This window comes from Macrobrachium nipponense, chromosome 45 (genome assembly GCF_015104395.2).
Source record: "Macrobrachium nipponense isolate FS-2020 chromosome 45, ASM1510439v2, whole genome shotgun sequence".
NCBI classification, from domain to species: Eukaryota; Metazoa; Arthropoda; class Malacostraca; order Decapoda; family Palaemonidae; genus Macrobrachium; species Macrobrachium nipponense.
In genome coordinates, this window is record NC_061105.1 from 14,721,682 (window position 1) to 14,793,770 (window position 72,089).

Sequence of the window (72,089 nt, forward strand, 5' to 3'; positions counted from 1 at the left end):
TGCTACTGTCTGGCTGCCACTGGTCCCACAGTCTCGCCGCTCTCATGTCAGATACAAACAAGTACCGAACGTGTACTGCAGAACTGGTCACGCTTTGCTAGGAAGTGATATTTTACCGTCATGTGTGTATCGCTTCCCAGCACCTCAATAATTGATTTCAGCACCCCCAGGGGGTGCTAGCACCCCAGGTTTAATGAACAGGGCACGTTTCAACATGGCGGCAATATTTCCTCTCATTGAAAATCATTGGGTTACAAGCATTCATGAGTTTCTATGGCTGAAAATTTTAAAATTATAACCAAGATATTATATAACCTACTTATACAGTAAATACAGCCACATGATTACGATGTTAGACAACGGGATCCCCCATTATTTATCAATTAAATGAAGATTTTATCATAATCTATGTAAAGCCAGCCACTAACGTTCAGTTATGCCTGCGCAGTTATAACTGAGCGTTAGCTTGGACAACCTGCACAGGTTTTCTGGCCTGTGCAGGCGGCCTGGTCAATGAGCATCAGGCCAAACGGCTGCGCATGCGCACTACAACGTTAATGTGGTGGAGGCAACTTCTCCAGCTCAATTCGCTATCCGTCCGCGGACAGTTAACAACTACTAATCAAGAACATTGAGCTGGGTTTTATTGAATTGAAAAGTGTTTATACCCAAATTGCTGATATTTTCAATGAGAATAAGTATCTATTATGACAAAATAATGTAAAATAAGATTAGGCCTATATGCGTCTATTCATGATTATGCACCATGTGCGTAGTTCGTTTTTAAAATGAGAGCTAATTACTATTCTATTTTCTGACGAAACAAAATCAAACACTATTGGACTCTGTATGTTTTTGCATTGCTTACATTTCACGAAGTTTGCTTTGAAATAAAATTAGACTAATCAAACCACTAATGAAACACAGGAGGACACTAAACTAAGGATTTGCATCCATTGTAACACCTCATAAGAGAGTCAGTCTTTCAACGAAAACAAATCAGTATTGACCCATTCAATGAAACAGGAAAAAAATATTAGGCCTATATGTGTTAACTTTGCAACGAACGCACACGATTACGAACTTCATCATCTTCCCACGGAACTCTTCCTTCAGTCATGAAATATTCAATAAACATTACAAAAGTGTCCTCCAGTCCTAAATTTAAAGTCTCGACAAATTCACATGGGAGTTTTTTAATTTTATTGTTTATTTAAACGTAACCCACCGTTCTTTCACTGGACCTTTATGGGTGTATTTTTGTTGTTGTTGTTTTTATGACGTCACAAGTGAATTACAGCCAGGGCATCTTGTTGACACAGATGTTGCTACGGAGGACTGAGGGAAAAGCCTGAATTGTTAGTGGCGAAGATTTGGATGTTTACGTTGCATGGAACCAGTGGTTATTCAGTAACGGCACCAACGGCTTTACGTGACTTCCGAACCACGTCGAGAGTGAATTTCTATCACCAGAAATACACATCTCTCACTCCTCAATGGAATGGCCGAGAATTGAACCCGCGACCACCGAGGTGGGACGTTAATACCATACCAACCACGCCGCTGAGGTTCTATACTTGTCGGTGCAGTAGCCTCTGTGTCTGCATTCTACTTGGATATTTAATGCACTCGAGGAGGGATGAGAGACAGAAGAGGCCTACCTCTCAAGGCTGGGAGATTCAATTCGTCTTCTTTTCTTTATCGGTGTCCGATAAATGCCATTTATATGGAAGAATAGGGACTCACTGATGCATGCATTTTTTCCTTCAAAATCTAAGTAATACATATGATTGGGAGGTAATTTATTCACATCGGCCTATTGGCTCCATCATCCCCCTAACCCTCGGCCCCCAAACATCCCAGGATGCACCAACCTCCCTCTATTAATAGATATAACGTTATTTCAAAAATTTCTCTCACCAGCCAAGTCTAAATATATCCTCAAAAGATTTTCTGCCCAAATTAACTTTTTCATTCATTTCCCACAATATTTGCGTAATTCGTGTTACACCCTGTATATATATATATATATATATATATATATATATATATATATACGCACACATATATATGAATTTATATATAAATTTATGCATGTATACATATGTATATAAACATAATACATTATGAATGTTTATATACATATGTACACTAAATGTTTTCCATTCTGGATGGGAAAGAAATTTACGGTAAAAATTCTTTGCAAACAGTTCGCCTTCGCCAGCTGTTAGCAAGCAATGCTTGCAAACAATGTTTCCCGGGGTGGACAGGCCTTCACGATTGATTAATATTGGTTGTAACCAAAAATAGTAACAAATTTGAATGGTACCACAACAACCGACACGTCAGCTCTACACACCAAGACCGAGATCCGTCCATTATTTATAATTCATTTGAAAATTGTACAAGAGTCTATGTAATTATTGTAGTTTTCATTACTAATATATAGAAATTATATAAATTTCTTTGCTACTTAAATATTTCCAATTAAAATTATAATACAACATTGTTATAAAAATATGACGATAATAAGATAAATGGCTTTCATATATACCAACTCAAACTTGGCAAAAACGAGAACCTCGGCTTCTTTTGTTGTATTCCATCTCAAGCGACGCATTGAACGAACTGCAAAACTCAAATATGATCCTTTCCTCACTAAGGTCATAACAGTTAATTGTAATAAGCTTTATTGATCTAAAAGCGGAATGGCCTTTCTGTAGCCACTAAAGCAGAGTTTGCTGTAATTTCTGGAGTGGCTCCAGTTATCGTACTGGAAGATAGGCCTAAGTGTTGAAGGACTTCCTAGGAAGGAGACGTCATTATTGAACTATGAAGGATCGTAGCAGGGAAGGATTATTGATGTAATGCAGGAGAGAGAGAGAGAGAGAGAGGAGAGAGAGAGAGAGAGAGAGAGAGAGAGAGAGAGTGCCTGCAATGTTCATGAACAGCAGCATCTTATTGTTACTTGAGTGAATGTTATCTGTTCGACAAATTTTGTGAAAAGAAGAAAACAAGAGAAAGGTTATGGAAGTCTCACTTGATTCCTTCTATGTTCGTCGAGACAACAGACGAACGTCACCTGTGACTCAAGACCCAACTTCAAGTCAAGTCGTCTTTTCCTTGTCTTGTTTGTCTCACTGTCTGTTTGGATGTCTTTTGCCGTCTCTCTGTCTCTCTCCTTCACCCCGTTCATTAAATTGTCTGTTTACGGCAACGTGAGAAGTCCCTGAATATTATTGTCATTAATACTCTAGCATTTTTTTCCGGTTCGTTCTGATCCTAAAAAAAACTCACCATCGGAACAGACATAACTACCATTTCGTTTTTTTTTTTTGGGGGGGGGGGGGGTGGGGGGAAAAGGGGAACTTTTCAAAGAATTCCCAGGAGAAAAAGTAGTTTGACAATGTCAGCCAATAAAGGTTTGAAAACTTGAAGAAGTACTGAGAGCAAAGTCCTTTTTATGAAGATTGGCAAACGTTGTAGATTAGTCCCATATTCGACTAGATTAATACACAAATCTAGTTGTAAAGACATTCATTAGTAAAATTCATTTAATTTCTCACATTCATAGTCTATAAAACTCTTCAGTGTTGACTATTTGCAAGAAAAAGGTAATCGGTCTCTATGCGGCGACCGCAGTATCGGCGGTTTCCGTCCGCTATCCCTGCGGTTGCGGGGAGACCGTCGTTGTGCGAAAAAAAAAAAAAAAAAAAAACGCGGTAGGAAAGAGGCCTCAGTAAGGGTTGAAGTTCTTCCTATAAAGAAACAATTTAGCAAAGAAAGATGGCAACTGGGAGAGAGAGAGAGAGAGAGAGAGAGAGAGAGCGAGAGAGAGAGAGAAAGAGAGAGAGAGAGAGGAGGCTGGAAATGGTTCAGGAGCGGATGGTGAACGATGTAGTAGAAGGAATGAGACTGACTAGAATTGTGCAAAGAAAGGAATAAATGCAATATTTTCATTTCCGAGCTCTGGATCTATTCTCCGGATCGGAGAACAGCAAAAGTGACATTCAACAGTGAATAAAGGGGAAGGTAAACAAGGTTACCTTAATCTTATATTAACGATCATGCTCCCTTGGACCTTAGAGCCGCAATGGACTTTGCACATTTCAACATTGCGGTATCACTTTCTCAACTCATTTCGTTAAGTAGTTCATGAATTTCCTATGGTTAACAAACCTGTAACCAAGTACACGCCGAAATCCAACCATTATTTATCATTCATATGAGAGTTTTACAATGATTTATGTAAAAACAGTAATTTTCATCGATGATATATTTTCATTATACATATTTCTTTGCTATGTTAATATATAATATTAAAATTATACTACAATATTTCAAAATATGAGGTTAATAAGAGAAATGGCTTTCTCATACCATCTCAAACTTGACAAAAACCAGAATCTCGGCTTCTTCGTTGCTTCTTCCTTCCATCTCAAGCGACGCATTGAACGAACTGCAAAACTCAGTTGATAAATATGATCATTTCCCCACTAAGGTCATAATAATTATAAGAAGACTTGATTGATCTAAAAGGCGGAATCCTCTGTAGCCTAAAGCAGAGTTTTGCTGTAATCCTGGAGTGGTGAAGGACTTTCTATGAAGGAGACGCCACTACAGAGCAAACAAGGGAAGGATCGTAGCAGGGAAGGATTGATGTAATGCAGGGGAAGAGAGAGAGAGAGAGAGAGAGAGAGAGAGAGAGAGAGAATGGAAATGGTTCATGAGCGGACGAACAATAGAGTAGAAGGAAAGAGAATGATTAGAATTATGCAATATTTTCGTTCTCGAGCTCTTTTGGATCTTTCCGCGAGAGGAAGAATGTGTGACGCTACAACACTTGTGCTCGCGAGCATCGGTTGGATAGTGACCAAAACCGAGAGCAATAAATGGTGCAAATTTTGCATGTGGAATTACGTTTAGGGTCGCACCAAACAAATATTTTCGTAGGTTTCCACTTTTTTTTTTTCAGCGCATATGTGAGACTATTCTTGTCCATACGATCCGGAGTGTGAATATGCTTGGCGAGCATTATTTTAATTCGAGTATCTCCTGTTATGCTCTCTCTCTCTCTCTCTCTCTCTCTCTCTCTCTCTCTCTCTCTCTCTGAGGACCTTTTTATCTAGTCAGGAATAACCAGAGGTCTGTTTTAAGAATCGAGCACTAGGCCTATTGGTCATGCTCGGGTGCTTCTTTATGTATATATATATATATATATATATATATATATATATATATATATATATATATATATATGATATATATATGACTGGTAAAATGTTCTGTAACAACAGAATTCCATCTAATAAAAGGAGCCCATAAAAACACCAAAATGTAGAGAGAAAAGTACTATATTTCAGAGACTGCTGTCTCTCTCTTCAGGTATATGAATGAGAAAAGTTTACAGAAAAGGTGGTATTTATACCAAGAGATTCGTCCACAAGTAAGCCAATTTAATTTAGGTCACCCCCGCTGATAATCTTCCTTTAATCTTCTTAAGCGTTGGTTGAATGAACACTGTGTCGACGATATCTGATATCCAATTCCCTTTTGAGATGTTCATTACCTGCTTCTCTTTTATTAAGGCCGATTCCATCATTTGACTCTTTTACCGGCAGTTGCTGCTATAAATTACACGTGACATATTCCAGTTTATTCTATGGTTATGTTCATTTATATGGTTGAAAATAGCAGAGTTCTGTTGTCCATACCTAACTGACCGTTTGTGTTGTATTAACTCTGGGGAAGTGATTTACCTGTAAATCCGATGTAAGATTGGTCACAGTCCTGGCATGGGATCTCATATACCCCAGAGTCTTTGGGAGATGTCTTTTGTTGGACGTTAATCAGGGATTTGGCTAAGGTATTTTTACCAGTCATTGTCAGCCCATTATGGAATTCAACCGCCTTTCCACGATTCTTCACTCACTTCCAGAAGTCAAGCCAGTTTTCCGCAAGTTTGAAAAAGAACTGAACAGACTACACCGGCTGAAAAAACCAAAAACACTTTTTGGAAGAATGCCTCAAAGAACAAGTACTTCCAAAATGTATGGATTCGGGAGATGGACTCTGCAATCAAACCCCTTCCCTCTATCACACAAGATTTTCCTGGAAGAAAGAATCACCAGTACGAGAAACGACATCTTCGTGCTACGCAGAGTGATATATGGAACTCAATCTAATCTTCGCCTCCTCACTACGGACCACATATACAGGTATCTGATTTCATTCTGTTCCGACATTGCTGCCTATAATAGCGTGACTCATTCCAACAGACTTTTACGCAAGTTAAATAACCTAATAGATAATAGCGCATGGAATAATCTTGAACAACAAGACAAAGTTTTAAACTTATCCAACACCCCCCTTACTGTAAATCAACATTTAGTTTTAAATTTAGGCTTATCCTTTGCCCTTATGCCAGACCGCAAAAACAACCTAGACTTCATAGTGGCTTTTGATAATTCATATCTGACAAAAACTACAGCGTGAAGAGATATGTTTAAAAGGAGTGTTACTAAATGCTTTGTAACTGACCTTCATAAGAAATATCCTGTTCCCCCGCAGATTCATGATAGCCATCCACTCGCTAAAAAAGTTAGATGTTATAATAAGTAGATCCGACAAAGATGGCAAAATTGTAATAATGGACAAAGACTTCTACCTCGACAAAATCAACCAGCTCCTTAGCGACACAAATGCTTACGAAAAACTGACGAAAAATCCCCTCCAAAGAACGTTCCCACAGAATTTTTTCGGAAAGTAAGATTAATTGGCCAAGACAAAAAAAGAGTATTGAACTATTAGAGAAATTTAAAGTAATTAATCCTAAATTACCCTACTTTTTATGGTCTTCCCAAAACTCACAAAGACAATCTTCCATTCAGACCCATCGTTTCATGCGCCGGAGCTTTCAATTACAAAATTTCTAAATGGTTAGCTGGCCTCCTTTCTCCTTTTTTTAGGCACTTTTTCTCCCAGTCACATCAAACATTCGGAAGACTTTTGTCACAAATTCACGAGAGAGAAAGCACATATACCACTTCACAACATAAAACTTTTAAGCCTTGACGTAGACTCCCTATTCACAAAAGTACCAGTACTGGACGTTCTTCAGTTTTTAAGGGAAAAATTATCCCCCTATTCAGATCATTTCCCTTGGCACTTGACAAAATAATAAAGTTAGTTGAATTATGTGCATCTAATAACGTATTTCATTCGGGGAATCATTCTACAAGCAAAAATTCGGTGTAGTATGGGTAGTCCTTTAAGTCCTATTTTAGCCAATCTGTACATGGAATACTTTGAAACTACAGTAATAAATGCAATAAAACCCAAACACATGCTGTGGATGAGATACTTGGATGACATACTAACATTTTGGGATAATAAGTGGGGTAATTTTAATGAATTCCTCTCAAAATTAAACGCATTAGTGCCCAGCATCAAATTTAAAGTTGAATGGGAAACAGACAACAAAATTCCTTTTCTTGATGTTTAATAATAATCAGAGACACGACAGAATACAAATTTACCATATACAGAAAACCAACGTTCTCACTTTCATATATTCACTACTTTAGCTATCATGACAATACTATCAAGATAGGTGTAGCTAGCAACCTATTCTTAAGAGCCTTACGAATTTGTTCCCCAGATCTCCTGGAAAAAGAATTTGAACTAATTCGCAAGCAACTTTCATCTTTAAAGTATCCTGACCATATAATTGAGAAAGCAATTCAAAAAGCAAACGTAATTTTCTACCGACCCCCTAAAGACAAGACCAGAGCACACCCAACAATAAAATAAAAATTCCCCACCTGGAGACGATTAAGAGAGTAACTCACACCCTTGGGAAACCCAACCCTTTTGCATTTACCTACCCAAATACCTTAGCCAAATCCCTGATTAACGTCCAACAAAAGACATCTCCCAAAGACTCTGGGGTATATGAGATCCCATGCCAGGACTGTGACCAATCTTACATCGGATTTCCAGGTAAATCACTTCCCCAGAGATTAATACAACACAAACGGTCAGTTAGGTATGGACAACAGAACATCGCTCATTTTCAACCATATAAATGAACATAACCATAGAATAAACTTGGAATATGTCAACGTGCTAATTTATAGCAGCAACTGCCGCTACAAGAGTCAAATGATGGAATCGGCCTTAATAAAAGAGAAGCAGTAATGAACATCTCAAAAGGGAATTGGAATATCAGATATCGTCGACGCAGTGTTCATTCAACCAACGCTTAAGAAGATTAAAGGAAGATTATCAGCGGGGGTGACTAAATTGGCTTACTTGTGGACGAATCTCTTGGTATAAATACCACCTTTTCTGTAAACTTTTCTCATTCATATACCTGAAGAGAGAGACAGCAGTCTCTGAAATATAGTACTTTTCTCTCTACATTTTGGTGTTTTTATGGGCTCCTTTTATTAGAATATATATAATATATATATATATATATATATATAAATATATATATATATATATATATATATATATATATATATATAATATATCCCAAAAAACTCATACGTTTTTGTTATACAATAATGCTTGACTGGATTGAACTGGATTATTGGTTGTCCGTGGAAATATGAATTTGGGTGATATCACTCCCTTAAGATACGCCCACTTACGCAAATTCAGTCTTAAATTTCATGGTTGGGATATGATTCGAAGATTTGAGGTAAAAGGCTGAAGTGAAAAAGGTGGAGTTAGCATTGTGGGTAGAGGTAGAGGTAGAGGGGGGGAGGGGTGGTTGGGGTCTGTCGTCTCCTACTTAACCAGGTGGTGATTTTACGGGTGTTCTGGTTGCTTGCGACCGCCTTTCTTATTTTTTACACAGCGAGTCTGTTTCCCAGGTGCAAGGACAGGTCCTGGTGTCCGTCCTGATGGTTCTATCTTCGCCCAAATAACAAACAGTGGCCCCGCATTGTACTAAGCCTTGCTATGCCCGGAACTAGGCCTAGTCACGTGAAGGTAGCAGCAGCAGTTAGAGTCTTTCTCGAAGATGGTGTTTTATGTTCGGTCCAAGAAGCTAGAATCAGAACTACCAACCACACCCAACTTCTCTATTGAATTCATGGTTGATTATGTTTAATGTCGCGGAGATTTTCCCTTTACATTCTATTGATACTTGCATGGTTTTATGCATCTTCGCTAAAATAATTGATAATACACTATGATATTAAATATTTGTTTCCACATTGCTCGAAATATACATTAGTAATGTTGGTAATCCTGTGTTGAACGAGAATTTCAAATTGTTTCGTTTTAATAGTTTGAAGTAATTACTATACTTTAAAATGATTACTATTACCATGATTTTTTCTTATGATTGTTAAAAATATCATAGATTTGATATTTGTGCATCATATGTTAGCTTTATTTTGCTTGATGGAGCTTTCACTGTAGAAAAAAAAGTTTTTCAGCCATGAGTTGTAGTTGCCAGTTAGTGAATTTCGAACGAAATCCTCTGAAATTTGTCGCTTCACTTCTGAAACTTACTGTCCTATACTGTTTTTCTGCTGGGCTTAAAACTCTACTGGCTTAGTATACTGCCCTCATTCTAGCTTTGGCCTTTTGTAGCATCACAAGCTAAATAAAAATCTTTTGAAAATTCTGGGTAGACCAAACGTTCTTTGAGGGGAAAACGAAACTGTTCTTGCTTTAGCATAAAGTTTATTATTGCACTTTTCGTTTACGTCTTCAAGCAGGATTTTATCGATCACTATTATTCTTCGCCGTCGTTTTTAATTTTTATGTTATGTTCGTCGACTGGCATCACTGTTGTTACTCGAAATGTGTATTTCTTTAATTACCTTCACTGCACATTACGTCTCCTGAATCCACAAGCGCTGTTACCAATGTTAAGCGGTGCACAAATTTTATGTGGTGCATTTTTTTTTTTGCAAGGTAGATTGCTCGAGTTATATGATCGCTTACCTGCTTCTTCTTCTTGATAATGCGTTCTGCAGTCTGGTTTTTATGTTTAACTTTATGCTTCTTCTTAAGGTTAGTTCTGGATTAGTAATCTTTGTAGTTTTAGTCTCTCAGGAGAAGATTGAATGAGACGAACGGCAGTTTCTTTCTCTACTGTGCAAAGAATTAGAGTTACAAGTAAAACTACAACAGAGGAAAATGGTTGTTGTAACTTACTCGCTTCTGTCAAAATCATGCTCTCCAAATTAGCGATGTAATGCTCCTCCCTCCCTCCTCCTACTCATATGTACATAATAGAGCGGACGCAATTACAACCTCCTGGCTGGACCACTGCATCACATCTCCACAACTTCATGATTCTATTATGACCTGCAATATTCGCTACGATCTTGCAACGGGCTACGATCACATCCCATTACAGGTGTCATTCAGTACCCCATCCCTCCCTACCGTGAACCCACTAACTGACCGCCCTCCAGCGGTTAACTGGGAGTTTAAAAACCAACAAAAAACCAGATACTTTAGGGCGACCACGGAAACCAGGTTGCGGTCAATAATTCAACCGGCTGACGCCTTACTGTGTACCAACACAAAATGCAGAAATGACCACCACAAGAGGGATCTGAATGAATTCTATTCGAACATAATCTCCGCTATGCTTGCTTCGGGCAGGACTGCCTTTAGATTTCGTCAAGGTAATTCTCGTAATATACCTGGTTGGAATGACTTGGTTAAGGATCTGTATACATACTCACGGGAAATGTTTTTACTGTGGAGGCAAAATGGCAGCCCGAGGGAAGGACACACTGCATTACTAATGAGGCAGGCGAGAGGGCAATTCAAACTTGCTTTCTTAAGGCACCGCAGGTTAAATGAAAAAGAAACTAAGGAGCCGATCCGCAATGTTCTAGAAACGTAGAATCTGGTGATTACCCTCGTCTTTGGAAAGATATCCAGTCCTTAAATCCCAAAACTAAAAAGCTATCACAGAGAGTAGGGGAAGCAGTCGGAGACGAGGCTATCGCAAAGATGTGGGGCGATCACTTCAACAATATCCTGAATTGCATAAATGATCAGGATTCCCAAAGCGAGGTAGATAACCTCCTTAATGACAACATTCAATTTCATTTTGCAGACCGTATTACGCCAGGTAACATCAGCGATGCCATAAACAGCATACCTAATAATAAATCGCCCAGCTGTGATGGTCTTCCCGCAGAGGCTTTCAAATTCTGCCATCCGATAATTTACATTTTGCTAGCTGCCTTATTCAATGCGTGCATAATTCACCAGTTTCTTCCAGACTCCCACTACTCTTAGTTCACTTGATACCATTAATCAAAACAAGCTAAAGGATGCAGCTGACCCTGGCAACTACCGGCCAATTGCAATCACAACGATCGCATCGAAGATACTTGAGTCGGTTCTTCTTGTGAGACTTCTCCCCTTTCTACACACCACTGACAACCAGTTCGGGTTTACAGCAAACCACTCAACCGACACCTGCATCTACATACTGAAAGAATTGCTGAACTACTACCTATCATCAGCATCTCCGGTTTTCCTGTGTTTCGTAGATGTGAGAAAAGCATTTGACAGTAAACTACCTGAAGCTATTCCTGAAGCTGCATAAAAGGGGCACACCCCTATATCTAATTGGCATTTTACATTGCTGGTTCTCCACACAGCAATTCTGTGTCAAATGGGGCAACGTATTATCGTACACCTTCGGCTACCCTAAACGGGCTTCGGCAAGGGGGCATTCTCTCTCCATACCTGTTTAATACGTACACAGATGCCTTGAATGTCAAACTGAACTCACTCCCAATCGGATGTACCGTCAATGAAACAACTATAAACAACCTCTGTTACGCCGACGATATGGTTCTGATTTCCCCATCAGTGCATGGCCTCCAACGACTCATCGACACTTGCCGCCAATATGCAGCGGAATTTGATATAATCTACAACGAAACCAAGACCCAGTGCATGTCGCTGCTCCCGAGATCGCTTAAGCATATTGCAGAACCACAAATTTTCCTCGGAAACCATCGGCTGGAATTTGTGCGCGAATTTCCGTATTTGGGTCACATTATTACCGACGACCTAAAAGATACGGCAGACATTGAACAGAGGCGTCGTAAACTATGTGCAACTGGCAACATGATTGCAAGGAGGTTTGCCTTCTGTCACCGAGACGTGGAAAAACTGCTGCTCTTCCGCTCGCTACTGTTACAGTATCTATGGGTGTTCCCTCTGGACGAACTATACCCGAGAGACCATGAGACGTATCACTGTTGTGCACAATGCCATTCTGAGACGCCTCACAACACTCCACGCTACCACTCCGCCACACAGATGTTCTTAGAAAACCACCTGGACAATTTAAAAATCATTGTAAGGCGAACAATGTCCAGCCTGGTAACCCGAGTGAGAAACAGCGGCAACTCGCTCATATAAAGCATCCTAAGGAGTGAAGCAAGAAGAAGATCTAAATTGTGGGAAGATGGGAAAATGATGCTTTGTCCCCTAAAGGACTTAATCTCTGTATTAGCAAGATGTCATCTGCAGATTTTGTCATATTATATGCTGATATTTTATTTTTTCATTATTTCTGTGATTACTATCAAGTTAAAGTTTCTTTATATATGTATATGCTATGTATGTGCATATATGGGTAGTATAGTAATATATATATATATATAATTCTATCTATATATATATATATATCTATATGTATATATGTATATATATATATATATATATATATATATGATATATATATATATATATATATATATATATATGCATTCAATTTATGTATTTAGCCCTTCTGGACCAGACTACTGTAACCACCTAAGGTCTCTAGTGAAATTTAAGCTATATGATTTGTGCACTAACTGCTATAACTCTCAATGCATTTTTTTTCTCACAAACATTATTACTATTACCAGTATTATGATTACTATCCTTTATGCTACCTCAGCTATTTTGTGGATAAGTGCCGATTACTAATTTTTCCTATCATGTTGACTCATATATCTAGATTGTGTATGTTACTGTCTGTATTTTGTATGTTCATTGTATATGGTCTTGAACCGAAATAAAGGATATTATTATTATATTATTATTATTACTATTATAAATCTATTGTTGGACTGGCAATATTTCTGCTTCTGCCAGTCCTCTCTGGTTTCTTTTGTCAATCTCAACTTGAGCCACCCTCGGTTCGAATTCGGCACCACCTCCTTAGGCGGTGTAGATCTTGGTTCTCCGCCCAACTGGATTCTTGATTCGTGGAGTGGTGCTTCCTTATCTTGTTCCCATCCTCTTTTCCAGGCGGAGTCAATAATTTAACATGTTAATACCTCCTCCTGGAGGCGGAGCTCCATTATCGAATGAAGCTGAGTAAGTTTGGTACAAGGTCACAGGTCAAAGATTTTATGACGGTCTTAAGATTTTAATTGCGATGGTGTTATGGTTCAACTTCCTGTGACTAAGGTTTTGTTGATCAAATTCTGGCCTACACACCAAAGCTCTGGTCCAAAGGCACGCCATAGCAAATAACCCCGAGTTAAACCCACAATTTAAAGCTGGTGACCGACATTCATATGTACTGTACGTCGATTTTACCAGTCTTTATCCTACGGTGATGAGCAGATATCAAATGGCTTTGGATGAAATAACGGAGCTCTCCCCCACCGAACTAGAGAGGTTTACGGCCAGCGATATCATATCCATCAATTCGCTGGAAGAACCTTGGAGGAATAATGGGGGAAGAACACGGTTATTTCATCCTCGTTGATACTATAGTGCGTTTACGTTTCTAAGATCGCTAAGGTGGGGCCAGGTAGAAAAGGCAGAGTTGTCATATCTACGGGTATGTAAGTCCCATTAAATGCTTCCCGCAGATATGATCCTTCTTAGGAGGATTCGCTTTAGACCTTGGGAGTCAAGGGAAAGGGTTTGCTTCTTCCCTGTTAAGTTTTTTTTTTTCATTCCCGATTCTATTTAGCTATTCCTTCTTTCTCTTTCTATAATTATAGATATGCTGAGTGGCCTGTTGGCTCCGGTGTTTGGACTTGAAACATAAATTCATAAGTCAATTGATCTATTATGCCCTTGGAAAAAACAACAACTCATTCCTTCTCTGCATAACATTTTTATCAAAATCATCCAAGTCAGTCACAGGACTCACTTTCTCTTCTTTTTTGAAACACTGGAGATTCCACTATATTTTCCGCCTCAATTGCTTCTTAAGTCTACGAATAGTCATTTCTGACACTTTTGTTGCTTCAGATGTTCTCTGGATAGCCTTCGAAACATCCAGTTTTCGCAAGGGAAGAAGATTTCATTATATCTTAGAACCTCGAGGCATTAACATCTCGCTCTCTCTCTCTCTCTCTCTCTCTCTCTCTCTCTCTTCTCTCTCTCCATCGCATAGCACTTTTGATCTTATATTAACGTAACGTAAATTGGTCACTCGTAACTTAGAATTTCATATTTGATATTTCTTAGAGTTTGTTTAGTGTTATTTAGTTTTTTTTTGTGGAATCTGAACAAACATTATTTCGTAACGGCGCTTGGGTTTTGTGAAAGTGTGAAACAAGACTGCAACAAAGAAAGAAGTTGGTATACCAAAAAGGTAAAGTGTGTTATATTTTTTATTAGTTGCAACTAATAACTAAAAGTTAATGGGAACAGTGGTTAACTAATAACTAATATTTAATGGTTATGATGGTTTGGTTAACTAATAACAGGTAGTTATGAAGGTTTGGTAAAAACTGATGGTTATAATGTTTTGAGTGAAAAGATTTACACTTTTACACATTGAATATTTTTGTGTTTTGTGTTTGTTCAATTGTTTGTGCACTTGTTTATTTTCTCATTGAAGTGTGTCTTTTTATTTTATGTTTTAATTTGCATTCACAATTTAATTGACTTAGTTATTTTCATTGCTTAATCATTGGACATTTAATTACATTTAACATTTGTGAATTAATTTGCATTTACTTAGAATTCTTTTCAAGTTTTGTTGTTGTTTAGCACTTATGAATTAATTTCAAATTTTCAATTATTGCCTAACACTTTCGGATTTTGATTGAATTAATTTTCTTGAATTTTGTGATAAATTAATTTTGATTTAATTTTACTTAATTTGATTCAAGAATTAATTAAACTTTACTTTGTTTTCAAGTAACAGTAATTTTCCCTGATATTGTGAATTTTTCTTATAAATTTTGAATTTAATAATAAATTTTTGTATTTAAAATTTTTATAAGTGTTTTTATTTTTATACCAGTATATTTGCATTTGATTATATTTATGTTAGGTAGAAACATAGAGTGGTAATTGATTTGCTTTCCTTCAATTTACTTGAAGTGACTTAAAACCAGGGAAGTACTTAGACTTCTGAAATCAGGGAAAGACTTTTAGTTTTAAAGCTGTTAATGGAGTGATTACTTACAAGATTACCTCACACCTGTTTAGATGAACTTAGTCTGATTTTCTGCAATACTGGTAAGTGTTAAGGGATCACTGTTGCCTTTAGAGTATTCAGTCGTTTAATACGTGTTATGAGGGTTCAGGTGTCTGGCTTTTGGTGAGGTAATAATTTATAAATGATAACCAGATACTTGGCACTTCGTAACAATACATTATAAGATCTACATATGTATAATATAAAAATATTACAATTTATTATTTTTCTAAATATGTTTTTAAATTAGAAACATACTGATTCGTGAAAATTTTGTTAACATTAGACTTAAATCCTATAATATTTACATTAAATGTATTTAACAGTCTATTCTTTATACATTTAATAATTTGCTGGTCAGTACTTATTCCCAAATATCTTGCCATCCATATACTTGAAATAAAATCTGCTATTATTACCATTGCTGTATTTTCATCCCTTTTTGAGTTTGCTTCAAAATCTAGTTTTAAAATCCTTAACCTGCTATTAGTTTTTAATTTACAGCATTTTCTAAGCAATTCGAATACCCAGGACAACAGATTCTTAACCAAAGGACAGAAATATACCATATGCATATTAGTTTCTATGCATCCACAACCGCATTCCTTAACATCTTTTATTTTCATCATGGCTAGCCTATCATTTGTACTTAAAACTTCATGAACATACATGAACAAAATTCCTCTACTTTTATTTTCTATATACTTATTATTTACATGTTCCCAAATTAGTTTCCAGTTGAATAGTGGATACAATTTTTCAATATTTGGAACATATTCACTATTTTTCATTAAATGTTCATTATACCATCACTTTCGTTTTTTATTTGTGGTCCACTCGGAGGTCCATCTTATTAGCACTTCCGTAAATATATTTATCATACTTTCATAAAAACTAGGCGTAAAAATAGTCCAATCCTGATATTGGCATTCATTTTCTATAAGGTAGGTTGCTCTGACTTTACAATAATAAATAATCATTGGTAACCAAAACAACGATCTTTTAAACATTTTAAAATGTACTAACATGATTGACTTCGCTTTACACTGAATATCAATAATTCCACAAACCGCTTCTTAACTTTTGACAAAACTTAGGTCGATTGGATGGAAGGTTGCCGCGCATTCTGGGGAGGATAAGAGGGGCCGGACAGACCACGGGGTCATCATTCGCGCTCTGACAGCCTGTCGACAGTGTATAAATAAATAAAATTTTATTTTTTCAATAATAAATGATTTTTTAATTATTTTCTTAATACTAAATGATTTTGTACATTTTATATCATTCATAATGTTTCTTTTTGTAATAAATATGTTGAAATACTGACTTGCATTTATATTTTCCTTATTGATGCTTAATTTATATGTCATGACAAATGTACTATTTATTGATGAAGTTATTTTGATTGGGGTGTTGGGAACAATAAATAAATTAAATATAAACTTAATAATCTTTAATTAATTAAATAAATAAATAATAATAAAAAATAATAACTAATAATTAATAATTTAATTAACTAATGTAATATCGTTTTATTTCAGCTCAGGGCCATATACATGGAATAAACTAAAATACAGACAGTAACATACACAATCTAGGTACATGAGACAACATGATAAAAAATGAATAATCGGCACTTATCCACAAAATAGCTGAGGTGGCATAAAAAAATAGTAATCAAAATACTGGTAATAACAGTAATAATATTGGTGAGAAAAACAATATGCATTGAGAGTATTAACAGTTAGTGCACATATTATATAACTTGATTTTCAACTAGAAACCTTAGGTGGTTACAGTAGCGAGGTCCAGAGGGCTAAATATGAAAATCGAATGTAAACAAACTTTAACTTGATAGTAGTCACAGTAGTAATGAAAAATTAAAATATCAGCAATAAATGTAATAATGACAAAATCTGCAGATGACATCTTGCAATACAGAGATTAAGTCCGCTTTAGGGGAAAACAAAAGGCCTCATTTTCCCATCTTTCCCACAATTTAGATCTTCTTGCTTCACTCCTTAGGATGCTTTGTATGAGCGAGTTGCTGCTGTTTCTCACTCGGGTTACCAGACTGGACATTGTTCGCCTAACAATGATTTTTAAATTGTCCAGGTAGTTTTCTATGAACATCTGTGTGGCGGAGTGGTAGCGGGGAGTGTTTGTGAGGCGTCTCAGAACGTCATTGTGCACAACAGTGATGTGTCTCATGGTCTCTCGGGTATAGTTCGTCCAGAAGGAACACCCATAGATACTGTAGCAGTACGAGCGGAAGAGCAGCAGTTTCAGAAGGCAAACCTCCTTGCAATCATGTTGCCAGTTGCACATAGTTTACGACGCCTCTGTTCAATGTCTGCCGTATCTTTTAGGTCTTCGGTGATAATGTGACCCAAATATGGAAATTCGTGCACAAATTCCAGCCGATGGTTTCCGACGAAAATTTGTGGTTCTGCAATATGCTTAAGCGATCTCGAGAGCAGTGACATGCACTGGGTCTTGGTTTTGTTGTAGATTATATCAAATTCCGCTGCATATTGGTGGCAAGTGTTGATGAGTCGTTGGAGACCTTGTACTGATGGGGAAATCAGAACCATATCGTCGGCATAACAGAGGTTGTTTATAGTTGTTTCATTGACGGTGCATCCGATTGGGAGTGAGTTCAGTTTGACATTCAAGGCATCTGTGTACGTATTAAACAGGTATGGAGAGAGAATGCCCCCATGCCGAAGCCCATTTAGGGAGCCGAAGGTGTACGATAATGCGTTACCCCATTTGACACAAAATTGCTGTGTGGAGAACCAGCAATGTAAGTTGCCAATTAGATATAGGGGTGTGCCCCTTTTATGCAGCTTCAGGAATAGCTTCAGGTAGTTTACTCTGTCAAATGCTTTTCTCACCTCTACAAAACAAAGGAAAACAGGAGAGGCTGACGATAGGTAGTAGTTCAGCAATTCTTTCAGTGTGTAGATGCAGGATTGCAGGTGTCGGTTGAGTGGTTTGCTGTAAACCCGAACTGGTTGTCAGTGGTGTGTAGAAAGGGGAAAAAGTCTCACTAGAAGAACCGACTCAAGTATCTTCGATGCGATCTTTATGATTGCAATCGGCCAGTAGTTGCCAGGGTCAGCTGCATCCTTTAGCTTGTTTTTGATTAATGGTATCAAGTGAACTAAGAGTATAGGGAGTCTGGAAGAAACTGGTGAATTATGCACGCATTGAATAGGGCAGCTAGCAAAATGTAAATTATCGGATGGCAGAATTTGAAAGCCTCTGCGGGAAGACCATCACCGGTCGGCGATTTATTATTAGGTAGGATGTTTATGGCATCGCTGATGTTACCTGGCGTAATGCGGTCTGCAAAATGAAATTGAATGTTGTCAGTAAGGAGGTTATCTACATCCCTTTGGGAATCCTGATCATTTATGCAATTCAGGATATTGTTGAAGTGATCGCCCCACATCCTTGCAATAGCCTCGTCTCCGACTGCTTCCCCTACTCTCTGTGATAGCTTTTTAGTTTTGGGATTTAAGGACTGGATATCTTTCCAGAGACGAGGATAATCACCAGATTCTAAGTTTCTAGACCTTGCATCGGCTCTTAGTTTTTCATTTAATCTGCAGTACTTAAGAGCAAATTTGAACTGAGCTCTCGCCTGTCTCATTAATCATGCAGTGTCATTCCCTCCGGCTACCATTTTGCTTCCACAGTAAAAACATTTCTCGTGATTATGTATACAGATCTTTAACCAAGTCATTCCATCCAGGTATATTACGAGAATTACCTTGAAGAAATCTATAGGCAGCCCTGCCCGAAGCAAGCATAGCGGAAATTATGTTCGAATAGAATTCGTTCAGATCCCTCCTGTGGTGGTCATTTCTGCATTTTGTGTTAGTACAAAGTAAGGCGTCTGCCGGTTGAACTATTGGCCGCAACCTGGTTTCCGTGTTCGCCCTAAAGTATCTGGTTTTCTGTTGGTTTTTAAACTCCCAGTTTACCGCTGGTGAGCGGTCAGTTAGGTGGTTCACGGTAGGGAGGGATGGGGTACTGAATGACACCTGTAATGGGATGTGATCGTAGCCTGTTGCAAGATCGTAGAGAATATTGCAGATCATAATAGAATCAAGCGCCTCAGTGGCGTGGTTGGTTTGGTGTTTGCTTCTCACCTCGGTGGTCGCCGGTTCGATTCTCGGCCATTCCATTGAGGAGTGAGAGATGTGTATTTCTGGTGATAGAAGTGCACTCTCGACGTGGTTCGGAAGTCATGTAAAGCCGTTGGTCCCGTTGCTGAATAACCACTGGTTCCATGCAACGTAAAAACACCATACAATAAAACAAACAATATTAGAATCATGAAGTTGTGGAGATGTGATGCAGTGGTCCAGCCTGAGGTGGTAATTGCGTCCGCTCTATTATGTACATATGAATAGGAGGAGGGAGAAAGGAGCATTACATCGCTAATTTGGAGAGCATGATTTTGACAGAAGCGAGTAAGTTCATTATTAAATTGTTTTGTGGGGTGGGAATTAAGGTCCCAATTATACAAATATGAACAGCAGGAGAATCGTGAATAATACTGTGTAACTCCCCTAGGATCATGAAGTAATGCTCGAAATTATAGTAATAGTCTTTACTTAAGGTTTGCAAGGGACTGGCGAAGAGAGCAATAGAGAAAGGTGTTTGGATTGCTTCAGTGGATTTATTGTTTATAAATCTCCAAAATCTCCTTATCTTGGGTCATATGTACCATTAGAAGATTACTCATCGACGGGTGCAAGCAGCGGAGGTGATAACAAATGGACGAAGCCCTCTCAAGAATGTTTGAACTGAAGCTAGTGAAAAAAAAAAATGAGTAAATGCTTTCATGGTGGAAAATGACTTGTCTAATTTATCAGTAGAAACGACAAACGTGACTGATTTACCTTTTGATTCAGTCACACATTTCGTCCGTTGTCGAACGTTCTTTAGAATAAGATATTTAATAGGGAAATAATTTCTTCAAATAGGAGAAAAATTAAAAGCCTCCGAAGAAAGGCGCGTTCATTAGGAAGAAGTAAGATGAGGTTAAGGGAAATACAGAAAGACGAGAACTCGAAGATAAAATAAATTAAGAGAAGTCGCTTAAGAAAAAAAGACAAAATACATTGATGTATTGAAATTACAATTGCACGAGGGTAATCATACATCGCATCTCCGCTTGAACTTGTGAAGAAGAAGAAGTTCCCATTGCACGACATACTTTGAAGGGAGGCTGTTCCACAGTCCAAAGTTTGTTCTTAATTTAGAATTTATTGTGAAAAGCTGTTTTCTTCATTGCCTCAGTATCTGTCCCTTTTCGAGAGTTGCATTTTCACTGGACCCCCCATGTGTCGCGACTGGTTTTTTGGCACTGAGCCATATAGATAAATTAATAGAAAACAAGTACATTATTGTACATTATTTATATAAAATATATATTATTTATTTGTGGGTGCACGCAAAGGAACACGGCATTTCTCTCGTTCTGCTCTTTCTGCCCAAAGTCAAGTCTAAATTTAGATCTTGGCTCTGCCGAGAGAGGTCACCGTACAGGCAGGATCCACTAAGTGGGTCCTGCATACAGGATGCCGCTGCATTCTTCAAGGCTCGTAAATAACGAGACTTTCATTTCCTAGTCGGTCAGGAGTTGGTGTATGTATTGCGCGCAGTGTGTATATATATATATATATATATATATATATATATATATATATATATATATTATATATATATATATATATATATAATAGATATATGTATATATATATGTATATAATATATATATATATATATATATATATATATATATATATATAATATATTTATATGTAAGCGAATCCACAGGAAGAAAATAATAGGTAGAATTCCAAACGCTGTCGTCATTACTACGATTTCTGTCTATCATTTCTACTTCTGATTTTTAAGCATATATTATATATATATAGTATATCATATATATATATATAATATATATATATATATATATATATATATATATATATATATATATATATATATATATATATATATATGTAATGAGGATATGATCCTCATTATTCATTTGGTAAACGTGTAACTCCGAGCGTCAGGCATACATAATCTCTCTCTCTCTCTCTCTCTAAGCAACCAACGGCTCGCGACCTTCTCTTTCTCTCTCTCTCTCGCCAAGCGACCGCTCTCCCTCTCTCTCTCTCTCTCTCTCTCTCTATCCCTCTTTCTCTCCATTCTGTCAGGTAATCAAAATGAGAGAGTTGCATTATAAAAAATACATTTATTTGATAACAAAAGATAATGATCCAAGTCTTACTGACTAACTTAAAAACCCCAACTGCAAAATGTCTAAAAAATAATTGTCACACCAAATGTCTATTCTTCCATCGGGACTCCCTCTCGGTCCCCGCCATGGTTCCATTAGAATCGCCTGTTTCAAAGACATAAGAAACCACTCGTAAGTACACACATAAGTTTAACAGCAAAGTCAAAGATTGAATATTCCCATAAATTGTTAAATAGGCAACAAGCCACTCTTTGGCTAAAACAGTATAAGACTCACCCAAGCAGCCGGAACATTTCACACACTTATCATAAATACACTTTCGGAGATCACCCTCTGCATCCTGCCTTTCTCTCAAAGACGCCTCTATGCAATATCCCCCATAGACTTGGGTATGATACGTTTTAAAAGGAAGAGGTGCACACGCACATACGAATGCACACTTCGTTAGTGCCTCATATTACTGGCTGCAACCAGTTTCCCAAAGGCACTTTGAAAGAGCTCATGAACTGTCGTACATTGACTCATCTTTCTATGCAGTTTTAATATCACGCCACCCACAGAAACCATTCATCAGCTTTTCTCGGGTCGTTGCTTCGGCATTCCAATAGGTCACAGCGAACTTATTGGCAATATATCATTAATCATAACCCTAGGAGTAACATAGCTCGGCCACCAATAAATGCTAGCTCCCGCCTAGCATAATGGTCAAACAAAACAGCTTATATAATATAAAACACATTGGCCGGCTTAAAATAAAATATAAGTATTAACTGCACGTCTCTGGCATTATAAAATAAAGTCTTATCATGCTTCATTTCTCCAAATAACACTAGAATTTTCTCTCATTTTGGATTCTTGAATATCCCTCTTTGCTTGTCTGCAACTTTCAAAACAGACTGTAGCTAACTGTAACAGGCTGTAGGAGGACGGAATGCCTCCCTCATTGTAGAAGACTTCTAACGACTTCTGCAGATCCCCAAAAGCGCAGTTGAACTCTGTAGACTTTCGGTATCACCATGGACAAAACGACAGCAACCTCTCTGCACGGCTGGTGGACATCTTGCTAGCGTTAGGAAACGACTTTTTGGTGTGTTAGTATGTCAGTCAAGTCACTGGTCAATCAAAAAAGAATTAACCCCAGACATACTATTTCTATCAAACAATGATCTCAAAAAGTCAGAAATACTAACTGAACGTCTCCCAATTAACTCCCTTTAACATGACTACTAAATCATAAGTCATTATCACAACTCCCAAAGGAAAAAAAAACATCAAGTTCTCCAACTCAGTTCTCCAAACTCACACATCAGCACACACACACAACTCCGAAACTCACAGCAACTCCACGGACTTCTGCACTCACATTTTGAACTCGAATGTTCTCACAAGTTAAAAAAAAGAAGATAATCGTAATGAGCCCAAGGAAAAAAAAAATCACGTAACAAGCCCAGACCCAGAAACGTTCTCTCAAGCTCTGATATCTAAACAACCCACAAAATCAGTAAAAATCTCCAATGTTTTAACAGCAAAAACCCCTTTACTGCTCATACAATTAAGTACAATGAGACTTAATGTCAAACTCCCATTTATGTAAATAACAACTCCCGAAAAATTACATCTCCTCTCCAAAAAGAAATGCTATTTAATCTCAATCCCCAATTACATCTCTCGTAGGAAAAGGAAGAAAAATAAAAAAAAGGATAATCACAAGTAAATTTCCCCCATCACGAAACACATAATACATGTATGATATGCATAACCCCCGCGTTTTTCCCAAGAAATGCCCCATGTGAAGTTACGGAATTTCTCGACATCGCAACTTTTACCCATGCGCTTTCGTGAAATGCTATTGTCAACATTTCCAGATCTTGCAAAAACTCTGAGCAATCACCACCAGAGGAAAAGGAACAGCACAGCGCTTGTCAGCAGAAAATTCGCCTGCGGACGTGTTCTCAAACAGCAGCATAAAAAATGTCCAGTCAGACACACAAGTTTGGAAAACTCATGATTCTATAGAAAAAATGGTCTAACTGACACGAAGTGAACACTTTTCACAAAATCAACTCCAGGATATGACTAGTGTGTTCAAAAATTTGTCTCAAAGACGTATTCTCTCAACAACATGACTTTGCCCAATTATATGCCTCCAAAAATAACACACTTGTGAACATAAAAAATGCACTCATCTCCATAGGACCACAATGCAGTAATGCCACTCGGCTCCAAATAGTCATGAAACCAAAAAGAAAGAACCACAGAAATCTTCTCTTTGCTTGAGAAAACAAAACTCCCATAACCACAATAAAAGGTTCACCCGCCAAAGATTAATTCCACCTCCATATATCAATATGAGACACCATATTAATAAGAACACCACTCCAGATATAAAAATATTTCCTCCATTTGGTTAATAATCAACCCCATTTTATTCCCTCTTATTTCTCTGATAGCCATATGTTAATAAAAAACCACCACTCCAGAAATAAAGAATAATCACCTCCATTTCGGCAAAATAAAAAATATTTGCCTCTATTTTCCCAATACTCCATGTGGAATAAAACAAGGCTCCAAAAAATATATCTCCAAAAAAATGTGCACTCAAAGCATCCAACTCTCACACTCACATATATTGCCCCATAATCTCCTAATATGTGTCTCCATTTGCAACAAAGATGGCTGCAAAATAATTGAACTAAACATAGCTCTCACCACTATTGGCAAATATCAAAATGGCCAAAAATATACCTCCAATATATTATATTTCAAATTATAACTCCAAAATAATATACCTCCAATTATAACTCCAATTCTCCAGAGAATAACTCAATGTTATAGTCAAAAACTATAAAACTCTCTCCATTTAGCATAACTGCTATAAAAGGGCAAAAACTCGGCAAATAAAAACTGTCTAGGAAATTCTAGAAAGAATCACCAATGTGCCACAACTCATTATAACCGAACTCCAAATTCAGTGTCTTAGCCAAGACTTCTCCATATGCACTACGACATAGCCCACTAGAAAACTTAACCAAGTTTCCTATCTCTCACAAAGTTGTCACAAATACAACAAAGGTATTGTGCAAGAAAACTCACAATTTCTGGAAAACAAATATCCAGAGAAAAAATGTAGTGCCATTACGTATGCATTCAAAACCATGCAAGAATTCTCCCGTATATTTCTCTACAGCATCAAATAGCTGAAACACAAACACGTTCCCAAACAATGACTCTAAGTCACGAACTGAGATATTAAAAAAAAAAAATATTCACACCAACTGGAGAGAAAAAATAAATTTAAATTCACCCGTGATAAAAAAACTTGTGTCAGCGATGGCTAACTTCCAAAAAAAGGAGAAAAGAAAAACCAACGGCATTATCAACTATCTCTCGTGACTCACTAGATGTCAAGCAATTATCTGCTGAACTAAAAAAAAAGGAAAAAAAACTAAAATAATGTGTTGTTAGTTCCTCCCAAATTCAAAAAAGATCTCACCACCCTTGATAGCATTACAGCACCCACGTATTAGTAAACAAAAAATCAGTATCAGAAATATCATTATCAGCAAAATCACCAAATATTGCTATCATCAAAATCACAAGTATTAGTATAAAAAAAACATCACCAATGTTAATGCTTGTCCATTCTCCAAGGATTCAGCACAAAATTCACCAAAAGTTCAGCAAGATTCAACACAACTCACCAAGATTCAGCCAGATTCATCAAGATTCAGCAAAACTCATCACTCATGAATGACTGAAATATTCTCCAAAGTTATAAAAACTCAACAAATAATTAACACAAGATTTCTCCCATTAATTCATTATAATAATTCTCCATGAATAATTATCTGTGATAATTATAAAATAATCTCCCATGAAATATCTCAAATCTCTCGTAAAACAAGTCTCAAGTAATGATAATTATACTTAAGCAACCCTCCCGTGACACATCTCATACAATAACAATTATTAATAATAATAATAACTCTCCATAGCAATAATTCTCTTGCAAAGATCTCAAGTAAGGGTGAAATTCAAATAGCATACACCAGTAATGCTGAACCCACACAACCAACACCAAATACAACACAATCACCGGCATCGGGCATTACCATACACCACCACTCTGCACCATTTTTAAAGTAATTTCTCCAACACAATAAAAAAATAATAATAATCTGTGTATCCTCATTATATTTGTGTCTTCCAAAGAATAAGGAAAACATACACCCATACAATGCATTTCAATTCTCTTTTCTCTTCATTCACGAGAAAGAAAAATCTCTTTCTATTTCCTTTTCTCTTCATCAAAGAGAAAGAAAATCTTTTTTCTAAAAAAAGCTCTACGGGCGTTTCACTTCATCAACTAATCAATCAGCTGATGTCCTAGCATTCATTGTCAAGGCCGGACTCGTCTTCCAACAGCCCAACAAAGAAAAAAAAATGAAGGAGGAGTTCACCCCCACTGAAAAAAAAAGTTTCACCCTCCCGTTAGAACACCCCCCTTGAGCGGTGTCTAAGTAACCCATCTCCTTGCAATACCCTGGTTAGCAGAAATGTGCTGAGCCCGTAGGAAATGGTGGGCACTTTGTCTCCAAGCAAAATATGCTATCCAAGCACAGTTCGCATGCATAAAAAACATCTTTATACACCCTTGTGTTAAACAAAGACGAATACGTCTATTCTAAACACGCGCCAATAAAGAAAACACTTCACTTCTGCTACTATGGGGAAAGGAAAAAAAAGAATTTGACCTCTTAAACCAGTCCCATTTCACAGAAATATTTAAAAAAACATAAACAATATTCTTTAACACTCACCACTCCATAATGGGAACAAAAAGAACTCGGAATTCGTGTACGACACGCCAGTAACACATGCACGATTATCTCGGGATGCACTCGACATTACACACAAAAGTCACACTGAGTGCTGCAACTGCTTCTAGGCTGACTGCCTGGGAAAAAGGCTGAGTCTAAGAAAATGCTTCCCTCTTCCCTTTGCGCAGTTAACGGATAGATATTTCCCATTTTTTCCCACTTAGTAACTGAAAACTAACAATTTAACAATTTTCCACAATCCCACAAAGGCTTTGTCGTTCGAAAACTATCACTAAGCCATAACCCATTTATGTTCTAACTGGTCACCTATCTCTTCATTAGCGTACCCAGGCATAAAAAAAACCTCTTTTATATCACTTTTTCACCAGCTGCCACCACCTGTAATGAGGATATGATCCTCATTATTCATTTGGTAAACGTGTAACTCCGAGCGTCAGGCATACATAATCTCTCTCTCTCTCTCTCTCTCTCTCTCTCTCTCTCTCTAAGCAACCAACGGCTTGCGACCTTCTCTTTCTCTCTCTCTCTCTCGCCAAGCGACCGCTCTCTCTCTCTCTCTCTCTCTCTCTCTCTCTCTCTCTCTCTCTCCATTCTGTCAGGTAATCAAAACGAGAGAGTTGCATTATAAAAAATACATTTATTTGATAACAAAAGATAATGATCCAAGTCTTACTGACTAACTTAAAAACCCCAACTGCAAAATGTCTAAAAAATAATTGTCACACTAAATTTCTATTCTTCCATTGGGACTCCCTCTCGGTCCTCGCCATGGTTCCGCTAGAACCGTCTGTTTCAAAGACATAAGAAACTACTCATAAGTACACACATAAGTTTAACAGCAAAGTCAAAGATTGAATATTCCCATAAATTGTTAAATAGGCAACAAGCCACTCTTTGGCTAAAACAGTAATAAAAGCCTCCCGCCAAGCAGCCGGAACATTTCACACACTTATCATAAATGCACTTTCGGAGATCACCCTCTGCATCCTGCCTCTTCAAAGACGCCTCTATGCAAAATCCCCCATAGACTTGGGTATGATACGTTTTAAAAGGAAGAGGTGCACACGCACATACGAATGCACACTTCGTTAGCGCCTCATATTACTGGCTGCAACCAGTTTCCCAAAGGCACTTTGAAAGAGCTCATGAACTGTCGTACATTGACTCATCTTTCTATGCAGTTTTAATATCACGCCACCCACAGAAACCATTCATCAGCTTTTCTCGGGTCGTTACTTCAGCATTCCAATAGGTCACAGTGAACTTATTGGCAATATATCATTAATCATAACCCTAGGAGTAACATATATATTGGCCCACTCGTTGGCCGACCCTTAACTAAACTTTTCGTTGCAGCCTGAACGCTAATTTTTATTCACAATTTTCCTAACGACACCCTGTAACAAACCGAAGCTAAATCACAACCGCCTCCATCTTCGTTAATAATAATAATAATAATAATAATAATAATAATAATAATAATAATAATAATAATACCCTTCATGGCAAATAAAGTTTTTAAATATGCAACTGACCTGTCAGTTATATACATAGCTATATTCTCTGACATCATGTCGTCACGACAGATTTTCAAAAACTCGCAGCAATCGCCGACAGTTGGTCAGGTGATCGTTACCCGTATGCCCTCTAGATAGTTATCTGGAAACCTCAGATTTTCTCTGTCGCCCGAGCCGGCAACATTATCGTTGTTGGCTCTAAGATAGGATTTTCGCTGCTCGCTAGAGTATTTCATCAATTGGTGAAGTATTGTTTTGGCTTTCGCTGTTATTGACTTGGCTTGAATTAGGATCTTGTTTTGGATTACTCATTTACCAATGTCGGACTCTGGAATTGTTTATCGAGTCTGCAGTAAGGGTGGGTGCAGAGTTAGACTTGCAAAAGCTTCTCTTGATCCCCACACACTTTGTATGAGTTGTAGAGGTCGTATTTGCACGATTGAGGATAGATGTGAGGAGTGCATGATTTTGAGTGATAAAGAATGGAAGAAGTTGGACAGGTATGTCCGTAAACTTGAAAGAGATAGGGTTAGAAGAACCAAGAGTTCCCTTTCCCGTTCATCTATTAGTCAGGAAGTAGTAGACAACCCCATAGTTCCTTCTCCTTTTGTTCCTAATGAATGTACCCTTAGTGAGAGGTAGCAGCTCCCAAACCTGTCATCGAGTCGGGGGCGAAAGACTCGGGTATTGCAGGTATTCAAGCTGTACTTGAGAAAATGGGGCAGCAAATTGCCTCTCTAACTGAGCAAGGCAATCGTACCTGGACAATTTGTCAGTGCAATTGGAGTGCTGTACAAACGTCAGTGTCATTGACAAATCAAGTGTTAGTGTCAGTGTAGTGGAGGGTGCGTCCGATCGGTCCTGTCGCGCTCCTAGACCTAGACCTATTACAAGCTCCCAGACCCAAGGGAGACGTAAAGTCAAAAGTCGAAGGGAGGTGAGAGGCTCTGGTATCCGGTCGGGCGTGCCCTCGAGCAAACCTGTTGACACCTCCCAGGTTGCTTCAGACAGCCATAGAAAAGGCGTGTCAAGTGCTTTTGGTTTGTCCTCCTCCGACGTCTCCCCTCGTCGAGGTTGGCGGAGCTCCACGTCTTCTCGACCTCTCAAGAGGAAGTCACCTCGAGGTGATGTGGTCGCATCTGTTGAGCAACTCCCGGGTTGCAGTCACTGGAGTTCTCCAGAGAGGTTTTCATCATCGGAAGCTTCCCCAGCTAAACAGAGCATCGTAGTAATGACTCCCGCCTCTCCTGCTGCTCACGCTCCCAAGGTTGATAGCATAGATTGCAGCTTAGCAGCTCCATCGCTGCACGCTCCTCATCCGCCTTCTGATTGGGAGGAATCGCCAAACGGGTGTCCTTCAAAGCCCCAGCGTCCTCAGGAATCCTTAGCTGAATTTGCTCCGCCTGTTAGAGATCATGCGGATGAATCGGACGCGACATCTTCGTCCTCTACCAAGGATATGCTGCAAGGAATGCAGCGGCAGCTGTCAGCACTGATGGGAAGGCTGCAAGAACCGAAGCATCAGCATGACGCTCCGGAACATATGGAGACTTCGCTGAGCGTCAGCAGCAAGAAGCGAGCAGACAAGCGTGACGCTCGCAAAGCACACAAGCATGACGTGCACGCGTGTCACGCTCCCGAGCATGACGCCAGTGCGTGTGCAAGGAATGAACGTGACGCCGACGCTTGTAAGCGTGACGTTCCAGTTGACGGGAGTTCTAAGGAACGCATCGATACCAGCAACACCCCAGCTATTGCGACTGCTACATCGTCCGACATGGAGCAAGACAAGGATAAACCATCAGAAATGTTAGAAGTAGTTTCTGAGGAGGAGACGAAAGAACAGGCTCCCCCATCAGACTATAAGAACCTTATGCTTCTTTTTCAAGAACTTTTCGAAGCAGACTTTAAGCCCACAGCCCCTCGTTCTCCCCTGTCCCAGTTCCTTTGTGGGAGAACTCAGAAGAAGTCTTCTTTTACGAAGATGGTCCTTTCCATTGCTCTCGCGAAGATGGACGAGTGGATGAAGGATAAAAAGGAGCGGGGTAAAACTGCATTCAGTTTTCCCCCTGTAAGATTGGCGTCGAAGTCTAGTGTTTGGTGTGAAACTGGAGAAGTCCTGGGCCTGGGAGTACCTGCCTCCTCTCAGGCAGATTTTTCCAGTATCGTTAATGCCAATCGTAGACATGCCATGTCTTCGGCGAAGATTCAGTGGACAATGCAAGAGTCAGATGATTTGCTGAAGGGCGTGTTCAGGGTTTTTGAGGTCCTGAACTTTCTTGACTGGTCTTTGAGCGCTCTTGCCAAGAAAGTGGATGCGAAGGACTCCCCGGACGTGGCAGGTCTCTTAAGCGTTATGTCTTGTATGAAGAAGGCGTTACGAGATGGGACAAATGAAGTAGCAGCTATTTTCATGGCGGGAATTGTGAAGAAAAGGTCCCTCCTCTGCTCCTTTACGGCAAAAGGGGTCACGCAAGTGCAGAGATCAGAGCTTTTGTTTGCCCCTTTTTCTAAATTCCTATTCCCTCAAGATATGGTAAGGGATATTGCCACTTCTCTTACGCAGAAGACCACACAAGACCTGATCTCTAAGGCAGCCAGCAGGGTTTTGCCTTTCTCGTTTGCAGCCAAGAGAGGGAAAGAGGAAAAACAACCTCAACAGTCATTTCGTGGCAAACAGTCCCGAGGGACGTCAGGAACTGCTAGGAAGTCCTCCAGAAGAGGCAGCAAGCCTCCTTCCAAGAGGAGGCCATAAAGTGAAAGTCCTCCAGACAGAGATAGGAGCCAGGCTGTCCATGTTTTGGGAAGCTTGGAGAGACAGGGGGTCAGACAACTGGACCCTCCAAATCCTGAGGGAGGGCTACAAGATCCCGTTTTCCACCAAACCTCCCACAGTATTGGATCCCCTCAACTTGACGGCGAGTTACAAAGACGTCAGCAAGACGCTCCCGTTGAAGGAGCAAGTAGAGTTTATGTTCTTAATAAAGGCGATAAAACCTGTATCACTGCAAGAGAACCCAGGGTTTTACAATCGTCTTTTCTTAGTACCCAAGAGCTCGGGAGGATGGAGACCCTTCCTGGACGTCAGTGCCCTGAACGCCTTCGTCGTAAAGACGAAATTCACGATGGAAACAACACAATCAGTGCTGTCGGCGTTAAGACCAGGAGATTGGATGGTCTCATTAGACCTACAGGATGCTTACTTTCACGTCACGTCCCCATCCACCCGAGCCCTCGGAAATACCTCAGGTTCATGTTCGAAGGAAAGATATTCCAATTCAGGGCGCTGTGCTTCGGGCTCAGCACAGCACCTCAAGTCTTTACAGCAATTATGGCGAATGTAGCCAAATGGCTGCACGAAGGGGGAATCCGAATCTCGCTTTATCTAGACGATTGGCTTCTCAGAGCCAGATCCAGGAAGCAGTATCTGGAGGACCTGGAAATAACTGTAAACCTAGTAGAAGAGCTAGGATTAGTTGTAAACATGAAAAAGTTTCATCTGGAACCTTCTCAATCGATCATCTATTTGGGAGTTCTGATGAACTCTCGGGATTTTCGGGCTTCTCCCTCCCAGGAGAGACAAGACCGATGCCTGGCTCGAGTGCAGGAATTCCTGGGGAGACAACAATGTTTGGTGAGGGAATTGATGAGTCTGCTGGGGACCATTTCCTCGATCGAGCAGTTCGTCTCCCTGGGAAGACTGCACCTCAGACCTCTGCAATTTTACCTCAACAGGAATTGGAAGAGGAAGGAACAGCAGCTTTCAGACACCTTCCCGATTTCAGCGGAGGTGAAAAACGACTTGAAGTGGTGGCTGAATCCAGCGAGGCTGGGAGAGGGAGTCTCACTTCAACACGTGAACCCACAGCTAGTATTATACTCAGACGCCTCCGACCTAGGCTGGGGGGCGACACTAGGGAACAGAGAGATTTCGGGGCGATGGAACGAGGCCGAGAAATCGTGGCACATCAACAAAAAAGAGCTGATGGCAGCCTTTCTAGCTCTGCAAGCCTTCAAAGAGTGGGTGTCGGACAAGGTAGTGGAGTTGAGCATGGAGAACGTGACTGCTCTAGCATATGTCAAAAAGCAAGGAGGCACCCACTCCTTTTCCCTGAACGAAACAGCCAGGAATCTCTTGTTATGGGCAAAGGACAGGAATGTTGTTCTACGAACAAGATTTGTGCATGGAGAGCTGAATGTGAGAGCGGACCTGTTAAGTCGAAAGAACCAAGTCCTTCCGAAGGAGTGGACTCTCAAGATGTCAAGATGGAGGTATGCAAAAGTCTATGGGGGTTATGGGGTCAACCCTCCATAGACTTGTTTGCGACAAGCAAGACGAAAAGAATGCAGATGTTTTGCTCTCCGGTTCCAGACCCCCAAGCCATAGCAGTGGATGCATTCCTCATGGACCGGAAAGGACTGAATCTCTACGCCTTCCCGCCTTTCAAGATTCTGGACAAGGTGGTGAAGAAATTCTCACAGTCCGAAGGAGCCAGAATGACCCTGATAGCCCTGTACTGGCCAACGCGAGACTTGTTCACAGAGGTGATAGATTGGCTAGCGGACGTTCCAAGGACCCTTCTGTTACATCCAGATCTGCTCAAACAGCCCCACTTCAAACGGTATCACAGGAATACCCTCGCTCTGCATCTAACTGCCTTTCGACTGTCGAAAAACTCCTCAGAGCTAGAGGCTTTTTGCGAGAGGCAGCAAAGGCTATCGCCAGAACGAGGAGGACGTCGACCATCAACGTCTACCAGTCGAAGTGGGAGGTGTTTAGAAACTGGTGTAAAGAGAAGAAGGTGTCCTCGTCCAGCACCTCTGTGAGCCAGATCGCAGACTTCCTTCTTCATCTGAAGCTTAAAGTAGGTCTAGCCACGACTACGATTAAGGGATATAGAAGCATGCTGGCTTCAGTCTTTAGGCATAGGGGACTGGACTTGTCTAGAGATCAGGACTTTCATGACCTAATTAGATCTTTTGACACTTCGAAGCAAGAGAGAGAGCAGGTGCCAGGATGGAACCTAGATGTTGTGTTAAAGTTTTTGATGTTGAGGAAGTTTGAACCCATCCAGGAAAGCTCTTTCAGGGACTTAACCAGGAAGACGCTTTTTCTGGTTGCTCTCACTACTGCAACGAGGGTAAGCGAGATTCACGCGATGGATAAAAAGGTGGGAATTAGTAAATCCAAAGCAGTTTGTTCTACCACCTTAGGATTGTTAGCCAAGAACGAGACGCCCGCTAACCCTTGGCCTAGATCTTTTACTATTCCTAGCCTTAGAGACTTTGCAGGCCAGGAGCAAGAAAGGAATCTTTGTATGGTGAGAGCCCTGCAAGTTTATTAGCAAAGATACAAAGAAGTCAGGGGGACCTTTGACAATTTATGGTGCTCCGTCAAAGACCCCAAGAGACCCATGTCAAAGAACGCTATGGCCTTCTTTATTAGAAGTGTGATAAAGGAGGCTCACATTGAGTGCAATGAAGGTTTGTACAAGGTACTAAAGGTAAAAGCTCATGAAGTTCGAGCAGTCTCGACATCAATGGCCTTTAGGAAGAACCAGTCCCTAAAAGCCATCTTAGAAGCAACGTACTGGAGAAGCAACTCCGTCTTTTCTTCATTCTATCTTAAACAGATAGAAACGGTCTATGAAGATTGCAGAACCCTTGGACCGTTCGTAGCCACTGGCTCAGTGATAGGTGAAGGAGTTGATGCCTCTAATCCTACATGCTAGGCCCTTGATGTTTTTTATGGTTGTCTGTTGAAGGCTAGGGGAGACCTTCAACAGTCTACTATGAGATTCAGGGCCTCTGTAACACGGTTTTTTCGCAATAACTTTTTATCTATGCATTTCATAAATATAACGCTTATTCAGAATACATATTATATCAACACATAAATTTTGAGTGTATTCTGCACTACGTAGGTTGAATAAATTTGGTACTTATAATGTAAAAGTGACCTTTTTTGAAGACGGGCCAACTTACTCAGAGAAAAGGTTTCGAACGCACTCGTTACGTAACTTATGACATCATTTCTTCCCTCTTTCTCGATGGATGATTGGCTATACGTAACGAAGGCTAAACCTCTGGCAACAATGACATACAAATTTAAATATAAGCAAAGCAGTACACCTTTATGAATTCTGGAACCTCTCCACTGATAATTGTCATAATGAACAAACCAACAAAATATGTTAATAAATACAAAAGCACTTTGATTATTAGTCTAACTCCCAAAATAAGTTTCCAAAGAAATTACAGTCTACTTTATAGGTCACAATCAGATTGACAAGATGTAGGGAATAGTTGGTAATTACCAAAAACATAGTAGACAAGCTTGATTTGATAACTGCTATATCCAATGTCAAGCAATTTTTATTTATTGGCTATCTACCTACTTACTGAAAAAAAATAGCCGGAACCGTATTTTGGCTTTAAACCTTCACCAATAATTATCGTCAGAATGGTGACTTCATGAGGCTCCACCCACTTTGGCCTCGTTATAATTCAGGATAACACTGAAGGCTACCATGGGCATTGTTGGATTAGAAAATTTAACTTCTGGCTATAAAAACTAATTTCTCGAGTAGTTGTAAGAAGTGCTAAATGATCCTCAAGGATCCCAGCAGTTGGCCTAAACGTTGAATTCATGTATATTACTGCTATACAGTTGCGGCACTACTGCTACAGTAGTATTACTATGCTAGCACTGATACCCCACCCACATCTTTGTATCGTTCCGCCATTCATAAAGTCTTTGGGTTTCAGAGCCGATGGAATTTCTGTCTGGTGGATGGGCGCGTTGCAACAAATTTAGTCAAAGGCGTTTGTTTACCTTGCTTACGTAATGAATGTTTTTCGACTCTTGGCTCGTAATCATTGGCCATGGCGTCGGCTAGAACATTTTTACTCTATAAAAATTAAAACTATCGGGTTTAGGTTATTGATAATGCTGACAAAATTTGTGTGTGGTTGTAAAATATACATATGTCAACTTTCAGCTACATCCGATGCTTTGAAAAAGAGCAAAGTCCAAAAAACCGTGTTACAGAGACCCTGAATCTCATAGTAGTGTAAGTGTCTTTTAATTTCTTGTAATGTGAGTATTGGATGGTTAGGTGGTCTATTGCCTGTTTAAGCCCATATCAAGGGCATAGGTGGTTAGGTCGCATAGAAGTCACGTCCCGTCGACAAACCCCTTTGAGCTCTTCAGCTAAACAGGTCACATCCCTAAGCTGGAGCTCCTAAGGAGAGCAGACGAAAAGAGGCAGTACTTTTGAAGTCAGCTCCCTTAGCAGGTAAGAGTCAAGAGTTACCTTACATGTAGTTGTTTAACAACGATGTTGCTGTCTCTGACCCTCCTCCAAAGGTGTCAATCAGCTATGTATATAACTGACAGGTCAGTTGCATATTTAAAAATGACATTTTTATTATAAAATAAATTTTTAAATATACTTACCTGGCAGTTATATACAATCAGAAACCCACCCACCTCCCCTCAGGAGACTAGAGGGCGAGAAAATCTGAGGTTCCAGGTAACTATCTAGAGGGCGTACAGATAACGATCACCTGACCAACTGTCGGCGATTGCCGCGAGTTTTTGAAAATCTGTCGTGACGTCATGACGCCAGAGAATATAGCTATGTATTTAACTGCCAGGTAAGTATATTTAAAAATTTATTTTATAATAAAAATGTCATTTTTCTTGTGGTTGGACATAACGTTACACAGCTGTTCAAACGAGCCACTATAGACTCCTTAGAACCATAGGATAGTGGCAATTTTTCTTACAGTGGTGAGTAAATTCTCTCTCTCTCTCTCTCTCTCTCTCTCTCTCTCTCTCTCTCTCTCTCATTAGTATTCTGTTATCACCTGTTTATAAAAACACTTAGCGGTGCATGTATTATCGTAGTAACTATCTTCTGATAATAGGGACGTGGATGGCCGGTCCGATAACGTTTGGAAATGCATTTATTATTATTATTATTATTATTATTATTATTATTATTATTGAAAGCTGCATTCATTATGTAATCTAATCATTCGGGCTAGCCCTAGACTAAAATATACTCGACTTACCAAGATAGTGTACGTGAATTGAATGCAGCTGATGCAGTCACCTGCATATTTTATTATTATATTATTATTATTATTATTATTATTATTATTATTATTATTAAAGTTCAATTGTTCGGTTATTTTCTTACTAGAGAGAGAGAGAGAGAGAGAGAGAGAGAGAGAGAGAGGTTGTTGAACTGCACAACCTTTATTTTCTTTTCTATTTGCTCGTTTGTCGGTTGCTGTGATGTCCTGGCCGAGCAGGGGTGATCGTCCACTTGTTCCACTTTTAAGCTGTGCGCAGGTCACTCTCTCTCTCTCTCTTTCTATATATATACCTTGCTCACCCGTTGGTGACCTCAGAGCAGGTTTGTCTTTCGTAGGGAGCTGCTGAGACTTGAGGCCTGTAAGGGATACTTCCTTTTCTTCGTGAAGGTTGGCTTTCTGTGGTTTTTGCCCCCCCCCTTTTTTTTTTTTTACATATGTGTCTTGATTTGCTTGTGTTTGTGTGAGGTGTAGATGCAGACGTGACGTCGTTATTGTAATGTGTAAAGACACGCTTTTTTTTGCTGTTTTACTATGAAATTATGGGTCTTGCTTTGTCGTTGGGAGGTGTATAAGTGTAGGTTGGAATTTGGGGATTTAAGGTGTATACTTACAGATGTGATACTGTTTATTTCATGGTGTAATGAAGGGTATTGAATACCATGGTTTTACTTCTATAATGACGGTTAGAAAGTTGCATATTTTATGACAGTTACAACGATTTTGATAGCAGAAAACACCAGTCAGTTACCCCTTGACAATGCCGATCTCATGCTTACAATAATACATATTCCATATATATTATAATATTATATATATATATGTATATATATATATATATAGATATATATATATATATATATATATATATATATATATATATATATATATATATATATTCTATGCATGTAGACCAAGTAAACTTCCTATTTAAAATCTAGACATTTCACATATTTCTGTTGATGCTGATGGTTCTAATTGATCCACTCCACGGCTGCCATGTAACAAAATGGAAAATTTCACTACTCTCTTGTGTGTATATTGTCCGTTTTTATGCTGTTTTATTCTGTCTTCCAGTGGTAATCCCGTTTGAACCGTACAAAGATTGTCAACGTTTTGCACAGGATTTTGCAGACGCATACGCGTTCTTTATTATAGTTGTGAGTACAAGCAGGTTGTGTATTTCATGTTCTCATCATAGTAGTTTTTTTTTTTTTACCGCAATGAATGGATTGTCTAGTATAGAATCAGGATATTTTAATTTTTTCCTGTATCGCCAGTTCCTAGTTTCATCAACTTGGAGCTACAAGTATGTTTTGCTCTTTGAAGTCATTGATGTGGAGACCGAGTTCTTTATTTATTGCGTCAGCCAAAATTCAAATGGACTTTTAAACCAGGAGTATTGGTAAACCTCTTCCTACTTCTGTGTACTAGGCCACTGTTTCTCAGCTTGGGCCTTAGGCCAAATTTGAAGGGGACAATATAAATTGAGGGAAAGGGGCCACAGAAAAAAAAGAATATAGGTCACGTTGATCCTACTTCAATTGCTACTTTTAGGTCACCATTCGCCCCGTAACAGAAATCTCGCCTGTTCTTTCACGTTCAAGTAACCGGCACATATTACAGCGCAGAATGTAAACTCTGTATAATGTACTTGTATACATATAATAGTGTGTGTATAACTGAATCACGAAAGTTTGGAACGTGATAAATCCATAACTAAAGGTATAAGCCACGAAAGAAAAACAAACAACGGAGTTTCTGCAAGATCTTTTGAATCGACGTTCTTTACTCAGCAGATAAACTGCTAAGTAAAGGACGTCGAGTCGAAAGATCTTGCAGAAACTCCGTTGTTTATTTTGCCTTCGTGGCTTATACCTTTATATAATAGTGTGTACGTAAATAACTTGAATCTATACATGTATCTACATTGTCTTGCAGATGATGCACTTGTCAACTCGAGCACTGTTTGCACTGTTTGCAGCCTCGCTAACTTATACAATTCTTCTCAAAGGTAAGCTGTTACTACCCTTTCGTTTGATGCATGTTTTGTTATTATTAATATGCCCAGTATATACTTTTATTTGTTTATTTATTATGATCATTAAATGACTCGTGAGGAGACTAGCACATGCCAAAGTGGTCAAAATATTAATTTCTAGATTTAAATATTCATTTAACGTTGCCTGAGATGTAAAAGACAGCGGGTCATAAAGCAACTGAAAGCAAGCAGTTAGGAGAGTCAATCATGGCGTAATTGAAGGGCAAATAATAGTGGAACATGATTGTTTTTGTTTGTATGGTGCTTTTACGTTGCATGGAACCAGCGGTTATTCAGCAACGGGACCAACGGCTTTACGTGACTTCGAATCACGTCGAGAGTGAACTTCTATCACCAGAAATATACACCTCTCACTCCTCACTGGAATGGCTGAGAATCGAACCAGCGACCACCGAGGTGGGACGCTAATACCATACCAACCACGCCGCTGAGGCGCTTGGGGAACATGATTGTCATCGTGTCACGGTACTGTGTAGCATATCATTTTAGGTCGATGGCAATGTTCCCCTGTCTTCAGAAATTGGATGGGTCATAGTTTTCCATCTCTCTCTCTCTCTCTCTCTCTCTCTCTTCTCTCTCTCTCTCTCTCTCTCTCCCCCACATTTCATTATTATCCAGGAGTGAAAGAGGAGAAATCTGAAGACTGATAATTAGCATCGGTAGATAACATCTTCATACGTATAAAGCCCAGTGGGACCTGCAGCCAAGTACCTACCCTTTTCTAGCCCAGGGCCGAAGAAAACGGAGAAGAATATGGATGAAAGAGAAGGGCGGGACTTTTCCAGGAAGAAAGCCACAGACGAATTTCTTTCCCTGAAAGAGATGCCGGTTCTCGACCATTTTGTATTTTGTGTATGAAAATAACACATGCTGGGAGGAGGATTCTTACATATTTATTTTATTTACTAATTTTATTTATTTTTTTTTATTTTTTTTCGGGGGATGATCTGGTAAGGACGGGTTTAGGGGTGGGGAGGGGGTGGGAGAGAGTTGATTAGAAAGCAAGATTAGGCCAAAAATAAACGAGTTGAATCGGAGCAAAGTTGTTTGAATTAATTCATTTATTGCAACCTGGTTTACTTTTAAGAGAAATTTTGATGTCCCAATAATGTAAAATTGATGACTAATAGCAGCGATGGTTAATATACAAAGATCTGTAGCCTGTCGTAGGCTGGTAATAGAACCAGGTGTGAAATTTGGAAGTTAGTTGCTCACGGGTCTCCTCCTTGATTCAGCTGTTAGAGTTTAGCTGAGACTGTCGTATCATTATCTAAACCAACCTCCTGTAGGTTTTTTTTATTTTTTTGTTTAATAAAAATCGGAATCATAAAAAGATCCTGAGTACAGCTAGGTAGGCGTTATAGTGACTTGCAGTCGTGACGCCAGATAACTCATTAGTTGACGTAAGTGTTTTGTAACCGAAGGTGCCAGCTGATTTCGATCGATTTTTAATTAATATTTATCATAATTTGGCTAAAGACAATCTGCTCAAGAATGCATTCTTTCTCCTCCCTTTCCAGATCAACGATACCCGTCCTACATTCTTACGGCGAATACCCCCTGCATAGCTAATGGAAGCTTCAGACATCCCAGTAACTGTTCTTGGTTCTACAAGTAAGGTCAGCTGCAATACCCACGTCTAAACCTAATGCTAATGATACACAGGAAGCAATGAGAAATCTTTTGACCAAGTATTACCGCTTGTTTTTCGTTACTGCTTGCAGTGTTGGGGGCTCTTTAGTGGTGGGAGGTTGAAACCGGTATTCTTGGGAAGCTTGGATTTCAAGTCAGTGGCCCCTTTGGTGTGTGTACAATTTAAAGGATTTTGTATATCTCATATCTCTCCTTGCCTTGTTAAAACTTTTTTTTTAACCCCACCGCTATTTGTATATCATGTTTCCGCTCCTTCTTCCCACGACAGAATTTGACAAAAGTGAGCACAGTGTATTCGCTTCCCATCTCGACTTGCATCCGATTATTTTTTTTTATTGCAACTTGTTTTAATTATAGTGAGTCTATCCCAAAAGCCTGCCATAATTTATGATTATTCGGCACTAGATCAAGAACATAATATGCAATTACGGGGTAGCCTATATTCTCTACTTCCACAGTCATTCCTATCACCATCTCCTGGACACATGATTTGTCAAAATGATAAAAGATGAGTTGTTTCCATTTAGCAGTCAGACCCCTTCAGCATGATAATCTGAACTCTTCCATAAGGTTTATTTAATCTATATATGTTCCACTGTTTTGCGATTTTCATTTCATCACATTATATGACGGCTAGCCTTTCTTCTACAGTAAAAGTTTGAGCTTTCTTTTCATTATTGACAAAACTTCTGTCTATATACCTGGCCCACAAGGAAAGTATTTCGCGTGACGTCATGTCCCGGGCTGCCAGCCAGGTAGCCTGCGCGTCGTCAGACCTAATATATTACCTAGACCGTGCTTCGAGGAGTGTCTCGCACACGCTTGAAATGGTCTGTTGAATGTTGTTAGTCATTTTATAAAGAGTGGGCCAGTTTTTGTCACATATCGTCCTTTAAACTGTTGTATCAAGGGTAAGAAGCCCTTTGCAAATGCTACGTATACTCTGGTATGAGAATGGTTTTCGTTTTAGAAGTCTATAGACCTCCCTCAACAAATGTAAATGTCTCTTTAACGAGTCAGGCGGCTCAGGCCTACTGCAGGACGGGATTGATACATCTGCAGCGAGTGTTTTTATCTGTGGTGATTTTAATCTATGTTTGGATGATCCAACCAGTGAAGGTGTCGAAGCGTTTAATATAAATTCCTCTACTGCAGTAAGCGGTCACACGTTAGACCTGGTTCTATGTGATGCTGTCAAACAGCGAATGTGGAATTTGCAGTGTGACCAGATACATCTGATGAATAAGCCGTCAATGTGATCATGGGGGTCCAGTGGGCGCTATGGAATTGGCGCGGGACCTGGATAAGCTTTCAACAAGTAAAAGCAAGTAACAAGTAATTTTATAAATCGGTCCAACAGCCTTTCGGCCACTTTTTATATGTACAATAATATATGTAGAAGTCCTGGCGCCATTTTCCAGATGCATATGATCGGCGAGGAGGCCGTTGGTGACACCTTTGGGGAAAGATGTAGGGGGAGGGGGTGGGGGGGAGGACCTTGGGTCGGCGGACTTCGTCCGCCAAGGCGACTTCGTCCAAGGCGACTTCTTTTATTCAAGTCTGGACGATGTTTGGAATTCAGACGGCAGAATCAGCGCTGTTCGCTTCAAGGGACAATCGTTTACGGCCAAGGGGATTTGCCGGTTCCTTAATGTTAGTTATTTATTTATTTGTTTATTATTTATTTATTTATTTATTTATTTATTTATTTATTTATTATTTTTTGCAGATACTAGAAAAACTATTTTAATAAGTGGAGAAATACTGCTTAGTCCCGCGAGAGCGGACTCCCACTACCCATTGTTGTAGCAAAAATCATTTGTTTTTCGTTTTAATTCGTCTGCTGCCGTTGTTTCAGCTTTTGGAAGTAATTTTAGGCTATGAATGCGAGTGAGAGAGAAAAGGGTCGCAGCTGCTAAGGCGAACTGTTTGAGTAGTTCAGTACTAAATGCGGCCTATGAATTGACATAAGGAAAGAAATCTGGAAACGCCTATTAACGTAAAAAGTTTAGCGTGAATGGAGGGATTGAGTTCGTATTCTCAGGCGTCGAAGGCTAGGCGAAAGGGTAGATTATTTAAAGCATTTCCAGATATTATTAAAGAATAGAGGATAGAGGACGATAATAAGAGTGTTTTGAAGAGATATGGGATAGGAAGAACTTTTAAATATCCGGAATGCGCATCGATTTTTTTTTCTTTTTTTTTTTTTGCGCGTGGAGCTCATCTACGATTCAGCAGTTATAATAATAGTGTTATCAGTAGTAACAATTTTGCGTGTTTTGTCCAGACATCCACTTTTGATTGCACTGTCGGAAGCCCGCAACTCATCTTCTTTAAGTCTGGCTGGAGCTGACGCCAGACTGATAAGGAAGATTGATTAGCCATCAGAGATCGCGACGTTGGCATCCGCGCAGGATCGGCTCGATTGTCGAATTCTTATTCAAGATTTTTTTTTTTTTTTTTTTTATGTGACTTGTAGAGGAGGCGAGTTCATTGACATCAAGTTTGACCTTGGGTATTTTTCACAAGCCCGTTGTTTTCGTATGTTGCGGTATTTTATCATTTCGTGCCTGATATAGTCTGTATTTTTGTTGATGTCATTCATGTTTAAAGCTTCGAAATTTGATGTCTTTGAAATGGCCATAACTTTTGTCAGTCATAGTTGGTGGGGGGGTTGGGGGAGGGGGACAGTATAGTGAAGACAAAGACCCAAATGTATTTGATTAAAGACAAGTGAATTAAATCCACGAAAAAGTTGTGCCCTTTATCAGAAGATTGGTCAGTAATTTTCCTAAGTCAAGATCCCTCTCCGGGTGATCTAGGAGAACAAATTCAGTAAATAAGGATCTCGCTTTGTTGGGACACTGAGCGCAACATTGCAAAGACCAAGCAAGGTCGCGCTTGCAACATATAGCGGTCTCGTGTCACTGCAGGTATTCCTGCCCCTTCGACGTCTATGCAAATGGAAATGGAGATATGCTAGGGTCGGATTTCCTTGGACATTGATGGGTGTCCACGTAGCCTCAGATGAATTCTTTGGCCAGATTTCCGGTTTTTGTCATCAATGTTGGCTTGACAGACTGCAGTACAGGATAAATGTACAGAGTATCTGTGATAGCTGGTATTTGCTGAGTATTTTGTTGTTTTCCATTATACTGATGTGTATTTTCGTATTTCCAAATATTCCAGATGTTTTCATTTTTCATTTACAGGTGAAGAGAAAGTTAGTTCAGAATTTGAACTTTTATTTCGTTTAGAGTTTTTTTGCGGGTCTTTTAGGTACCGAACAATCTTGACTGTTATCCGAGATTTGTTTATATAGAAAACAGCATCGATTTTAGAATATCTGAATAAAACTATGATATATTTAGTATTGCATTTGTTCAATGTTATTAGTTAAAGACTTAAGTGATTTTAAGACTGAAAGGTTTAGAAGAATTCTGATGTCATGGATATTTTGAAGTCTCTCTCTCTCTCGTCTCTTCTCTCGGTCTTCTCTCTTCTCTTCTCTCTCCTCTCTCTCTCTCTCTCTCTCTCTCTCTCACTTTGGACTTGTTGGTCGTGTTAGGTTATACTACAGTCACTGTGTGCCCCTAAACTAAATATTGATAATGATAACGATTAAGACAACCGGTTAACTCTAACGGTAGGCTCTTCTATTGATATTTAATTCCGACAGGCGTGAGCTCTGTAGCGGGGTAGTGCTGTCAGTGCACCTCATGTGGAGCACTGTAGGCATTACTTAAGGTTCTCTGCAGTGCCCCTTTGGACCCCAGCTGCAACCCCTTTCTTTACTTTTACTGTACCTCCATTCATATTCTCTTATTTCCATCTTACATTACCACTGTCTCCTAACTATGACCTCATCATAGGTAAGAGCGCCTGGCCTGGCGTAAATTCCACTTTTTATTCTATTATTATTCAATTCTTACAGGTGTGAGAACAACATGGTTAAGGGGTACTACCAAAAGCAGTTCTTTGAGTGCGCCCCGGGCACTGTGTTCGATGATGCCCTAGACATCTGTATTCCCAAGTCGGCTGGTGGCCAAGCCTGTGGTCAAGTGACCATCCAGGAAAGTGCCGATTGCAAGAGACTCTCATCTTCTCCACAAGGCTACTGTTACCCCAGTGCACCTTGCGTCGGTAATAGAACTACCGTAAGTGTAACTTTGCTGTATTTTTCTTTCAGTACAGTATTCCTACAACATTGGCGTTATTTGTTTGTTTGTGTATATATTTTATGTGCATATATATGCATATACAGGCAGTCCCCGGGTTACGATGGGGGTTCTGTTCTTGAGACACGTCGTAAGCTGAAAATCGTCGTAAGCCGGAACATCATAAAAAGTCCTCAGAAAACCTTACTTTTAATGCTTTGGGTGCATTATAAACGATGTAAACTGCATTCTTATTGCATTTTCATAAAAAAACCTTCAAATATTGATTATTTAGCATTTTTGGTATCATATTCTTCTGCCAGATCAGCGTTTGTAGGTGTCGTAACCCTGTAACATCCGTCGTAACCCTGGAAATAATTTCTGATGAATATAATTGAAAAGGGCCTTAACCTCGGAATGTCGTAAGCCGAACCCGTCATAACCCGGCGGCTGCCTGTATATGTATTTTTATATACATACTTGTATATAAAAATACATATATGTATATATCTATAGTAGGCAGGAGAAGGCCGCAGGAACATATACACATCCATTAGATACATTTATTGCCAACGCGTTTCTTGACCCATGGCCACATCAACAGGACATCTATATAAAAAAGGAGCATCTGAGCACATAATTAAAAGAAACATACATGAGGCATAAGAAAACTTAAGATGGAAACTAAGTTAAACTTAAATACTGAATCACACTTGAATACATTTACACATTAAAAACCAAGAAAGCTTAAAATGATCCTTAAAAAAACTAAACTCAATAAGAGAAAAAAAGGAAAAAAACAAACTTAAAATGAAGAGCAAGGCGCACCTCTCAAAATGACACAGACAAACACGCTAAAAGAATACACAAGAACAGAAAAGAAGGCAGACAAATATAAACAAACAAGCCAGTTATGCTATGAACAGGGGAGCAGCCGATGATTGGCAATTTAACGTAGGTACAATTCTTTTTATGTATAGACTTTCCAAGAAAAGCAGTTCTCCAGGTTCCTAGGCTTGGCCAATTATTTTGAAGTTGTCGTATTTTTTCGATGTCTTGCAACCTCTAGCGTGGGATCTTATATATTTATACATATATACCTATATATGTATACTTTATATATATGCATATATATGCATATATTTATGTATATTTATATATGTACTGTATATAAATAAGTATACACAAGCATATACATACATGCATATGTTATGGCAAATGCCTTTATTTATACATTTATCATGCTCTGTACCTTTGTTAATCAGTTCATTTATGTTTGTACATATCACTGATTCACTAAGATATGGGATGTGATGAATGTATAAATGATGGAATTTGCCTTTATGTATATATGCATAAAAAACCACAGTAGATACACATGGCTTCTGTATACTATAAGGGAGTACCAGAGGAAAATGACAGGCAGAGGGTCAGTACCAAGCGCTTTCTCGTGTTTATTCACACGTTGTGCCCTGACGACGTGTGAATAAACACGAGAAAGCGTTTGGTACTGACCTTCTGCCTCTCATTTTCCTCTGGTATTCGCTCATGTACACAAGCATATGTATATGTATATATATGAATATTCATGAAAATTTTGTAGCATCTTGTTTTTGTCTCCTTGCAATCCAGAGTGGTATGTGTCATTACCGAGTAGTCTGCGGAGAAAACCCAGGGATTGTTTACTGCGACATGATTATCTCGAATGCAGGGCATCAGTGCAAAAACAGATGTAAGTACAATGTGTAAAGTTTTTAATGTATATTAGTTTGACTTTACTAGTATTCAGTTCTCGTTAGAAGATGAATAAGTAGTATGTGTTTTTTCCTAGAAAACCCAGAAAGCCTTTTCATGATTGTTAAACGACTAGTGGATGGGTTTAGAGGGAGAGAACAGGTTAATGTAAGTGAACTAATATTTTGTCAGATATGCTCTTATATCTGAATAGTAAGATGGAGAACCTCAATCAGGTGAAACCACTTGTCCTCACCTGCATCATATTTTTGTATCTGGTAAGTTCTTTTTGGTGAAAATTTTCCGCAATGCATAATATGGTATGAACATTGTGTTGTGCTGCAAGTATTAGTTGAGAGACAAAATTTAATTTTGCACTTCTTGCAATAAGAATGGTGCTGTGCCGCGCACTCTACAGTAAGAATGGTGGTGTGTCCTGAACATAAGTTTTTTTATTTGATGAACAGAGGGTCAACTGTATGGAAAACCCCTTTAGATTCCTTATGATAAAGTCAATCTCTCTAAATATTATGCAAATTCTTATCTGCCCTCATGTGTCCTTAAAGGTGAACATTGACTTCAGTGTGCTGACATGAGCTTACCATGGAATAAGCAATTTCTGAAATTAAATGGAAACTTCAATTACTGTGATTAGCTCAGTTTGATTTGAATCTCTAATTTCTCTTTGTAATGGATCTGATTAGGTGGTGTGAGATATGGCTGACCTGTACCCCTATACAATGTACATACTAAGTAGACCCCACTTAAAGGATGTTTTCTTAGTTGAGCCGATTCCAGAGGTTCCTATTGCAACTATTACCCCTTCAATACTTTACTGAAAGGTTGGAATAACATGAATTCTTCTTCATACCCACTGCTATCCTTGAACTAAGGGGATCAGTTTCCTCAGTGTGTCTTCTCCAGTTATTTCTTTTAGTCTTCCTTAAGACATATATACGGCATGTTTTAAAGATTTTGCAAAGTTTTTTTTACAACGGTATGCCCTGGCAAATGCTTTGCAGTTGTCAACCACATTAATCAGCAGTGGGGCCTTTGGCTAAAAGTATCTGCAATGCACTAGTTTTGCTTTTAGTCTCATGATACAACACAGTGGTAGTATTGTTACCTAAAGTAATAATTAAAGTAGATCCATCTGATGGAAACTAGAACTAAAAAGGTTCAACATCAGCCACTGTGTGAACTTCTTCACCAGTGATAACCCCATTTGGGATGGATCTCTGCTGAACAGTTTGAGAATATAATGGATGAAGTGATGAAGTAATTGATATATTTGTAATTGATATGTGTACATTTTTTTTTATTAGTGTGTGTAACTGCACTCTTTTGAAATCTTATAACTTATTTATTTTTTAAGAATGTGAACATGATAGGTAATGAAAAAATAGTCTGCCAGAGCAACTGAGCTCAGGAGTTTATTTCCTCCTCCTGAAGTTGAGTAGCTGGCTGCTGAGCTGGGACCAAAATTCTGGAGACTGATTTGTGTGAATATTTGATATTTTAAAAAAATTTTGGTTGTTACATACAAACCAAGTGGATCATCAATTCCAAATCATTACTTCGCTGCTTAAAGTAGCTAAGTTAGTGTAGCCAGTCTAACTGCTAAACTTACAGGTTATAGGATGTTTTGTGTCATCATGGATTCTGTGATCGTTAATATGAAAATGAATACTTTATAATGATGTAGTCTATTGTATTTGAAATTCTTATATTCAGTTACTGCATTAGATTATTTATCTTTGTAACACAAATTAATTTTTTCATTTCAGCCAATGATGTCTGTGAACACTTTAAGAAACAACCCATAAGATTTTGAAGTGTTTCTCACCCTTCAAGATAAGTAAGCTCAGAAAATTGATTTGAAAGAAAGTAAACTTGTATCCCATTTTGCCGAGATAATTATTGTTTACTTTCTTATTCCAGGAAAAACGTGACTATAACTTTGCCTCAATGACAATTTGTAAGCATCTTTAGAAAGTAGTACTATCAGATTATATTATTATTCTCCTTTCCTACCGTTATCCCTACATTAAGGGGTCGGTTGCCTGATGCGCCTTCTCCTCCACTGTCTTCTATCAAAGTACTATCAGATTATGTAGTATATATATATTTTGTGGGTACTCCATATTTTGTTGTTAACATTTGAGTAAATTCCTGAAAATGTTGTGCATGCCCGTAGAGTAGTTCATGAGAAGCTTACCATAATTTTATTTATCTTGCCTGACACAGTATTCTGTTCTGTCTTCCTTTTCTCACACCTACATTGCAGGCTTGATTGAAGAGTATGCAGTATCCCTTCTGCCGATAGCTACACCCACTGTCATCTTGTTACATGCCTTCCATTCCTGCTTCCTTTTCCTTATCTTGCCTTCCAGTTTCTCCATTTTGTTCATTTTCTTGATCTCTGTATCTTTTTGCCTAACTGCACTCCAGTTTCCTCATTTCAGCCATAAACGCTGAATGGGTGAAGGTTTCCTGGTATTTAGGTTTATAGCTTACATTTTGTTATTCATTTAACTTTTCATCAGTTCCATTTCAATTTATTTTGCAGCTACTTTTTGTTTGGCTCAAATTTTTATCCGTCGAATGAACACATCTTCCAGCTAGCCCTGTGAGAGCTCAGAAAAAGGGACTTGGTTGTCTGGTTGAATTATTACTAAATAATGATGATAACATAGGCAGTTTTCTGGGTCTCTTTTTCTGAAAGGTGGTGGAATCTTTTCATAAATTTTCGTGGTGGCTTGAGACAGGCTTTTAGTTTACCATTTTAGAAACCTTAGAAAATTTATCAGGGTTGCTGTTATTATGTAGTTACCAATGTTATACTTGTGTATTGTTTTTGTAATTGAATATTTGTATTTTGGCATTTTTATTGCTGCAACCATTAAATTGGTAATTTTTTTTATTCTTTGTGATTGTAGTTTTAAAAAAGTTGTGTTTTGTAGTTTAGATAGCTACAGTAATTTATAAAGCTTGGATAAATTATAATAAACCTGGTTTTAAACAAGAAAGGTAATTTTGGATATGGTTTTTCACCTTTTGTTTCCTTACGTCTCTTCGTATACGATAAAACAATTTCAAACCTAAGTAATATGTAGTATTAAAAGTATATACGTACAAGGCCAAAGTATGTACAAACAACATATGTGATGTTATTGTCTTTGAATTGAACACTGTCATTTGATTCATTTTTCACAAGGAAATTAAATTTGGCTACATCATCATTGTCCATAATTTGTTTTGTGGTCTTTTTTTGTAGACATTAACAATGTAGGCTTAGCAGTATTCTTGTGAGAAACGTCCATGAAATTTTCAGTATATAAAATGAAGTTTCCAGGAAATATTTTTAGCATTGAAGATATCTGTTTGAAGTAGTAAGTACAGTCCACTTAGTACAATCCGTATTTTGTTTTATTGATGGACTTCAGTGGTAAACAAAGACTGGCATGTCCACATGGTACTGATCAGCATGGGAGATCAGCTTTGAAAGTGTGTCAACCTTTTGTTTCCACCTGATATTTCTGGTAGTTACTAGTTTTAACAGAATTACGGTGTGTTTCTGCCATCATTGGAGCCAGTCCCTGGGAGTTTATATAAGTTCACATCCCTTTAGTGATTAAGGCCTTACACTCAGTTACGTATATTTGGTACAAGGTTGGTTAGTGTCCCGTCGAACCCCAAGTGTTTTACACTTTGCCTTTTATTTTTCATCCATTGCCTCTCTTCTTTGTCCACCTAAAAGTTCAACTTTATTAAATTGATCATGTTCCAGTTTTCAAGTGAGCCCACTGACAATCTGGTGTGGTTAGCCTACTTTTTAGTGATAAGGTTAATATTGGCACATCTGACTATTGTGACAAGAGTGAATAAATCAGAATATTCCAGGTATTGCAATGTAAGAAACTGATTGATCAAAATTTTTTAGCATGTGGGAGAGATAGAATGATATTGCAGGGGGAAACATGCACGAAGCCAATAGTATTTATCCCTTTTCTGTGAGGACATGAAATCAGATTCTTTTAGTTTATGCTGTCTGAAGTCTGAAGGAAAACTAATCTCTAAAATAAAGATAACTTTTGATTTTAAAGATCATGAAAGAAGTACCTCGTATTTCGAACTTAATCCGTTCCAGAAGACTATTCGAAGTTCGATTTGTTCGAAATATGAAAAATATCCCCATAAGAAATAAAGGGAATCAGGATCATTCGTTCCAGCCAACCCAAAAAGTCCACCTTTTCACATTTTTTCTATTATTAATGTGTTCAAAAGTTAAATCAAGAGTGTAAAGTAATGAAACTGTACGTTATATGAAGTAAAATTTTCTAAATTTTATTTTTTCTGTGTACGATTTACGAACTGTTTGGTAAAAATGGCGCCGGCCGGCTGGGGGGTGGGGGGAGGAGAGACGGGAACCCTTTGAGCAAACCGAATTGATTGCAGTATGCAAAGGTTGATAACAAAATACATTTCATTCACATTAGGTACAAAGATAATTAAAGGAATCGATAGTGTGTGTGTGTCCGATTGTGTCAGAGAGAGCGAGAGAGAGAGAGAGCGAGAGAGAGAGAGAGCGAGAGAGAGAGAGAGAGAGAGAGTGTTTACACTTGGTTCTTAAGTGCACGAAATATATTAATAATGCCACAATACATCAACTTACTGTTGGCAAACGGCAGACTTTTAAAACAAACATGAGGATTTTACAAACAAATAAGTAATAAGTCAAGAATGCAAGAAAAGGAAAGAGAAATAAAATAACTTTTCACAAGGAAGCCGTTTAAACAAGCAATCGAAGGCATGCAGAAGCTGAAAGCGGCGCCAGTTTGTTTATTACAGAGCTGAGTTACTTTTACAGTAGTCAAAATATCGTAAAAAGCAATTATCACTATACTCTGTTTTTTTCCATCTGTCCATCCGCCTGTGGTGGTTGCGCATGGTAACACTGCGTCCCGGACTTTAAATAGTTACGCTATGTCTAAGTTTTAGGTAAATAAAAGGATATCTGGGTGTACATTTGCAACTGAAAAGTATTTTAATAATTTACTGTATGAGAATTACACCGTTAATATTCGAAATAGGATATTATTTAAAGCCCGGGACGCAGTGTTACCATGCGCAAACACCACAGTCAGATGGACAGATGGACAAAATTCAGAGTATAGTTTGGTATTTTACCGTAACAAAAATAAGTGATTTGGGCAGATCGAGTGTGAGTGAAAGAAATGGGGGAATAATCATCCCAGATCAACTAATGAGTCAATAGGAACCAGACCAGTTCTCTCTCTCTCTCTCTCTCTCTCTCTCTCTCTCTCTCTCTCTCTCTCTCTCTCAGCGCACCGACTCGAGCAAGCGTTTTTTTACCATGTTGCATTTGTTTTCATGTTTTATCATTGCTAAATTTATAGTGAAATATAATTTTTTATGTAATTTGGTACTGCTTTTACGTACATATTATAGTAAAGATTTTACTGTCTCTTCTTCTCTCCTCAACAATACCACGACGCACGATAACTTAAAAACATTCATTCATTATTCATAAAAAATATAAACGCTACCTCCCTCTACATCAAGTTAGCTGTGTATCACCGTAATGACGAATGATTTTGTTAATCATTTGTGCTAAGTTTTATTGTGAAAAGCTTTGTTCTTTCATTTACTATTTTGCTAATATTGTTCAACTCAAGGTCCAAAGAGGTTAGGAGGTCTTGTCAGCGCTGACCCAAAATAAGCTTCTGCCAGGTCGAGAGCGTGAAATCAACTCAACCTCGCCTTAAACTACGACGAGGTAGGTCCTTTATTAATCCAATGGACAACAGCAAATACTATACGTATTTGCGGATGCTCTACATCTAGTTAAGCTTTTTAAAAATAATTCTCTTGACCATGGATTCATATTGCCGGATGGTACAGTTTCCTCAAAGTGTTCCTTTACCCCGTCCCCTTCTGTTTCATGATAATGGTCTGGTAACACAGCAATGAAGCCTGTTTGTCTTGTAACGACGGATGTGAATGGTAGAGCTATTGGATGCCAATGTTCATATTTTCTAATCAGTACTGTAGACAATATGTTACTGATATATGAATAATAGTTCACATTACCAGTGAACTGAGTCGATGTTAAACAAATAGAAAAATAGTATAGTAACAGAGCAGTAAAAATAGCAAAGGTAAAAATCATATTCAGTCCTTATTAACCATAATCATCAACCTTTGTTCCATTCAGGTGTGGCTGTGCAGGCGCTTGTTGGGATCCTACTTTTGTTCATGGTAGATCATTATTAGGTGTCAATTTCAGAACGTTATTTGAGTGGAAATACACTTTGGATTTACACAATCCATCTATAAAGTCATGAAATTATAAATCGCAAATACCAAGACCTATAAATATAATTTTATAAAGGCAATTATGATAGCAATTGACAGGTTATGATATGAAGACTTTGGGGGAAAATGATAGACCACCAGATGTATAAAGGAACTAATATATCCAGTGTGTCACTCATACTTGTTTTTTTTATTCGAGCCACTTCTCACCAGAGTAGCCTATATGGAAATTTCTTGAGTCATCCAAGTAACAACATACCTTAACCACCCTGATGGTCCTTATATACCAACGCAAGAGTGGATAAAAAGGAATAGTTTGCAGTCGATATGAGTTTTCATTTCAGTCTTTCGTCTCGTGGGATTCGTGACTGGAATTCTTGTCGCTTCAGTCTCGAATTTGTCGACTATTTTTGATCCCGTGGATTTGTCAGTTCAATGAATTCAAGATACATTTTGCTACACAACGATATCCCTCCATTGTTAATCATTAATTTGAAAATTGTATAAGAATCTATGCATTAATGTTGTTTTCTTTGCTAATTTATATAAATTATGCATATTTCTTTACCACGTTAATATTTCCAATTAAAATTATACTACAACATTGTTCTAAAAAAATATGAAGATAATTAGGTAAATGGCTCTCTTATACCATCTCAAATTTGGCAAAAACGAGAACCTCGTCTTCTTTTGTTGTCTTTCATCTCAAGCGACTCATTGAACGAACTGCAAAGATTAATTGATAAATATGATCCTTTCCTCACTAAGGTCATAATAATTATAAGAAGACTTGATTGATCTAAAAGGCGGAATCCTCTGTAGCCTAAAGCAGAGTTTTGCTGTAATGAGTAATGGAAGATAGGCCTAAGTGGTGAAGGACTTCCTAGGAAGGAGACACCATTACTGAGCTATGAAGGATCGTAGCAGGGAAGGATTGATGTAAGCAGGAGAGAGAGAGAGAGAGAGAGAGAGAGAGAGAGAGAGAGAAATGGTTCAGCAACGGATGGAGAACGATGCAGTGGAAAAATTAAAATACTAGAATTGTGCATTGAAAGGAAGAGAGGAAACATCTTCATTCTTTCATCCTGAAACTCTTTTGATCTTTTTCCTGGAAACGGAGAAAAGTAAAAGTAATATTCAATAGATAGAAGGGGAAGTCAACAAGCAGAATACAATACTTCAGCTTTTAATGTGTGTGCTATGCTTATAGTAAGCTATGGGATATAACCAAAAATAGCAGTTTTTGTGCTTGATATCAGGAATTTTAAATGTTTCATCACCAGCAGACACCGAGATCCGTCCATTATTTATCGTTCATATGAAAATCATATAAATGCAGGTAGACTTTGCCTGTGAAACGGCCCCACTGTCGGTTTTTTTTAATCGCTTGTATTTCGTATTTCAAATGTCCTAAATAAGGGGAAATAACACAGCAAAACCTTCCCCCAAATGTTTTACCCCACCCAAAACCCCGCATTCCCATCAGTCCCCCTTACTGTAGGATAGAGTTCAAAGGTAAATTACAGTCGGCCGAATAAATATTACTTTAAATTCTTGTTCAGGAGGTAAAACTGCATAGAAAAACGGTAACTGCCATAGTCTAGCTAGCAGCGGAATAGTTATATAGATCTACCTATAATAATCATATTGTACGGAACTATAAAGAGATAAAACAATCAGAACTCAGGAGAGAGAGAGGCTGGAAATGGTTCAGGAGCGGACATACAATATAGTAGAATGAACATAGGAAGAAGAATTATTCAATATTTTCAAACTCTCTTTGAATCCTTTTTCTGTAAATGGAAAAAATAGCTAAAGTGACAAAAATGAATAATGGCAAATGTAAGGGCAATTGATATCATCATGTTAAATGTACATTTCGTTTCCTAGTTACGTTAGAAATCGTTAAGGTTATATTTAACCAAAAATAGTTAATTACTATAGGATACGGACGTATTGTTTAACTTACTGTTCCCACACACACACTGAGATGCGCCCATTATTTATCATTCATTTGAAAATTTTATAACAATCTATGTAATGAAAGTAGTTTTAATCACTATATATATATTATATATAGTTTTTTATACTTTAATATTTCCAATTAAAATCAGGCTCCAAAATCGTTCTTATTAATATGAAGATAATAAGATAAATGGCTCTCTTGTACCATCTCAAACTTGGCAAAAACGAGAACCTCATCTTTTGTCTTCCATCTCAAGCGACTCATTGAACGAACTGTTAAAATCTATTGATAAATATGATCTTTTCCTCACTAAGGTCATAACAGTTAATTTTAATAAGACTTGATTGATCTAAAAGGCGGAATCCTCTGTAGCCTAAAGCAGAGTTTTGCTGTAATTCTGGAGTGGCTCCAGTTAGAGTACTGGAAGATAGGCCTTAGTAGAGAAGGACTTCCCAGGAAGGAGACGCCATTATTGAGCTATGAAGGATCGTAGCAGGGAAGGATATTGATGTAATTTATGAGAGAGAGAGAGAGAGAGGAGAGAAGGAGAGAGAGAGAGAGAGAGAGAGAGAGAGCCTGCAATATTCATGAACAGCAGCATCTTATTGTTACTTGAGTGAATGTTATCTGTTCAATAAATTAACAAATTTTGTAAAGAGAAGAAAACACGAGAAAGGTTATTGAAGTCTCACTTGATTCCTTCTATGTTCGTCGAGACAACAGACGAACTTCACCTGTGACTCAAGACCCAACTCCAAGTGGAGTCGTCTTTTCCTTGTCTTGTTTGTCTCACTGTCTGTTTGGATGTCTTTTGCCTGTCTCTCTGTCTCTCTCCTTCACCCCGTTCATTAAATTGTCTGTTTACGGCAACGTGAGAAGTCCCTGAATATTATGATAATTAATACTCTAGCATTTTTTTTCCGGTTCGTTCTGATTTTATCCTAAAAAAAACTCACCATCGGAACAGACATAACTACCATTAATTTTGTTTCTTTTGGGGGTGGGGGGAAAGGGGAACTTTTCAAAGAATTCTCAGGAAAAAGAGTAGTTTGACAATGTCATGCTATTACAGGTTTGAAAACTTGAAGAAGTACTGTGAGCAAAGTCATTTTATAAAGATTGGCTTTAGATTAGTACCATATTCGACTAAATTAATACACAAATCTAGTTGTATAGACATTCATTACTAAAATTGATTTAATTTCTCACATTCATAGTCTATAAAACTGTTCAGTGCTGACTGTTTGCAAGAAAAAGGTAATCGGTCTCTATGAGGCGACCGCAGTATCGGCGGTTTCCGTCCGCTATACCTGCGGTGATGAGACTGCCTCTTGTGCCGGGGGTGGGGGTGTTGGGTGGGTGGCGGAGAACCACTGTATGAAAGATGCCTCAGGGAGGGTTGAATTGCTTCCTATGAAGAAACAATAGCAAAAGAAGATGGCAACTCTCCTTCGATTCTCTATATTTCTAAATGGAAAAAAAAAGAAAAGAAAAAAAGAAAAAATCTCAAAATCAGCAGCTCACATTACTTGTGTTCAACTTCATATATGTCTTTGTTCAAGACTTTGATAATCGCATTTGATGTGGTTATGATTTGAGGATTCTCTTTTGCCCTTGATGGCCTATTCACTTATTATCTCATTTGTGAGTGATCTTTGACTAAGCCTAATTCTTCTGTCTGTGTGTTCACACACGAAAAATTCTTTCACAATCTTCATTTGACGCTGGAATTGTCAACAAAGCCTTGGTCAACTTTGATAGTTATGTGTTTGCGAGACTGATGGATCCTGTGCCCAAAACATGTGGGTACGGGTACTCACTCACGGGCAGCACATGAGGGGCCGCCTGAGGGGGAAGAAAATGTCTAAAGTTTGAGTTAATATCTTTTTGTATTGAATTCCACTCAAATTTCAGTCTATGTTAACGTTATTTTGTAAATTTTGCTGGAATTCCGCCAATTGTTTCAGAACTGTGTTAGGATCATGCTAAATAGATGTGTATGCTAGAAGTCCGAAATTTGCTCAATTTATACTAGATCTGGTAACACTGTAATGAGGTCAAAAGTGGGAGAACCGAGTAGAACGTTTCAGTTATTAACAGCTGACCTTATTACATTAAATGTCTTTGATATGGTTAAAATCCTAACCAAAAATAAATAAGATATGGGTATGTGTACAGCAAATCAAGAAGTATCTTACGAAACGTCAACACCGAGATCCGACCATTATTCATAATCTATATGAAAATGTTTTCAACACTCTATGTAATTAAACTTTTATAGCTTATAGATGGTATATATATATATATATATATATATATATATATATATATATCCTATATATATATATATAATATATTACTGACACTTTTTAATATTTCAAATTCAAAATAAAAATATACCATGACATATTGTTAAAAATATTAAGAATGACAAACTTTTCAGATAAGTGCCCTATTCAACTTTGTCCTGTTTCACTGACACCTAAATTGTTTCACACGTTAAAGATTTGTCCCGAATTGGAAAAACAAATCCGTCTTGAGATTTTCAGAATATAATAATCATATTTATTGTACAGAACAATAAAAAAATAAAACAATCAGTACATAGGGAAGAGAGAGAGAGAGAGAGAGAGAGAGAGAGAGAGAGAGAGAGCTGGAAATGGTTTATGAGCGGATGAACACTGTAATAGAAAGGAGAATAATTAGAATCGTGCATAGAAAGAAATAGAGGCAGCATTTTCATACCTTATCTTGAAGCTCTCTTGGGATCTTTTCCTCGAAACGGAGAACATCAAAAGTGATAATAAATAGCGAAGGAAGATGAAGTAAACAAGGTTACTTCAATCTTACATCAAAGATTATGCTCCATTATCGTAATGAACTTGGCACGTTTCAACATGGCGGCAATATTTCCTCTCATTGAAAATCATTGGGTTACAAGCATTCATGAGTTTCTATGGTTAAAATTAGTAAAAACCAAAACAAAACTAAATATAAACCATATATGCAAGAGAGATTTTCAGTGAGAATAAGTATTTATTATGACAACATAATGTAAAACAAAAATAGGTCTATTCATGCTTATGCACCATGTACGTAATTCGTTTTTAAAATGAGAGCTAATTACTATTCTATTTTCTGACGGAACAAAATCTAACACTATTGGACTCTGTATGTTTTTGCATCGCTTACATCTCAGAGAAGTTCGCTTTGAAATGAAATTAGACTAATCAACAAACACTAATGAAACACAGGAAGACACTAAACTAAGGATTTGCATCCATTGTAACATCTCATAAGAGAGTCAGTCTTTAAACGAAAACAAATCAATGAAACAGAAAAAATATTAGGCCTATATGTATCAACTTTGAAATGAAAGTAAACGATACTACGAAGTTAATTAGCTTTCTACGGAACTCTTCCTTCAGTCATAAAATATTCAATAAACATTATGAAAGTCCTACGGTCCAAATTTAAGCTCTTAACAAATTTAATGGGAGTATTTATGTTTTTTTTTTTTCTTATGATATCAGAAGTCAGTTACAGCCAGGGCATCTTGTGTTGACTCAGATGTTGCTACGGAGGACTGAAGGAAAAGCCTGAATCGTTAGTGGCGAAGATTTGGATTGTGCAGGCATAACTGAACCTTAGTGATATTAATTATAAAGAGACATTGAAGGGGAAGTACACACACAGCATTTGTCTATTCTACACAGTACAATAATTCAGCTGCTCTGCTAATAAGCATGTTACGATTAATATTGGTTGTAACCAAAAATAGTAGTTCGACGTTTGCACCCCATGTTAAGCTGCTTAACCTCTTAAGGACACATCGATATCCGTCCATTATTTATCATTCATTTGAAAATTGTACAAGAATCTATGTAATTATTATTGTTTTCATTGTTAATATATAAAAATTATCTATATTTCTTTGCTACGTTATCTTTTCCAAATCAAATTGCACTACAACATCGTTCTTAAAAATATGAAGATAATCAGATAAATGGCTTTCTCTTATCATCTGAAACTTGGCAAAAACGAGAACCTCGGCTTCTTTTGTTGTCTTCCATCTCAAGCGACGCATTGAACGAGAAGACTTGATTGATCTAAAAGATGAAATCCTATGTAGCGAAAAGCAGAGTTCTGCTGTAATCCTGGAGTGGCTCCAATGAGAGTACTGGAAGATAGGCCTAAGTGGCGAAGGTCTTCCCTCGCTCTACTTGAGTGAACGACTTTCCAGTTAGCTCGTCAGACAGCCATATGTGGCTTTCCCGAAACTGGCTCTCTCTCGCTCTCTCTCTCTCTCTCTCTCTCTCAGTAGTAGTGCTCTCTCACTGACTCTACTTCTCTCAACTACAAGATGAAATACCTCCGCAAAACGCGAAGCCATTCTCTCTCTCTCTCTCTCTCTCTCTCTCTCTCTCGTTCTATATTCTTCAAACCATCTCTCAAAACTATTAAAGGTCTCTCTCTCTCTCTCTCTCTCTCTCTCTCTCTCTCTCTCTCTCTCTCTCTCTTTATTATTAAATAAATGATATCATCATCTCATTTTTATAACCTATTATTCTTTATATGACGTTCATAATTTCAGCTTTTATTATTATTATTATTATTATTATTATTATTATTATTATTATTAATTATTATTATTATTATTATTATTATTATTATATTATTATTGATTCGACAAACTTGAGTCAAGCCAAAACCTATTCGTAATAGGTTCTTATTCTTCAGTTGAAAATCGCCTTTAGACCTATACAATTTCTATGTATTCGTAATACCTTTTAACATATTCTGATTTTTTTTCTAACAGAGTTCCCCTTCCCCCACCACCCCAAACCCCACTCTCTCTCTCTCTCTCTCTCTCTCTCTCTCTCTCTCTCTCTCTCTCTCTCTCTCTCTCTCATTGCAAGTATTGGCCTACAATTATGCAAGAAGTTTTAGTGTCATGTCTCTGTACAGCCATACTTTGCAAAAGGTAGGCCTACTGCAAGTGTCATTAACTTCATTATAAAGTCTGTTACCACTACAATCAACAACCACAACAGCAATAACGATGGCAATACTGAGAGGTTATTAATACTACTGTTTTTGTTGAACTCTCACAACATAAATTGCCGTAAATGATGAATTCGTAATAAGCTTACGTAAGCATTACGCAAATGGAGTCATATTTGGCGCCTACTTCGTACATACGGCATGCCCTCATTATGGATGGACAATATTACCTTTCTAAAATTTTTCTTTAACGATGATGGAATAGCTACATACTTAAAGAATGCGTTATTCTGACGTAAATGCGCTTGCATTAGAATTTGTGTACATACACATACATATATATAACATCATCAACTGTACATAAAATAGCCAATATACATAACGAAGTAATTCACTCTCCATCAATAAACGCATAACTTCATCAGCGAATATTTATAGGTTCATTCACATTAATCAAAGAGTAGGAAGATTTCCCATTCATCTAATAAACAAATTTTTCGACGTCAATGAATATGTGTTATATATATATATAATATATATATAATAATATATATGTTAATATCTAATCTAGATATATAGTAATAATAACTATAACTACATACATAGATTACATAATATATATATTTTATATATATATAATTATATATATATATATATTATATAATAATATATATTGTTACAAAGTGCCGCAAAGTATCTGGTTACCATTCATCAATTATTACCTCACCAAAAGCCAGACACCTGAACCCTCATAACACGTTTAAACGACTGAATACTCTAAAGGCAACAGTGATCCCTTAACACTTACCAGTATTGCAGAAAGTCAGACTAAGTTCAACAAACAGGTGTGAGGTAATCTTGTAAGTAATTGAATTAATCAAAGGGCATACTCCATCAACAACTTTAAGTCTAATTATTTCCCTGATTGCAGAAGTCTAAGTACTTCCCTGGTTCTAAGACACTTCAAGTAAATTGAAGGAAAGCAAATCAATTACCACTCTATGTTTCTACCTAATATAAATAAATAATCATAATTAAATGCGCAGCAAATATACTGGTATAAGAATAAAGACACTTATACAAATTTTAAATACAAAAATTTATTATTAAATTCAAAATTTATAAGTGAAATTCACAATATCATGGAAAATTACTGTTCCTTGAAAACAAAGTAAAGTTTCATTAATTCTTGAATCAAATTAATAAAATTAAATCGAAATTAATTTATCACAAATTCAAGAAAATTAATTCAATTGAAATTCAAAAGTGTTAGGCAATAATTGAAATTTGAAATTAATTCACAAGTGCTAAACAATAATAAAACTTGAAAAGAATTCTAAGTAAATGCAAATTAATTCACAAGTGTTAAATTTAATGAAATGTGCAATGATTAAGTAATGAAAATAACTAAGTCAATTAAATTGTGAATGCAAATGAAAATATAAAATAAAAAGACACATTCAATAAGAAAATGAAAATAGTGCACAAAACGATGGAACAAATACAAACACAAAAAATCAGCAATGTGTAAAAACAGTGTAAATCTTTTCACTCAAAACATTATAACCAACAGTTTTACAAACTTCATAAAACCTGTTATTAGTTATTAGTTAACCAAACCATCATAACCATTAAATATTAGTTATTAGTTAATCACTCTTCCTAACAATTATTAGTTATTAGTTAATCACCTAACCATTATTAGTTGCAACTAATAAAAATATAACACTTTACCTTTTTGGTATACCAACTTCTATCTTTGCTGCAGTCTTGTTTTATACACTTTCACAAAAACCAGGCGCCGCTACGAAACAATATTTGTTCAGATTCCACAAAAAAAAAAAAATAAATAACACTAAACAAACTCTAAGAAATATCAAATATGAAATTCTAAGTTACGAGTCACCAATTTACGTTACGTTAATAGAATCTCAATGATGTCGAGTGAGAGAGAGAGAGAGAGCGAGAGCGAGATGTTAATGCCTCGAGGTTCTAGGATGTAATGAAATCTTCTTCCCTTGCTAAAACTAGACAGGGTAGATGACAAAAACGTTCTTGGCACAAATGCTTCCAGAAAGTTCTAAATCTGATGCAATCTTCATAAAGAAATGTGCAATCTCCACGTGGGATTCGGCAAAGACATATGCGTACGAGTCCAGTCTGTTAAAAAAAAAGACACGTTCTCTACTCGATCGACATGAAGGAGAAGTCTTATCACGTACGATGACAGATTCTCCAAAACACAAATGAAGATTTGAGCACGCTATCAAACGCATTGACAGATTTAGGAAAGCAAACAGATCTTGCAGACTCTCTAATCTTACAGTGTTGACATAGCGGACAAAGAAAATCTCTCTCTTTGTTTTTAACGTTTTATATAAATATCTATTATATAATATATATGTATATCATAATATCTATTATATATCTATATATATTATATATATATATATATATATATTATAGATATATATATTATATATATATAAATATATGAAAATATATGTATAAATATATATAATATATATTATTATATATATATATATATATATATATATTTATATAATATATATATATATATATATATATATATATAATTAAATAGTAATATATATATATATTATACTATATTATAATATATATATATAATATGTTCATCTCTATATATTAATATATATATATATATATAATATTTATATATTATATAGATATAATCTATCTATATCTAATATATGTATGGATATATAATGTATATATCTCGATATAGATATATATATTAGTATATATTATATCTATATATCTATATATCTAATATATATATTATATAAGTCATATCACATTTCCGGGTATTGATTCATATACATATATCGAGCTACAATGTCCTTTAATATCTAATTCGCTCTACCTCGGAATTAATATATTTTCATATATGCTTAACCGCAAGGGGAATTTTTTCTCGATAATATATTTGCCTGGACCAGGGCGCGAACCTATGGATTCCTTTCAAAACCCAGGAACGTCAGTGAAGCTTTACCTACTACACCACCGCGAGAGGCTAAAAGTTCATGTCGCCTCTCACCCTCATATACCTTTCGCGCGCAGGTAATTAGTGGTTTGGAGGCAACATTAACCCACCTCGACTCCGGTAGTGTTTGTAGTGCTTTTGACAGCACGTAGCCAATCTATAAGTCATATCACATTTCCGTGATTCATATACATATATCGAGCCTACAATGTCCTTTAATATCTAATTCGCTCTACCTCGGAATTATATATTTTCTCAATATGCTTAACCGAAGGGGAATTTTTGTTTTTTTCTCGATAATAGATTTGCCTGGACCAGGGCGCGAACCCTATTGGATCCTTTTCAAACCCTAGGAACGTCAGTGAAGCTTTACCTTACTACACCACCGCCGAGAGGCTAAAAGTTCATGTCGCCTCTCACCCTCATATTTTACCTTTCGGCGCGCGATAAGGCTAATTAGTTGGTTTGGAGGACAACATCGAACCCACCTTCGACTCCGGGTTAGTGTTTTGTAGTGCCTTTTTTGAACAGCACGGTACTAGCCAATCTATAAGTCATATCAACATTTCCGTGATTCATATACATTATTACGATCTACAAGATGTCCTTTAAGTATCTAATTCGCTCTACCTCGGTAATTAAATATATTTTCATATATGCTTGAACCGAAGGGGAAATTTTTTCCCTCGATAATAGATTTGCCTGGACCGCAAGGGCGCGAACCTATGGCTTCCTTTCAAACCCCAGGAACGTCAGTTGAAGCTTTACCTACTACACCACCGCGGAGGCGGCTAAAAGTTTCAATGTCGCCTCTCACCCTCATATACCTTTCGCGGCGCAGGTAATTAGTTGGTTTTGGAGACACATCAACCTACCTTCGACTCCGGTAGTGGTTTTGTAGTGCTTTTGACATGCACGTAGCCCAATCTATTAAGTCAATATTCACATTTTCCGGATTTGATTCTAACCATAATATCGCGCCTCAATGGTCCCTTTAATATCTAATTCGCTCTACCCTCGGAATTAATATATTCTCATATTCTGCTTAACCTGAAGGGGAATTTTTTCTCGATAAATAGTTTTTTGACCTTGGAACCAGGTGCGACAAACCTATGGATCCTTTTCCAACCCAAGGAACGTCAGTGGAAGTCTTTAACTACATTGCAAACCACCCGACGAGAGGCTAAAAGAGTTCATTAGTCCCGCCTCTCACCCTCATTATACCTTTTCGCGCGGCAGGTGTAAATTTAGTTGGTTTGGAGAGACAACATCAAACCCACCTCCGACTCCGGTAGTGGTTTTGTAGTGCTTTTTGACAGCACGTAGCCAATCTATAAGTCATTCTACATTTCCGTGATTCATATACATATTATCGAGGCTACAATGTCCTTTAATTATCTAATTCCTCTCTACCTCGGGAATTAAAAATTTAATCTTTTTTCATATATTGCGTTAACCAAGGGGAATTTTTTTTTCGAGGGGAATTTTTTTCTTAATAGATTTTGCCCTGGACCAGGGCGCGAAATACCTATGGGATCCTTTCAAACCCAGGAACGTCCAGTGAAGCTTTTACCTATCTACACCACCGCGATAGGCTAAAATGTTCATGGTCGTGCCCTCCATCACACTCCATTATACCATTTTCGCGCTCCTAGGTAATTCGTGGTTGGAGACAACATCAACCCACCTCGACTCCAGAGTAGGTTTCGTAGTCGCTTTTGACAAGCCACGTAAGCCAATCTATAAGTCATATCACATTTCCGTGTATTCATATACACTATATCTAAAAGCTACCAATGTTCCTTTAATATCTGAATTCGCCTCTACCTCGGAATTTGAATATATTTTCTTAATATATGCTTAACCGAAGGGGAATTTTTTCTCGATAATAGATTTGCCATGGTACCAGGGCGCGAACCCTATGGATCCCTTTTCCAAACCCAGGAACGTCAGTGAAGCTTTACCTACTAACACCACGTGAGAGGCTAAAAGTTCATGTCGCCTTCTCACCCTCATATACCTTTCGCGCGCAGGTAATTAGTGGTTTTGGAGACAACATCAACCCACCTCGACTTCGGTATGTTGTAGTGCTTTTGACAGCACGTAGCCAATCTATAAGTCATCTCACATTTCCGTGATTCATATACATATATCGGAGCTACAATGTCCTTTAATACTCTAATTCGCTCTACCTCGGAATTAATATATTTTCATATATGCTTAACCGAAGGGGAATTTTTTCTCGATAATAGATTTGCCTGGACCAGGGCGCGAACCTATGGATCCTTTCAAACCCAGGAACGTCGTGAAGCTTTACCTACTACACCGCGAGAGGCTAAAAGTTCATGTCGCCTCTCACCCTCATATACCTTTCACGCGCAGGTAATTAGTGGTTTGGAGACAACATCAACCCATCCCATCCGGACTCCGGTAGTTGTTTGTAGTTCTTTTGACAGCACGTAGCCAATCTATAAGTCATATCACATTTCCGTGATTCATATACATATATCGAGCTACAATTGTCCTTTAATTCTCTAATTCGCTCTACCTTCGGTAAATTAATTATTTATTTCATATATGCTTAACCGAAGGGGAATTTTTTCTCGATAATAGATTTGCCTGGACCAGGGCGCGAACCTATGATCCTTTCAAACCTAGGAACGTCAGTGAAGCTTTACCTACTACACCACCGCGAGAGGCTAAAAGTTCATGTCGCCTCTCACCCTCATATACCTTTCGCGCGCAGGTAATTAGTGGTTTGGAGACAACATCAACCCACCTCGACTCCAGTAGTGTTTGTAGTGCTTTTGACAGCACGTAGCAATCTATAAGTCATATCACATTTCCGTGATTCATATACATATATCGAGATACAATGTCCTTTAATATCTAATTCGCTCTACCTCGGAATTAATATATTTTCATATATGCTAACCGAAAGCACTACAAACACTACTGGAGTCGAGGTGGGTTGATGTTGTCTCCAAACCACTAATTACCTGCGCGCGAAAGGTATATGAGGGTGAGAGGCGACATGAACTTTAGCCTCTCGCGGTTGGTGTAGTAGGTAAAGCTTCACTGACGTTCCTGGTTTGAAAGGATCCATTAGGTCCGCGCCCTGGGTCCAGGCACAATCTATTATCGAGAAAAAATTCCCCTTCGTTTAAGCATATATGAAAATATATTAATTCCGAGGTAGAGCGAATTAGATATTAAAGGACATTTTAGCTCGATATATGTATATGAATCACGGAAATGTGATATGACTTATAGATTGGCTACGTGCTGTCAAAAGCACTACAAACACTACTGGAGTCGAGGTGGGTTGGATTGTTGTTCCAACCACCTAAAATTACTCGCGCCGCGAAAGGTTATAGAGGGTGAGAGGCGACAGGAACGTAAGCCTCCTCGCCGGTGGTGAGTAGGTAAAGCTTCACTGAGTTCCTGGGTTTGAAAGGTCATAGGTTCGACGCCTGGTCCCAGGCAAAATGTATTATCGAGAAAAAATTTCTTCCGGTTAGAATAATAAAAAAATATTAATTTCCGAAAGGAGAGGAATTAGATATTAAAAAGGCATTGAGCTGAATATTGTATATGGAATCACGGAAATTGATATGACTTATAGATTGCACGTGCTTCAAAACACTACAAACCAAAAAACCGGAGTCGAGGTGGGCTGATGTTGTCTCCAAAACCACTAATTACCTGCGCGCGAAAGGTATGAAGGGTGAGAGGGACATGACTTTTAGCCTCTCGCGGTGGTGTAGTAGGTAAAGGGGGGGGGGCTTCCTTTTAAAGGTTAAGTTTTTTTTTTTATGATTATTTATTACTTAAAAAAGCTTTTTTTTCCACTGACCGTTCCTCGGGTTTGAAAAGGATCCATAGGGTTCGCGCCCTGGTCCAGGAGACCAAATTCTATTATCGAGAAAAAATTCCCCTTCGGCGTTAACGCATATATGAAAAATATATTCAAAATTCCGCGGTTAGAGCGAATTAGATATTAAAGGACATTGTAGCTCGATATATTGTATATAGAATCACGGCGAAATGTGGATATTGACTTATAGATTGGCTACGTGCTGTCAAAAGCACTACAAACACTACCGGAGTCGAGGTGGGTTTGATGTTTGGGTCTCCAAAACCACTAATTAGCCTGGCGCGGAAAGGTAATATGGAGGGTGAGAGGCCGACATGAACTTTTATCCCTCTCGACCAGGGGGTTGGTTTAGTAGGTAAAGAAGCTTCACTGACGTTTGTGTGGGTTTGAAAGGATCCATAGGTTCGCGCCCTGGTCCAGGCAAATCTATTATCGAGAAAAAAATTCCCCTTCGGTTAAGCATATATGAAAATATATTAATTCCGAGGTAGAGCGAATTAGATATTAAAGGACATTGTAGCTCGATATATGTATATGAATCACGGAAAAAATGTGATATGACTTATAGATTGGCTACGTGCTGTCAAAAGCACTACAAACACTACCGGGGTCGAGGTGGGTTGATGTTTGTCTCCAAACCACTAATTACCTGCGCGCGAAAGGTATATGAGGGTGAGAGGCGACATGAACTTTTAGCCTCTCGCGGTGGTGTAGTAGGTAAAGCTTCACTGACGTTTCCTGGGTTTGAAAGGATCCATAGGTTCGCGCCCTGGTCCAGGCAAATCTATTATCGAGAAAAAATTCCCCCTTCGGTTTAAGCATATATAAAATATATTAATTTCGAGGTAGAGCGAATTAGATATTAAAGGACATTGTAGCTCGATATATGTATATGAATCACGGAAATGTGATATGACTTATAGATTGGCTACGTGCTGTCAAAAGCACTACAAACACTACTGGAGTCGAGGTGGGTTGATGTTGTCTCCAAACCACTAATTACCTGCGAGCGAAAGGTATATGAGGGTGAGAGCCGACATGAACTTTTAGCTCTCGCGGTGGTGTAGTAGGTAAAGCTTCACTGACGTTTCCTGGGTTTGAAAGGATCCATAGGTTCGCGCCCTGGTCCAGGCAAATCTATTATCGAAAAAAAATTCCACTTCGGTTAAGCATATATGAAAATATATTAATTCCCGAGGTAGAGCGAATTAGATATTAAAGGACATTGTAGCTCGATATATGTATATGAATCATGGGAAAGTGATATGACTTATAGATTGGCTACGTGCTGTCAAAAGCACTACAAACACTACCGGAGTCGAGGTGGCTGATGTTGTCTCCAAACCACTAATTACCTGCTCGCGAAAGGTATATGAGGGTGAGAGGCGACATGAACTTTTAGCCTCTCGCGGTGGTAGTAGGTAAAGCTTCACTGACGTTCCTGGGGTTTGAAAGGATCCATAGGTTCGCGCCCTGGTCCAGGCAATCTATTATCGAGAAAAAATTCCCCTTCGTTAAGCATATATGAGAATATATTAATTCCGATGGTAGAGCGAATTAGATATTAAAGGACATTGTAGCTCGATATATAATATATATATATATATCATATATATATATATATATATATATATATATATATATATATATATATATATGTATATATATATATATATATATCATATATATATATATATATATATATATATATATATATATATATATATATACATATATATATATATATATATATATATATATATATATATATATATATATATATATATATATAATTCTTTTATATTATGTAATGCAAAATCTGAATACACATTTTAAAACATCCTATTCTAAGCTATCTAGGAATCTGAAAAAATGTTACACAATCTACATGACATTTCAAAGAGGGGAAATATGAATTTTGAAAGTAGCAATGTATAATATACCTCCCCCGAGAAGATTTTTTATCACGGTGTTGAATCCAACAATTCGCAACGAGATAAATAATCAGCAACTACATTGTTTTTGCCACTAATATGCTGCACTCTTAAGTTATACTGTTGCAGGCACAAAGACCACCTGGTCAGTCTTTGATTTTGGTTTTTCATTCTCTGGATAAATGACAGTGGATTGTGATCAGACAACACTAAAATTTTTTCATTCCTAGGTCTATTCACATACACTTCAAATTTTTTCAATGCGTTGATTAAGGCTAAAGTTTCCTTCTCGAGTGTCGAGTATCTTTCTGGATGTTTGTTTTCAATTTTGTAGACATGAAGAACAGGGATGGTAGATATTATTTTCATCTTCTTGAAGTAGAACAGCTCCAACGCCACAGTCTGACGCATCAACTTGTATCACAAATTTCTTGTCAAAGTCTGGATCTTGAAGTACAGGTCTTGAAGTTAAAATGGCCTTTACCTTCTCAAAGGATTCTTGACACTCTGGAGTCCAAATAAATTTAGCTTTGGGACTAGTTAAGTCTGTCAAGGGAGCTACTACGGCTGAGAAATTTGGGCAGAACCGACGATAAAATCCGGCCATCCCCAAAAATCTCTGTAGCTGTTTCCTGGTAGTAGGTGGGGTAGCCTTATGGATACCTTCTACATTAGCATTTACTGGAGCAAGAAGGCCTTTCCCAACTTCAAACCCAAGATACTGTACAGTTGCCTTGCCAAACTCACTCTTCTCTAAGTTGACTGTTAATCTGCTTCTTGTAGTTTCTTGAAAACTTTCCTCAGAATCTTCAGATGTTCTTCCCACGTTGTAGAGTAAATCACGATGTCATCTATGTATATACCTACTCCTTCTATTGATCTTAGCAGTTGATCCATCACTCGTTGAAATGTTGCGGGTGCATTCATCAGACCAAACGGCAGAACAGTATATTGATACAGTCCAAATGGAGTAATAAAAGCTGACAGCAACTTCGCATTCTCATCTAAGGGAATTTGATAATATCCTTTCAACAAGTCTATCTTGGAAACAAACTTGGCTTGCCCAATATTATCAAGTAACTGATCTATAAGAGGCAAAGGATAATTATCAGCCACACTGATAGAATTCAGCTTCCTATAATCAGTACACATCCTAAATGAACCATCCGGTTTCTTCACTAACACACATGGAGAACTGAAGTGACTTGAACTGGGTTCTGCTAATCCATGTTGCAGCAAATACTCAACTTCTTTCTTCAAAACATCTCGATGATACGGTGATAAGCGATAGGCTCTTTGCTTGAAAGGTTTTCCATCTTCTTGAATCTTGATTTCATGCTTGGTCAGATCAGTACGTCTAGGCACATCTGCAAAATTTTCTGGAAAACTTCTAATTACTTCACTTAAGTCTTCACCTCGTTCAACACTCAGATGTTTCAGTTTATCCTCCAAATTTTCCAAAATTGAAGAATTATTCATCTTGCTTGCAGCTCCCAATTCGTAGCCATCATCATCTTCTGCAGATAAAGTTGTTTGGGTTACTGACACAGTTTCAGTTTTAGTTTCTGAGAAATAAGGTTTCAAGAGGTTCACATGTATCTTCCTTTGTTTTCTTCTTCTTTCTGGTGTTTCAATCCCACATAAGTTCTATCACTAACTTCTGAATTATCTTGTAAGGACCTTGAAATTTATTAGTGAGGGGAAATCTCTTGACAGGTAAGAACACTAACACTTGTTGACCAACACTAAAACTTCTTAGCTTAGTCTTAGCATCAAATCTCCTTTTCATTTTCTCTTGACTCATTTTCAAGTTTTCTAAAGAGAATTTTCTAATCTCTTTCAACCTTTTCCTTAAGTTCTTCACATACTCTCCTTGGCTTTCCTCTTGATTTTCTTCCCAATTTTCTGCAAGAATCTTCAACGGTCCTCTAACTTCTCCCAAAAATCATCTCATTAGGTGAACATCCCATACTTTCTTGATAAGCACTTCTAATTTCAAACAACATTAATGGTAAACCAACATCCCATTCTCTTCCTGACTCAGAACAATACTTTGTCAGCATACTTTTCAATGCCTGGTGGAACCTTTCCAAGGCACCTTGAGTCTCTGGATGATAGGCAGTGGATAACTGTTGTTTCACTCCTAACAAATTCATCACATCCTGGAATAACTTTGAAGTAAAGTTTGTTCCTCTGTCATTTTGTACTATTTCTGGTATACCAAACTTTGAGAAAAACTCCACAAGTTTTTCAGTAACTATCTTGGCAGATATGTTTCTGACAGGGATTGCTTCTGGATATCTTGTCACAGGACATATTAATGTTAACAAATACTCATTTCCCTTCTTTGTCTTCGGCAATGGTCCAACCATGTCTATAATCACTTTGCTAAAGGGTTCTCCTCTAACTTTTATAGGTTGTAGGGGGCCTTTCTTGATGGTTTCATTCGGTTTTCCAGCTATCTGGCAGGTATGACACTCACGACAAAACCTACTAACATCATTGTGAAATCCAGGCCAGAAAAAATATTTCATGATCTTCTCCACAGTTTTCCTGATTCCCATATGTCCAGACTCATGAGCTACTGCAACCACTTGTTTTCTCAATGGACATGGAATCAGAATTTGATGATATTTGCCCCATTCAGCATCTCCTGGTATATCTGTAGGTCTATACTTCCTCATCAGCAAACCTTCCTTCAGATAGTAACAGGTAGGAGTTTGTTGCATCTCTTCTCGATCAACAACTCTGAAGAACAAATCAGTTAACAATGCATCCTTCTTCTGCAAGTCCATCAGCTTCTCTCTTGTCACTTGACCAACTTCAAGGGTTGAATTCTCAATATCTGCTAGCTCAGCTACTGTAGTTTCACTACTGTCTTCAGTAACACTTAGACTACTCGGAGTCTCTTCAGGAACATCAGGTTCTTCTTCTTCGTCGTCGTCTTCTTCATCTTCTTGGGAAATCTCTTCTTGGTCAGCACTATGGGAAACTTCACTTCCCTGGAACAATTCTTCTAAGCACAAAGATCCTTCACTTGATCCTTCTTGGGTGTGTAAATCCTCAGTTTCTTCACTTACAGTCGTAGTCCTCTTCATACATTCTGGTAGTTTACAAAAACAACTAGGCAAAACTAGGCGGGGTTAGTTATTCTTTCTCCCAACTCTACTGTAGACTAATCCTCAATGGTTTGTCTGTCACTACAGGACAAGGAATAAATGGCACACCACCAACTTCATTCCCCAACAGAACATGTACACCTTCCACAGCCAGTGAGTCCTTTACAGCAAAATCAACATTCCCTGTCACCAATTCACATGACAGGTGTAAGCGGCATATAGGAGTTACTTCCTTGCCTCCTATACCCTTCAAAATAACTGAATCTCCTGTGAGACTCTTCTCCAACTGAGGGTGAGAACCACGTACTACCACACTATGGTTACTCCCTGTATCACGTAATATCTTGACTGGTACCTGCATACTTCCTTCTTGAGTTGAAAGCATACCCTCATAGATATATGGCTTAAAAGCCTCCACACTGCTAAGCCACTCACTGCTTGAGGTAACATTTCCACTGGTTGCTAAACATTCAGCTTGTTTAGTTTCATTCTTCTCTGGAGTCTGATTCTTTCCCACACTGCTCTTCGTAGTTGTTTAAACCTGGTCACCTTTTACAACATTGAACCAACTGGCTTTGACTGCTGTTGATTCCAGTAACACTCTTGACTGTAGTGTCCTACTCTTCCACACTTGAAACAGACATTAGGTTTCTGTAACTGTCTTGAAAAACTGGATGAGGATTTCACATTAGCTTGCTGAGTTGTATTACCTTGTGTACTCTTAGTAGTATCACTTGTGGGTTTCCCATTAAATTTGTTCCTGTTATTTGGATAAGACTTAAAACCTGGGCGTTGTTGAATCTGGTACTTGACATTGTAATTACATTTACTACTGATTATATTGTAATCTTCACTTAGTGTAGCAGCTTTGTCAAGTTTCTTCTCTCTCTTAAATAGGCTCTTATATGTTCAGGAAATCCCTTAAGATACTGTTCAAGAACAAGTAACTCTTCTAACTCATCAAAAGTTTTAACTTTAGCAGCTTCTACCCAACGTTTGAAAGACCTTCTCACTTTGTAAGCATAAT

The 72,089-nt window shown here is 37.9% G+C and overlaps 1 protein-coding gene across 2 annotated transcripts; it reads left to right on the forward strand.

The window, feature by feature from the left end:
* Positions 1 to 36,455: 36,455 nt before the first annotated feature.
* LOC135214104 (uncharacterized) lies at positions 36,456 to 48,839 on the forward strand. Of its 2 annotated transcripts, XM_064248207.1 has the most exons (7): positions 36,509 to 36,582; positions 37,270 to 37,352; positions 38,134 to 38,206; positions 39,775 to 39,868; positions 43,842 to 44,064; positions 45,697 to 45,796; positions 47,586 to 48,839. In XM_064248207.1, exons 3-7 carry the CDS (start codon positions 38,134 to 38,136, stop codon positions 47,630 to 47,632), a joined length of 537 nt encoding a protein of 178 aa, XP_064104277.1. In that variant the 5' UTR covers positions 36,509 to 36,582; positions 37,270 to 37,352; the 3' UTR covers positions 47,633 to 48,839. The 2 variants fall into 2 exon arrangements, with proteins under 2 accessions (XP_064104276.1, XP_064104277.1); XM_064248206.1 differs by lacking the exon at positions 37,270 to 37,352 and having other exon boundaries at positions 36,456 to 36,582.
* The last annotated feature ends 23,250 nt before the right edge of the window (positions 48,840 to 72,089 follow it).

Excerpts from the sequence above, each read along its gene's own strand:
- LOC135214104 (XM_064248206.1), top strand. The coding sequence starts at position 38,134 with ATGATGCACTTGTCAACTCGAGCACTGTTTGCACTGTTTGCAGCCTCG. Across the intron at positions 38,207-39,774 it reads TTATACAATTCTTCTCAAAG|ATCAACGATACCCGTCCTAC; the intron begins GTAAGCTGTTAC and ends CTCCCTTTCCAG. Across the intron at positions 45,797-47,585 it reads GCATCAGTGCAAAAACAGAT|CCAATGATGTCTGTGAACAC; the intron begins GTAAGTACAATG and ends TTTTCATTTCAG.